The sequence below is a fragment of the Heterodontus francisci genome, chromosome 32, assembly GCF_036365525.1.
Source record: "Heterodontus francisci isolate sHetFra1 chromosome 32, sHetFra1.hap1, whole genome shotgun sequence".
Taxonomy (NCBI): Eukaryota; Metazoa; Chordata; class Chondrichthyes; order Heterodontiformes; family Heterodontidae; genus Heterodontus; species Heterodontus francisci.
The window spans coordinates 34,010,060-34,073,233 of record NC_090402.1 but is presented as its reverse complement, the minus strand read 5'-3'; the positions used below and the strand labels follow the sequence as shown (position 1 = coordinate 34,073,233).

Here is a 63,174-nt window from a genome sequence, read left to right as displayed (position 1 = left end):
AATCTATTAACAATACTCCACTTATAAATTGCTTTCTTTGCTGAAGCAAGAAATAATGTTATGAAATCTCTCAGCATTGACTTTTTTTATTACTACTCAAGTGAACAAGATACTTATTTATAATAACACTACAGTGCATCTCTTAATCCAATATTGTTGCGACACTACTGATGATAAATTGTGCTAATATCGATAATTGTTGTTAAGCTCACCCTTTCTCCTGTTTGACCAGGAATTCCATCAAGTCCTTGATGCCCTGGAGGGCCCTGTAAATAATGTTTAAAAAAATTGTATAAACACTTTGTATATTTGCTTTCACATTTTCTGCCTATAACACATATATGACAATGAATGAGATCATTGTCTGATAATGATAAGTTTAGCTGCATAAATTGAAATAGCAGAATTGCATTAAGCCAATTATTTTTATTGGGAAAACTGAGTGGAGTGTGCAAGGCCAAGGTCCACAGTGCAGCCTACTATCAAGGTTGTAAAGGAAAGAGAAACCTGCAAATTGTTGTAGAAAGAACAAAGTGGGGGAGATAATGAGCTTTTTGTGAAAGAATGACACATCAAGGGGATATTGTAAGTCTTAATTTCAATGCACTGAGGGTGCACAGGATAGGAAGAGTATTACATAATCACGTTTGTAACTTTGAAGAAACAAGAGAAGAATATCTATAAAACCGTTGCTTAATATTATGTTGAATCTCATTATCAAAATTTTTTACATTGAGCACTGAATACAATTCTGCAGTCTTCCCTGAAACTCTGTTATCATCTCCGACTAAAGCTATAAATTCAATCCAAAACTTCTGATTAGATGTTAGTTCAGAACATGATGCCCTTATAATGCAGAAAATATATTCATGTACTCTGTTACTTGAAATTTGCAGTTTTACAAAGTCTTAAAAAAATTGTATTGCTTGCAGTGAGAATCGAAGTTGCACCTAGAAGGTAATATTTTTCCTTTCATAACAAAATGAGAAAATGCTTATCTTTTCCATAACTCATAACACCTGAAATAGTAGGAATATAAGACATTAAAATGTGTGATTTCTAAGAATGTGATTGCATGAACTGGCCATTAATTACAGAAACCAAGAAACATTCTTCTGTTTCTCAACAGAAGAATTTAATGTCAACATTAGGAATACATGATCATGAATTAGTTCAGGATCCTCTTAAGACTGCCCCAACAATACCTGTTGCAACTCCAGCTTTTGAAGATCCTCTATTATGTCAATTCTAGTCCCCAAATCAGACACTAAGCACTCAGTTACCAAATGGAAGACCTTTAAGTCATCACTCAAAAGTAAAACAATAGCTTGCATTTATTTAGCACCCTTAACATTGCAAAATGAACCAAGACACTTCACAGGACAAAAAATGACAACAGGCCACATGAAGAGATGTTAGGACAGGTGACCAAAAAAAATAAGTTGGCCACCAAGGTAGGTTTTAAGGAGTGACTTAAAGGAAGAAAGAGAGGTGGAGAGCTTTTGGCTTAGGCAGTTGACGGCATGGCCACAAGTGGCGGAGAAATGAGAATCAGGGATTTTAAAAGCTCAACGTTTTGAATTAGTCTGCCACCCAGTCATCTGAACAATGTGAAATGTTAAATGCCTGTGGTGTGGTCAAAAGTCTCACAACAACACAAGATTAAGTAACAAACTCAAAGCAAGTCCTTCACTTTTGAGTGGTGATTTTCCTTACAGGTGGTCCCGGACGTCCATCTGTCCCTCGATCACCCCTTACTCCTGTGAAGCCCTGCAAACATGATAAAAAAATTCCAATGTGATTCAACAACTAAAACAACATTTCTTGTAATTAAAACAAGGTGCATGTTTAAATCTTCAGTAACTTTGCTGCATTATCATTCTGTAAACCTTTAATGTCATCAGCAGAACTTGACAGCTATAATTGGGATACAAGTGCAACTGTTGCTTACACTACTTACTAAACAAACTAGTGATCCCTTAAAAATAGCTATACATGCATTTTCCTTATCAAATGAATTGTCATTGCTATTGTCTGCTGAGAACATGTATAATTATGCAATGTCGTACTGAGAGTGCAAAACAGGAAAATATAGTTGAGTTGGAGTTCACGGACACCTTTACAAGGGAGCTGGATTGATAAATGTCAAGTAGAGGGTGTAAAAGTTACACAGATTTTAATGGAACTGTTATTTTTTTCAAGGAGAGATAGAGAGGGAAGGTAATGGGAACAATTTTTAACTGTCAGCCGTTGGTTTCTCGCCTGAAAAATGGGTGACCATAAATTGAAAATGTATGCATGGGATGGGCACCTCACCAGTCCATTAAAACTCAAGGCCCATCTGGTGCAATTTTCAGCAGTGCCTGCAAATGGGTGAGCTGTTCCCCCAATTCTGCTGTGGGATGTAGCTTATATCTGAAAGTCGGGATCCTACACCAGTGATTAGACTCCAATTAGAATTTTCAGTGACAAGTACACAGAATGTCCGTCACCCACGTTTGCACCCGGCACTGAGGGGCCTAACCAATGGCTCTTAAACGGGCTGCTGGTGGACACACAGAAAATGGCTCAGGAAGCTTTTAGGAAGCAGTGCTCATCCTAAGCCCCCCCCAAAAATCTTCATTGCTGCTGGTTCATTTGAGGCCTTTCCCGACAATTCCTCCATGAAAACCTCAAAATGGCTTGAGCCTAAACATGGGCACGAATGGGAGGGTGGAGTGGCTGTTTTGGGTGTGACTTGGCATTTGCCTCCAAAGCTCCTTTAACATGGCAAGGATCTCCATGATAGAGTAATCACACATGGAAACGTCTCTTTTGTCACTTCAGAGCTTATGTTCTAGATGCTCTTGTAGGAGTGATTTTCAGTATCTAAAGGCTGCAATTGATTTTATGGATACAGAATCTCTTCTATCAATATGCACGTTACAATTCATCTCTATAATATAGTGCAGCATTGGCTGCTTAATTTGCATTTTTAAAAAATGAGTTCATTCCAAACACTTGTGACTTCCTTATTGCACAGATGGGGCTTAAAATAATTGTCCGTGCATGAATACACGGTGCTGTTGCATAAATGGATGCACATTTGCAGCTGCAACCCCTCAGCAAGATCTTAAGAATGAAGGGCACAGAAATTTTCAGACAGTTAGTAAATGATAGAGAAATAACCTAATGATAGGGCTTTGAGGAACATTGACAGAAGCCTGGCAGAAAATAGCCCAGCCATCCACTGACTATCAAAATAGTCTGCAATACTAATTACAGAAGAACAATGATATAATTAGGAGCGAGAAAGGAGGACATGAAAAAGAAATCCATAATCCTGGAAATTTCAGAGTGGGAAAGGATTAATACAGAAAAAAATCATACAATAGTTATTTCAATATAAATACTTACGCGAGATCCCTTCTTCCCGGTATCACCTGGAATGCCAGATGCACCCTGTGAGAGAAAACAAATATAAAAAGGATTTATTTTCCTTCATTTTCTAATGTGATTAGGTAGATGCAACTTCCACCATACAATATCTTTTCACCCACAATAACTGATAGTTAAATATGGGCTTAGCCTCTGTGAATCACCTATTTAATTTACAGCACTTTTGGACTGATTGCCACATCCAATACCTACATTTTATTACTCAGTTAATCTGCAGCCAATGGAAAAAAAAAATCAATTTGAATCTTAATGGATTTTGGCTGGGAACTGGTATTCAGATATTTCCAATTTCAGGCCAAACCGATCAGGTCAGATTCATGAAGTAAGATGGGAATGCAAGAGCATCTCTCAGGTTTTTGAGTAAAGGTGGAAGATCAAAAGGTGAAAGGTCAAAGATTTGGACTCTGTCCTATAAAAAGCTGAAGAACGTAACCAGAGCTCTGGGATAAAAATTTCTAGATATAATCAGTCAGTTGGGATTTACTCGCAAGTGCTGAAACCTAATAATTGGGCACCATTACATCAAGACCTTACTCATACATCTAAGATAAATAAATATTCATCTGTCCCAATGTTGGTTCTACCATACATCCAAGTAACTAGTTAGTGGACATTAATATTGGACACGCCGCAAAGAATCAAAGATCTCCAGTTTGGAAAATCTCAATAGATTAAACAAAAAGTATTCTGCCAGGTGAGGCCTGTAACCCACAGAACAAATGCTTTGTGTACCAGATGATATTTATCATACTTGCTGGAAAACATCTTGTTTTGATTAATTCCCCAACGTTTTCTCCAATTTGACTCCTTGAATCTGTTATTGGATACCAGGAGACCCACTGTACTTGTATCAGGTTTTGAACTCAAATTATCCAGGCACTTTTTGTGTTCTGGGCCTATGCCGCTGGGAGTTAAATTGAGAAGTCCCAAACTAAAAGGTTACAATGAACACAAAAATCTCTTCTCTTTCATGACAAACATTATAGTGAGTAAAGTTTAAATACAAAGAATGTAAAGTTTTTGTAATCTGTATTAAAAGTGCAGAATGGGAACCTGTGTACCAGGCTTTCCTTCAGGACCCCGTATTCCTTGCTGGCCCTTTAATCCCTGTAGAGATTAAAACATATTTGGAATCAAACTGTTTACGAAACAGAAGGATGAAATAAGTGAGACACACTAATGATAAAAGCCTTAAAATAATTAAAAAGCCATCAATAGTATTCCTGAATCATCAAAATGTCAATATTGTTTGACTAAAATAGAGCAAATTTGATTAAAACAAAAAAATCAACAGTACAGTCCTGTATGTTATCTTAATAGCATTCCTTAAATAGAAAGCAAAGATTTTACAATCCCTTGCACCTCATTTACAAATAATTAAAGTTGCAGTTACAGGCCTCAGACCTGTGTCTGTGGAATAGGATATGCAATCAGCAAACTGGAGTTAGGTCACTGACTAAAAGAGGAATCTGCATTTAGTTGGCACCTTTTACCTCCTCAGGATCCTGCAAAACACCTCATAGGCAATTAATTACATTTGGGACTGAATTTTATGTTGTGGCGGTAGCCCCACCCATCAGCTGAAAAGTCTGGAAGAGTCCGCCTCTGCTGGGCCTGGAAGCCACACTTCAATTCTACGTAGCCCCGGCCCTTAATTGGCCTCAATGGGGACTTCTGCCCCTCTGAGGCAAGAAGTCCTGCCTCCAAGAGCTGCCAGTCAGAGGACCGGCAGCTCCTCAGTCCCAGCAGTGCCACTGGGAGTGATGGGCATTGCTGGGACTGTACCCAGCAAGAAGAGGATGATAAACGTTGCCCTTCAGGAAGGTAAGTGAGGTTTGGGCCCCGTCTGAGACAATCCACTGAGCCCTGACTAGGGGGTGGGGGTGGAATCTAGGGCAGCGGGGTAGTTTCAGTGGAGGCAGCCCATGCTGCTGGGTGGGAGGGGTGGGGGGGTCCTCCATGGGGCATCGGGTGCCCGATAAGGAAGGACCCGGACCCACCCTCCTCCCCCACATCCCGCAGTCCACAAGGAGGCCGCCAGGCATTCCTGGACAGCCTCCAAGTGCTGAAGTGCCCATCCACCACTTGTAAAATACCAGCTGCGGTAGGTGGAGACCCTTAAATGGCGATTAATTGGACACTTAAGGGCTTCAATTGACCTGGTGCAGGCAGGCCATTTGCCACCTCCCCCGCTGCTGGTAAAATAGCAGCGGGATAGGTAGGCGATGGACATGCGATGCCCCCCACTGCCTCCCACTCTATTTTACACTCCTCCCCCTACCACCTCCCAGCCCATTCCTGGGGGCTGGGTTGGGGGGGGGGGGGGCGTAAAATTCCAGTCTTGACATTGAATCAGTGCTGTTTTATAGGCAATCTGTGAATTTAGACTTTCATACTAAGGTTAGCCAAAAAGGAGCGGTATGCATTAACATGTCATGGATAAAAGTAGTTCTGTTCCTGGTGCCTAATTTTTTTAAAATAGGAGATAGCGGGCTGGATTTTGTTCTCCCCCAGGCGTCAGGTTCCATGGCGGGGGGGCCTGAAGATGGGTGAAGATGAGGCCTGCCACAGACCTCGCTGCTGGGAGGGCCCGGCCCAATCCTATCCTCCTGGTGGCGGTGAGGCTCGGTGGCAGTCCCACCACTGCTGGGCGACGGGACCTCAATTAAAATATTCAAATAAATTAAATGAATACATTTAAATAGACTTACCTGCGATCTTGAGGGCCCACCACGATCTTCAGCGTGGTGACCGGCACTCTTGTGCCTTCAAATCCCTGTCTGGGGAAATGTGGTGCCACACTGGTGGGGAGGGGGAGGAGGTGATGAGATTTTCAGTGCAGGGGTGAGGGTGGGTGGAAATGGGTCAAATAAACCCAATGGGTGTAGGGGATAGTGGGAAGGGTTGACCTTTAAACTTTGGGGGTGGGGGGGCAGGTCAGATGTAAAAGGGAAGTGTTTTTGTGGGGGGCAAATAGTTACTGTTATTGTTTTTGGGGGGGGGGGGGTGGGAAAGGAGCATTATAAATTTATATATTTAATTTTGGGGTTTACTTCTTTAAAAATTTAAATGTCCTGGCAGGGATGGCTGTCCTTTAAAAATGGCGCCAGCACCTGTGCACAGGCAGCTGACGCCATTGCTGGCGACCGAAAGCCTGTCTTCTCCATGTGATTGGGGGGTGCAGGCTGCCCCGGCCATTTAAATGAGCCGCTACGAGACCGGCGGTGAGTTCTTAAAATCCAGCCCAGTAGGTGTAAACATGAGAGGGTTGCAAATCATCTGGGGAGGCAATGCAAAACAGACAGCAATGAATTGGCCAATTCTAATTTCTATTGACTTCATTGGAAAAGAAAATCGAGTAGGATGTGAGATAGGTGGCAGACTCACTGTGGACCATTTTCTTTAGAAAATAAAAGTAAAAAACTTCCCAAGAGGTCGAAACGAGTTATACTGCAGTTGACGGGAGCTCAAAAGGGTACGAGACAGTCTCCTGGAGAGGGTCTCATGCCCTTGGCTTTAGTGAACTCACTAGATCAAGGAGGATCTGTTTCCAGAATTATTCTGCTGCTGTCACATCGGGTGATCACCCAGGACTTCTATACATCAATGTAAAAGAGGTAACAAAGCATAGCCTCTGAATTACAGATTGTGTGGTCTAATTAGATTAGGATCAAGACAATAGTTTTTTGCTTTAGTTTATAGCAGAAACCATCACTAATAATTGAGATTTTACTGTATTCCATTCAAATTTATCTGCTATCCACAAATAACACACAATACCATGGGGATAGTTTGGATAGCTCTTTGAAAAGAACCAGCACAGATATGATGGCCCTAATGGCTACCTACTGCACTGTTAACATTCTATGATTCTATGACCATTTTGACTTTATGCTATATTAAGCCATGACATTTAGTGCATGTGTCTGTCATACACACTTTCTCACATACACACGCACATATACATTTCAATCATGTAACTCTCAGTAAAGTCACTTACTGATAGTCCAGGTAATCCTACTAATCCTCGCTGACCTACACGTCCCTGTTTAAAAAAAAACACACAAACATTTGAAATAATTGATCAAAAAAGGACTTTACAGGGGGTTGAACATAATAAAATTGATTCACTTCAGCAATGTATTTTCAATTGCCGTATTCATTTTGGAAAACACTTTTTATTATTAAAATACTAGGGAATTGAAGAAACTAAATAAGATAACTGTTTACAACAGCATGTTGTAAATGTAATAAAGATTATTTTTTAAGAATCAGAGTGATAAAATTTGACAATAGGAAAGATGTAAGATTCATGTAAATCCTACATTTTATTTGGCAGCTTCTTTCCCATCAAAACAATTCATTGCTTTATAAATACTGGGATCAAAATTTTTTTCCAAGTTTACTTGCTTGAAATTTTCATTGTAGTTTGATAACACCAACTGCTTACCTTTAAGTGCAGCAATTCTTATTCTTTGAGATGGGCAAATTAAGCAATCCTATGGGGAAATCTCCAGGATGCATAACTCTTAGAGAATTCTGACTTCTCATCTTTCAAAGCTTGCTAACAAATACCCTTCACCCACAAAACTCGGCAAGTATTTTAACTCAAGCCTCAGGTAACCATGGTCTGTCTAAACTGCAGGACCCTTAACTGCCAGGCCTGGAATGCCCTTTCATGGTCTGCTTGTATTTCCTAAACAAGTCCTATTCTTCACACAAACATGTGCCACAAATAGGTAACTCCATCAGGTTAATTTAAAAACAGGAGCTAATTTCTTAAACCTTGATTCAGAGATCCCTGTAAAACAGCATTGCATGTATATAATTCCAGTTTCAGTTATTGGGTTAAGAGTTGAGGGTTTAGTGGCCCTTCTTGTGGTTTGTCTATCTTGACAATGAATCTCATTGATACCTCTAGATTTGATTCTGAGGCAAATTGACAACCTGTCAATGAAGAAGGGAGCTGGATTTTGCTCTGAGAAAATGGTGAGGCTAACAGTGCTCACCAGTATTTATGTGAACATTGGACAGCAACTTCAAGCAACTGCAGATGCAGAGTTAAACATGGAACTTGGGACATGTCCTTTGTATACTTCATTAAAATAGCACCTTGTCTTCCGACACACCATTCAAATGTATTGAATGGCATGAAGCTCCTGTACTTACCTCACAGATATGTATTAAACTCACCAAAAGCAGTTAGACCTTGACCAATCCAGTCGAAGAATCCATTTAAGGGCATGTTCAGTCTTAATTACTGTCAAACCATCTCTCTGACACGAAGAATCAGCTTTTACAAGTGTGGAGTCTCATTCCTTCAGCTTTATCATTGGAGATTTAAAAAAATAATGATTTTTCTTTTTCCCTTTACCTTGTCTTTTATTTCTCTCCTTTAATCCAAGCTTTCTTTCCCACTCTTTGGGGACAACCTTTACCGACCTGACCTGCAGCGAGTGGGTCAGTCAGAAAATCATGGGGAATCCACAGATTTGGAGTTTGGAAGCCAGAGGGAAGGGGGAATCAGAGGCCTAGAGAGTGGAGGGGATGGTGGGAGGCCAAGTGGCGGGGGAGGATCTGGGAGTCTCATCGTGGAATTGGACAGGAAGGTCATAGCGGGGATGGTGCCCGATTACAGACAATCCTCAGGAGGGCACCTGAATCCAGGAGCTATGTGTAAACCCTTTCACTTCCTGAATCCACCAAGCCCTCATCTCAATGCAGATGCCAGGTTACCTGATATTCAGGAAGCCAGATCGATCAGAGTTCAAGTTGAAAAGTAAAATGACAATAAGGTTTGCAGCCTCATTATCATATCTAACGTTCCAGCCCACCTCCCTGGATCGGGTTGGTCGCCCGCCCAACATCTGACCTCAGTTAAAGCTGTAAATGGGAGGGTTGGAGACAGGTTCGGGCCGTAAAAAAAAAATTCAGACTTCAATGCCCCCAATAACCAAACCCAGCTGTTTTTATAGGTTAAAATTGAGCTCTTTATTTCACTTTCTGTACCGATTTGGAACTGAATTAAATATTATAACTGATGCTTCCTGTTTCAGACCCTGTACGGCTCACTCACAATTCTTCAATCTGATTGGTTGAGGAGTTATAGAGTTTTGCCCCGACTCTCAGTTTCCAGATGCCTATAGAGGACACCACACTTGACGTAACTTGACGTACAAATCCCCATAGCAAGTCTACAGACAAGTGCAAGGCTAATGAACGGCTGGCACTGTCTATTTGCCGCTCACAGCGGAATTCGGCCATCTGTTCCCCCAGTGTTGTTCCATGCACGTTAAAAGAATTTTGCTCATTGCATCACACTTAGGGCTGGATTTTGTTTTCCCGCCGCCAGGAGTGGCAGCGGGCGTAAAAGTATGGCAGCCGGCATGTGCGTGCTGCCACGCCGATATGATCTTGAGCCCGGCGTCTCATTTGAATATGCAGGGTAGCCGCCCCCAACTCCCCCCAATCATGTGGTGGGGGCGGCCTCAGCGATGCCATGAATGGCATCAACTGTCTCTGCACACTCTGCTGGTGCCATTTTTAAAGGGCGGTCAGCCCTGCTCAGAGACTGCAGAGTAACCCCCATTTAAATAGTTCAAGTCAGGTCCTGCTGTAGAGCACCACGGAGCCTCACTGCCACCAGGAAGATCAGGCCTGACAATCCGGGCATCGGGTTCTGTTGTGGGCCGCTGCCACTCCGATCATCTGGCTCCCCCCACCCACCCCCGGAGCCCGATGTCAGGAGCTGAATAAAATTCAACATTTAGTTTGGCTGCAGCACTGAATTTTCATGAAAAGCATGAAGAGCATTTATGGCTGGGAGCTGAAATTGTTAAAACTGTCTGATCTGGCTCATATGCCTTTGGAAGTCGAAGATTAAAATATTATTCTGAATTGAAATAAGTTTTTTCTCCCCAAAGTGCAAAGTTTCATTTACCAGAGAAGTATAACAAAGACCTCAGCTTTTAGCTTTGGTAAATACATTCCCGTCATCTCCAAAATCTGCACTTAAGTGTAGAAAAATATTTGGAAAAATATTAATTTGGAATTTCTGTTGGAAGTTTACTTATGGAAATTCAAACAGGATGACAGTGGACTCAGCACTGATTGAGAATATTCACCTAATCACAAGAGTAGCATCAATAGGCCAAATATTGATAACAGTAAAGGACAGACCATGTGGAATACATGTGGGAAAGTTAAATTGTAGGAGTTGATGGTGAAAAAAGCTGTCTAACAAACCAGTTTATAGAAAACAACAAAGAAATTTGCATACACTGTTTGGCATGTACTTTTGATACATTTCAAGTATGGGGCTTTCTCCCCTCACATAATTGCATTCCTTTGCAAAGCTTTTTCTTCAAATAAATACAAACCCTCTGTCCTCTGGATCCTCGAATTCCTTTGGGGCCATCAGGTCCTCTGTTGCCCTGGGATAGATACAAATAAAGTTTTTTTTTAAAGCAGCATTTGGATAGTTTATAAATCTCTTTTTACAAATTATGACAATTTTTTAAAGCATAATATACAGTGCAAATCTTATTTTGTAATTCAACCTCTTATAATTTTAACTTGTCTAATGCTGAATTAGTAAGCGTTCTCTTGGTTGGTTGAGAGGGGAGAAAAGGGTAAGGGGGTAGAACGAAGTATGGCTTTGAATTTGTTCCTATGTGATGGGAAATTGGAACCAAGTCACTTCTTTTTGGTGGGCTCGGTTATCTGATACCTGAGCCAGGCATGCCTGCAGTACTCTAGGGTGCTGATGACTCATGAAGCAGGCCGATTCTTTGATGGAACCTAGAGGGGTAAACCTACGATTGCCAAGATCATAACTGCTAGGGTAACTGAGCTCGACAAGCTTCTGTGCTGTTAAGCTACAATATTTTAGCCCATTAAATTCCAGAAGTATCTTTACTTACACTGGGGGTCCCCTAAGCATTAGTGTTTACTAATCTGAACTCAAGTTCTCCAACACAAAAAGCAAAATACTGCAGATATTGAAAATCTGAAATAATAGCAGAAAATGCTGGAAATGCTCAGCAAGTTGAGCTGCGTCTATGGAGAGAGGAAAGCAGTGTTAATGTTTTAGGTCAATGTCCTTCTGTCAAAAAGATCTGGTCAGAAAGATCTTCGACCTGAAATATTTACCTTATCTTCTTCTCTCTACGGATGCTGCCTGACTTGTTGAGCATTTCCTGCATTTTCTAACCTTGGGTAAGAGAGTTTGCACTATATATCAGACAAATTAAAACCAACATGGATTTCTTGAACTAAGTCCATCAGTGGCTTTTTAAATCAATGTAATTCACTTGTTAAACGATTCCAATTCTGTACAGCCTCACAGTAAAACAAGCACCTATTTGTCAAAATAATACCATCTAAATTGTAAAGTGAATGTGGTAAGATCACACTGTCAAAGTGGGATAAAATCACCGTTCAAGATTCAGGATAAGATGCAACTCCTACCAAAAAGTGACATTATATTCAGTTATTTAAACTGCAATGAATATGATCTTTGACTAAATATAATACATCAGATGGCCATGGACAAGATTATTATACTGCTTAGTCATTCTTGGTTTTGTATGCATGCAAATGGTTTCATGCAATTGAACCAAGCGCCTCACGGTTCTTCCATCTGTAGACAAATTATTCTATCCAGATGTGGAAGCGAATTTCTATAGGGGTTGGCCTGCTTGTCTACCATAACTCCAGGGAAACCCTGGAAAATGGTGTAAATGACATTGATGCTATTTATCTGGGATTTCAGTGACTCTTCCACTAAAGTTACAGTGGTGAGTGGGAGAATCTCCACGGAAATTCATTTCAATTACATTATATAACAAACAACAGAGCTGAACTCTGAAACAATTTCCAATACCAATGTAGTCAATAAAAACACAGACAAATAGGTTTTCTCATTGATTATGATTAATACATTTCCATTCTTACTCAGAATTCATATCTGGACCTCTTCAAACTGACCTTGGATCCCACAGGTCCTGGCTGTCCTTGAACACCCATCACTCCATCTTCACCCTGAAACAATGTTTACAAATGGTGAATATTGAATAAATGACAAATCACATACCGAGCTTTCTCATAAAATGAGGAACTAGCTAGATTGGGCTGAATTTAGTGAGCCCCCGCTGGTGGGAATGGGAATCATTTCCCTTTGCCACGTGGGCAGTCGCCCCACCGCAATCACGCAGCGGGTGGTCATCTTGCATACTAGAGGGAGGGGGCGAGATGCCAATTGCAGCTCCACATTTAAAGGTTGGCCAGTCCTGCTTGCATTGCTGCCTTAGAGCCATTTGCAGCTTACACTGTAGTGCTGAAAATGGGGCTCAACTGACTCTGGACTGCCTCCCTCATACCCTACCAGGGTGGAAACCACAGGATGGCTGAGCCAAGACACAGGGTGACCCCATGGTCTCGTGATGCCTCCCTGCACATTCTCCTGCAGGTTACAAGGGAAAGGCAGGAGGTTCTCTTCCCCAGTGATGGCAGAATGAGGTCTTCCCACCTGACCAAGCAAGCCTTGATGGAGATTGCTGAGGAGGTCAGCAGCCGTGGGGTCACCCCCCACCTCACCGGAACTGGGTGCTGTGCTGCAAGAGGGTCAATGACCTCTTGCATTCTGCCGAGGTGAGTTCTTCATAACTCACTCTTTATTACTTAGTGCAAGTGGCTACGCAGGAACAAACAGGGTATGGTAACGGTGGCACTACCATGACGATGGCAGAGGGGGTAAGGCATCACCTCATTCTGACAGATGCATGGCTGCATCTCAGCCACAGATCACCTCCCTTCACAGCTCAGCCCCATTAACTCCCCTGACAGCCTGTGGCAGCATGAGATATATCATCCCCCAGTAGGGAACGAGGGGCTGACACTAGCAGAACTGTCATGCTGCTCTCTCTCCAAAGTATGACTATCTCCCCCTTTCCACTTGCAGGACAAGAAAGCCCGCAACAGGAGGGAGACATCAGAGCAGGTGGAGGTATTCCGGATCTGTGATCTCTCAGCATAGCTGAGGAAGAGGCTTTGGAACTGGCAGGGACACAAGGCGGCTGCTCCATATCTAATGGAGAAACTGGAGTCTCTGCGCAAGAGTGAAAGGATTGGCTTCCATCGATATACAGTTCACTTCTGGAGACCCACATCACGAATGGTTGGCATGACAAGATCCGCACATCCTAACCCACACGTTTGTGTTCTCTCATGCAGGTCAGCATCCACAGGAGATGCAACCAGAAGGAGACAGCTGTCCACCTCTGAGGAGGAGGAGCACTCAGAGGATGCACAGTCCCATGATTCTCCTGCACCTTCCGCCAGTGCAGATACTTTCACCTTAGTGGGTAATTGCTTGGGTGTAGAATCAGGATCACAAGCTGGTGAGTGCACTGGCTGAGGCTGACCCAGCTGACAGTCGGAGCACCGTGGATTACCAAGCCCATGCTAAGGTCCTAGGCTCATGATGAGTCTCTGGTGTTGACAGCACAGGGCATGCTGGAGTTGCAGGAAGAAGTAAGGCAACATCTGGCAGAGATGCCAGAGGCAATAAACAGCCATGAGTGGGCCATGAAGGAGTCCATCCATGCCATGAGTGCTGCCATGTCTCAGGCATGTGAGCACATGGCTTCCTCCATTGAGAAGTTGACAACCCTCATGGAGAGCCAGATCTCTCAGAGGCATGCAAACCTACACACCATTGCCTTGGCCATGAGTTTGATGCAGCAGCGGCAAGGTGAGAGAAGTACCAAGCGTCTGGAGTCTTTTCACGCTCCTCAGCCTCCTCTGGTCAGCAGGAAGGTTCAAGTGACCCTTGGAAGTGAGGAGCAGAGGCTGGCCTCCACAGCTGGGGGCCCCCTTCACTGCACTCGAACTATGGACAGCGGCTCCTCAGCCCCTCGGTAAGGGAGCCCAGCTCCAGCAGCCACGACACCAGAGGGGAGTCCTGCAGCACTGCAGGAAACCCTCAGGCAGCCAGAGGACACCCACCAAAGACATCACAGATCAAGGGGCAACCTGATCAGCAGTCTGCCTCCAGCCCAGCTGCTGTCGCTGGGATCACACCACGTAGGAGCACCACTTAGCTACACTTGGGGATTCATGGCTTTCTGACATCTGAAATGTAATAATTAACATAAAGTTCTTTTGTTAAAGTTATTAACGAACATTGTGTAAAAGTCGTTATTTGTGTTACGACCACAGCGGGAGCAACACACTGTTAATTCAGTCCCGTCATTCCACCAGTCACAGCATAGTATTAAGCTTTCACCAAATCCAGAAAAAATAGCCAAGTTAAACAAACATTCTAGTTACCCCAGAATGAAACAGACCAAACCAAGGATCTTTAGACAACAACAAATTAACTATTTAAAAAAAAACTACATCTTAAACACTATTAAGATAAACCTATGTCTAAAGACCTTATAACGTCTTAATTTAATCTAACTCCTGCATTCATGCACATACATTCAAAAATAACAGTGGTCTGGTTTTTTTAAAGATAGAGTTTTTTAAAAATTAGCTGTCCCTTAAGAATAACAATAGTTTTTTTAGCATTATACGTTCCCGGCGAATTAGGTCTTCTGATGTGAAGATAATCAAAGTTCACTCAAAGTCTTCATCCAGATTTGATGAAAATACTTTGTTCTTGACAGGCATTCAAACAGTTCGGCTGCAGTAGCTTGAAGCAATTCTTTCAACGATGAGCACAGCAATACAAATAATTTGCTGAAAAAGAAAAGCTTTCCTTCCGTACTCGGGGAATTAATTTAGCTTGTAGCCTTGCAGAATTTTTCTTGAGAGGATCAAACAGCTTCTTTCTCCAGATCGCCTTGCTGGAAAAGTCTCAGAAGCAACTGGTTCAGACTGGTCTCTGCCAGCTCCACACACAGTCAAATGGACACATCATCCAATGTCTCCTCTCTACTGCTGTTGCTCAGGGTAACCAAAGATGCAGCTATGATATACTGTGTCTCCAGATTTCTTGAATCTTCTCTGCCTTAAAGGTGCACTGTTTTTAACAGTCTTAGAGGCCACACACACAGTTTTTGAATACGAGGAGAAAAAATAATACAAGTCCCAGACACTACCTACCCTATCCATTCCCCTATATTTCTTGAAAACTTCAATCAAATCGCCTCTTAACTGTCTAAATTTAAGGGAATGCAACCCTAGTTTATATAATCTAGTCTCGTAATTTAACCCTTGAAGTCCAGATACCATTCTGATAAATATACCCTGCACTCCCTCTGAGGCTAATCCTTCTTACTCGTGTACTATGTCAGAACATTACACTTGAAATAGTCATTAAATAGCACAACAATTAAATACAAAGCAATCATCTATTGACCATAATTGACACTCACGAGCTAAAATTTGTCCAACTGGACTGGCTTCATTTAATCTCCCATCTTCACTCACACACTTTGGGGTTAAATTTCTGCAAGGACTTACTCAGTTGTCCACCAAAATTCAACCTCTCCCTTTTCAAGTCTAACAGCTATCCACATAAATGGAAGTTTGGCTGTGTGAAATCAAATGAGTAAATGCATTCGATTCTTTGACTTATTTGACATTGCAAAATGCAATGTGCCAAGGTAGAAATTAAGTACTGCAGCCAATGCAACTAAACGTGTATTATATTTATCCAATTATTTTTGCAACTGTCCATCTTTACAAAAGTGTTGACGAAGCAGAATTGGAACAATCTTGCAGTTCTGCAAAGGATATTGTGTAACAATTCTGAATTACTGAAGTTTCACTGGAGCAGAAAATTAGATTTTGCTCAATTCATTTCATCATCTACTTATGGTTAAGAAGCACATATTAAACTATAAGATCTAGTTGCAAAATAAAATATAACATACAAAGGGGAGGCGGTGGCATAGTGATAATGTCACAGGACTAGCAATCCAGAGGCCCAGGCTAAAGCCTTGGGGACATGGGTTCAGATACCAGGAATTCAATTAATTAAAAAAAAATCTGGAATTAAAAAGCGAGTCTAATGGCGACCATGAAACCATTGTCAATTGTTGTAAAAATCCATCTGGTTCACTAATGTCCTTTAGGGAAGGAAATCTGCCATCCTTACCTGGTCTGGCCTACATGTGATTTCAGACCCACAGCAATGACTGCCCTCTGAAATAGCCTAGCAAGCCATGAAGTTTCTCAGGGATGGGCAATAAATGCTGACCTTGCCAACGATGCCCACATCCCTTGAACGAATAATAAAAAGAAATTTGAGACAATGATGCTCTTAATGAGCAGACTGCATTAAAAACACATTTCCTATTAAACTAATATTCAATAATGTTAAGCATGAAAAGGTTTTTCTTCACAAGTTAAGATAATTATGGATGAAGTAGGCTATTCAGCCCATCTGAGTTTGTCCGTTCTTCAATGAGAAAATCAGGTGAAGGCCCAATGTTCACAGTACAGGACGCAGGTTGCAATGAATAAAAGAGATGATGTGATTCATCAAGAAACAATGGTTTGGAGATGGTAAGTTAATTTTAAATGTCTGAATTGGAGGAGGGAAGCAGTTCCACAGTTTTGAGGTCTTTGGAAAGAATTAGAGTAGGAGAGTCGTGCAATGACTCCTGATTTCAACACCATGAGGAAGTAAGTGAAGAATGAACAGTGTTCTTTACAATGTTCAAATAAAAAGTGGCAGTTTCACAGATTCTTGTGTCTGTGAAATAGAGAGAGAAAATTAAAGGATTTCAATCTGTGTCTATGCTTATGTTCTCTGAGGTACTCACTTCAGGTCCAGCTAGCCCAAGCTGTCCCTTATGCCCAGGAATTCCAGGAATTCCAGTTGGTCCTCTTGGTCCCAAAAATCCTCTTTTTCCAGGTGGCCCAGGCAGCCCCTAAAAAATAATAAAATTATTGTTCATAAATCAGATTACCTAATTGTTTCTTTTCACGGCTAAATATCCCAAAATTAAATTCTCTATGATGTGAAATACTGTGTGTTTCTGTATTAAATAATATTGCCGTGCCATGTTAAACCTTTTACCTTTCAGGTTTCAACATGCAGATTCTAAAACTCAGTGGTATAACATTTTGGTACCAGTAGGGTGCCACCTTAACAGTCATACTCCCTGCAGTGTGAAACTTTTACTACATTTTATTTTTAAGCATAGTAATGTGGACTGTCTTCGTTCATCAGTTGCTATATATTTTTTAGCACAAAGTATAATCCTTAGAATGATAAATACGGACTATGGGCTGAATTTTATTAGCGCCTGCGTTGAACTCAGCAGCCTTCCAACACGGAAGTCCCGCCAAAGAGCCCCCGCGATATTGTGCGTGGCGGCTCATTTAAATAGAGGGGGTGGAGCAGCCTTCCCCGATGACATAGAGGGAGCGGCCACCGCGTCCCCAGCAACGGGGTCTGGTGCCACTGCGCTGGCGCATTTTTAAAGGGCTTCAAGCCCTTCACTTACATTTCAATGTTTAAAGTGGCTGATTTTGAAATTGATCGCAATAAAATGTGATGCACACTTCAAATCCCCTCTCCCACTCCCTCAATGAAGATTCAGTGTATTATTTGTCCTACCAACCCCCAAAAACATTAAAGTTTCCATCACAACCTTTTCCCCCTTGAACTTTCTTTCCTTTAACCTTCAACCCCTTCTCACAATCTCCTCACCCAATCGTATTTGTTTTTGCTGCTCTCCCCCTCCCCCCCCCCCAACACCTTGAAAATGTTATTCCTCCCCCTTCCCCACCAGGTTCTCACCTCGGAACAACTCCGTATGGAGTTCCGAAGGTGCTCGAGCTGAGTTCGGCGGCTGTAAAATCGGCGTGGGACGTCCACCACCTGCAGGTAAGTTAATTTAAATCTCATTATTGTTCATTTGAGTATTTAGATGAAGGCCCCCCCCCCGGCCAGACGGCGGGGCGGTGGGGGGGGGCAGCACTGAGGTCCCCCCACCGCCGGTAATATGCGGCAGGCCCTTCTTGATGTCAGGGGTCGAGGCTGCCCTCTCCCCGCCAAATTTTACGGGGCCCCCTGCTGCGACCCATGGCGTCGAGGGGCTGGTAAAATTCAGCCCTATATTCCAGATTCTCTCTATGGAGCTAAAACAGTCATCAATTTTCAGTAAGTTCATGTGTCTATATCTGCTCCACCTCATTGCTGTGAATTTCTAGCCCATGCTATTGTTAGTTCAAATATACCCATTCACTTTTTCTCTGGCTTTACTTCTGAAATAAATGGCAGCTTTTCCTAATCTGTGGTGGACCTTTCAAAATGAGGAATGCCAAATGTCCTTCTTTGACTGCTTATTTTAATTCCTTTTCTCTTTTCTACTCACCAAGTATATTCTGCAATCCCATCTTTACCTGCATTCCACCATCTCCCCATTCCACCCAGCCCACCAAAAAAACTGCACCTTTCATCTATTTTAAGTTGTGAATTTTCTGCTCATCATTACGATGAATATTAGTGGTGCTGATGGAACACTTTCCCATTACATCACCCCAGTGTCAACATTAGGGATGTTGTGATAGTGTATTTGTTAATATGTTAAATATAATCATTTAAATATATGTTTCCACTAATATGCATGTCATCACAGCAGTGATGCAATATCACGATTCAGTTCTCCTGCACAATTAGCACCTGTAAGTTGAAGCAATAGTAAGTCTCCATTAAAGCTCTGTGTTCTAAACCTTTATTCCTGTCCTTCAGCTTCATTTGTATTAATCTAAAAAGAGGTAATACAACAGGGAGGCCAGGTACAGCACGTTACATGGAAAGCAAAGCTCCCTCCTTTCTACACCCTCAAGTGCCTTCGTCCCAATCCCAGAAATTTATCCGAAATGGTAAGTTCCCAGTGGAATGAGAATCATTCAAAGGACAAATGGAATAATGGCTTTTGTATATAAGGGCCATCCAAGCCAAGTCAATAACAGCATTTAAAAAGGAAATAGACAAACACTTGAAGAAAACTACTCAATGGGATGGGGCAAGTTCTGAAAATCAGAATTATACAGCACAGAAGGATGCCATTTAGCCCATCATGCCTGCGCCATCTCTTTGAAAGAGCTATGCAATTCAGTGCACTCATCTGCTCTTTTCTCATAGCTCCACTGTCAAGTTGGATCCGCACAGGTACACGAGAGCAAGTGGCTTCATCTTATGATTAAATTTCTATAATGCTCAGAGAATTTCCTACTGCATCAGCATGACCATCTATTTCCCACCGCATGCAGGTGTGGAGTACAATGCTGAATATAATGGAAAATTAGGGGTAGTTTTTCACTGTTGGTCCTTGCACACACAGAACCAGTTTGAAAGTGTCAGTCATGACCCATTTACAATTTAAACCGAGCTGCTATTTTGCTGAAATGTGTGGGATTCACAACCAGTGTAGCATCAGAGACAACAAACGCAGCTGGCACTAACTTTCCAAGTTGATGTATGAAATAAACCTTGGAAAATTAATGTAGCTTTGGTCATTGTGGTAATTTGATTAGTTCTGGTGCATTTACAAAGAGCTGGTTTATTTTTGAAACAATTCTAGCCTCAGTAGTTGTTGCAACTGATGGTCACACACCACAATGTTTCACAACTTAACATGGGAATAGCTTTTCTGCCTTCAAAATGCATATCTTTTGTAACAGATTTCCTTGACATTTCCAATGATGAACATTATCAAGAATGAACCATCTGAATTAAAACATATTCTAAAATTACATTAATTGTTACTTTTGATGCACTGCAGGAACTTTAAAAATAATACCTTGAAGAAAATCATAGATAATGGGATGGATTTTTCTGGAGAAATAATGGAGAGGCTAACAGCATTCATGAGGCGATTAGACAGTTCCTGCCAGTGACACCACATGCACAATTAAATGTGAAAATAGGAAAGTTGCTGTTTGAGTTTCATGACTCCTCCAACGGTTGCCCTCTACTGGTATCTCACTGAGACACTCCAGATTCAAATACAAATTAATATACTAACTAAATTTACCAGAAGGGGTTTGTGCCTTCCAGTGTAAGTACCCTTTTAACACCGTGGAATGTCTTAATTAATGCCAAAAAATGTCTCTGATGCTAAAAACTAACTTTTGCAAGTATGGAGTCTCATTCCTTCAGATTTGAATTACTGTTGGAGATTAAAAGAATTTTTTTTTACTTTTTCTTTCCATTCCTTTTATCTTCCCTCTTGTCATCCAATCTTTCTTTCCTTCTCCATTTCACCTTCTATACAATTGGCATTGAATTCAATATTTGAACTGACACCTCTTGGTTCAAACTCTGCGTTGCTCATTAACGATTCTTCAATCTTGTTCGTTAAGGAGCTACATAGTTGTTTACTCTGTTCACACAGGTAACAGTTGCCCTGCTCTCTAATTTACAGAACGTTCCCCTGCAAACCCCCCATAGCTAGTTTGTGGGCAAGTGCAAGTGTTTGCTGCTCAGAGCAAAGTCCCGCCCAAATGGTTTCAATTGAAAATGCTATCAGATGTTTGTGCGCAAATAACATGAAGTGAAAAAGTCTAATTTCTCAAGGAAAGTATTAACCTATTGATACATACAGGATCTCCTTTTTCTCCAGGCTCCCCTTGTACACCATCTGACGCTCTTGCCCCCTGTCAAAGTGTCAAAGCCGGGGGGTTAGGAATCTTAAATAACATGAACAAATCTTGATTGAAACATCAGATGCTAGTCAAATTTTTTTTTAATTCAGTGGAAACAATCATTTTCAGCATTGAGGCAAGCGACATTTCCTTTTTGTGAAATGTAAAAACATTATACCTGATTAAATTAGATGTGCATTCTCCAGAATGACTTTAATCAATATTCCGAGATTTCATGGCTTCACCAACGACAAATTGAAAAATACAACTTCAATATTTTAAGAAGCTTTGGTGCAATTATACTCTCAGATTACTGCTGGGCTTCATCAATCTTAATCCTCAAAACAATCTGAGGTATTTGTTTCTCAATTATTTGGGTTTCCACATGCTACAAGCCATGGCTGAGCTGAGAGGACCAGTGGGCAACTTACTTCTAGCCCTGTCTATAACACCTTGGTCCAGCCCCTAAGTAGGTACACAGCCAGGCGTAGGGCATAACTCCCTAATTTTTCCCCACGCTGGTCAAGAATCACCAGGCCTCTCCTCAGCATCTATCCTGAGTGATATGGCCAAGATCAGGAACTGTAGGCATAGCCTACCTGTCTGTGATGCAAAGCACAGGATCTTCTAACAGAACCAGAACAATTTGTCATTCGGTGGTGCTTACAAAGACAATGATTTTGTTAGGTGGGTGTTGTGTAATGACACTGTGAGCACACTGGAATATCTGGAGCTGGTATCATTCAGTTTAACAGATACAAGCACATGTTTCCCCTGAAACGTGTTCTGGGGACATATCGGTTAAGCAATATTTCCACTAAAATGAAATGAAACAAATATATTTAAATAAAGCTATTCAAAATCCAATTGTTTCTGGCAAACCAAACGCTTATGCACGATTTCTTCCATATGATGGCTTGGCTAAATGAGAACAGAGAGAATTTCACATTCAGTTGATTTGATAAGATAAATCTTGTGCTTACATTCAAATTGGGTAAATATTATAAATACTGAAATGTTAGTAAAAATCACAGCAAAAGAAACTTTAGTATGTTCATCTATATTTGGGAAAATACAACTAAAAGTGAAGGGCAGGACACATTTGTGACATAACTGCTTCAATCACTGCTTTACAGCATAGAAATAATATGCCCTCTACATGATGTTGTTCTATTGATGTTTAAATGACTTTCTGCTTGCTTGTTACTTCTAAACCGAAAAAAAAAACACGTGAGCTTGGGGCAAACCCCCGTCTGGGTTTTTAGAACTTGCACCACTAATATGGTCACCTAAAAATTTCAAGGGTCTTTGAACGAGGCCAACTGGCTTCCTACAGGAAGCGTTAGAAAACAGAAAGGCCAAGAGACTTTGGACCACTTTTGTATAATTCTCGTCAGCCTGCCAGGCACTACATATGGACCGGAAGGTGCATGTGGCACTATTCTTTAGTTGAGGCCGAGATGAGATCAGCCATGATCGTATTGAATGGCGGGGCAGGCTCGATGGGCTGAATTGCCTACTCCTGTTCCTAGTTCTTATGTTCTCCCAGATTCAACATATCAGCTAAAGCTTTTCTTTCATATTTTGATCCTCAACAATATCCATCCCCTTCTCCCTCATCTAAACACATTGGCTCCTTGCTGGAGTACAAATGCCACAGGTGCTGGGTAATCTGTAGCATTTTGTCGTCAGTGCTCATATCTGAGCCCTGGCGGCATCAGCAGGCTATTTGACTAAAAGAGATGTCACAATCAAGCCTGAGCCCGTTAGTTTCCTTTCCTTGGAATTACTTACCACTATTCGAGTTCTAATAAAGCACTGTTAAAGTAGCCTTGCGTTACAAAAAGAATATACCATGTAGTATAAATCATTCCCAAAGATGACTGAGCTCCGCAGTTACAGGAAAGTAAAGCTGTGTCCTGGACTGAGGATAGTGATCAATTATTAAACATATGACCATGTTGCTCATGGTGTGATAGATCAATTTAGTTTAGAGATCACTCTAAAACTTTAACTTATATAAAAAAATTACTATGTGCCCATCATTTGAAGGCATCCAGCATTCACATTACATTACACAAACTTCATTAAATGCTGAATTGTATAGTAATTAAAAATCAGTCTTACTGGATTCCCTGGTGGGCCTCGGATACCTGGCATTCCAATCACTCCCTGAAACAGATATGGTAATTTGATTAGGCACAGCTATAAGAAGCTATAGTAATAATTCAAGTGAACAATGCACCAGTATCTGTTCATTCATAAGCAAATATTTTAAAATGGGCCAGTGCTCTCTTATAGGTTTGGTTATGCAAGAGAAAGATTGGTTAACAAGCAACTTTTACCCAGCTGCAAATCACTCCATTTACTTTGAAAGCATTATATTTCCAATCAAACCAAGTTGCTCTGGAGCCGCTCTCCTTCTAACAATCTATTGTAAACTTGCACTCATGTATCCTGTAATCCATTACATTTATTGCCCATCAAAGGTCAATAATCACACAATAAAATGCCATTCATGTAAAGTGGGAATAAGATCTTCTCCATCTTACTTTGGCAGCCTATACCAAAATTACTGCTGGATTTTTAACTGTTGGATGTTTATCTGGTTGCTTCCTAATAAGGTCCATTTTAAAATTTTACGAATTGTCATACCGGATATGAAAAACAAAGCAATACGTCTGGTCCAAATTAATTTGTTTCTTTATACAAGAAAATATAAGAAAGGACACATGGCTTGATTTAGCCCTGAGAATTGAATTGGGACAAATGACAGATGTGAGAACAGGAGAATAATTGGGAAATAGTGAGCACCACATAGTTAGGTTCAATGTGATAATAGCAAGGATGATAAACAGTCAAGAGGAGGGTTCTGGATTGGAAAAAGGCAAAGTACTGTAAGATAAAAGGGCATTATTCCAAATTCACTCAGCAGAAAAGTTCGCAAATGTGACAACAGATCAGTAATGAGGAATCTTCAAATACAAGATGAATACAAACAAATATATTCCTATAAGACATGAAAGGACTGCATCAAAGGATACAATTCAGTGAATAAACAGAGATGAAAACTAACAAATTTAAAGGGAGGCACGTGATTGTAAGGAAAGGGTTAACAACTGACGACGAGTTCAAAGCAGTGTCCATTAAGTGGAAATTGGATGGGTGCGATACTTGCTACTTACATCGATAGCTGTTAACGGCAGTGACAATTTACACTCAAATAGAACAGTTATTCACAGCAAACTGATCGACGTCAGACAGTAATCTCAGCAAAACAGGAAGAAGTCCTTATATGGCTAGGCCAATGGAAGACAACTTGGGAATATGCTATAATAAAAACTGAAAGTGCTGCTAATACTCAGCAGGTTTGGCAGCATCTGTGGAGAGAGAAACAGAGTTAACGTTTCAGGTCTGATGAAAGGTCACAGACCTGGAACATTAACTCTTTCTCTCTCCCCAGATGCTGCCAGACCTGCTGAGTATTTCCAGCACTTGCTGTTTTTATTTCAGATTTCCAGCATCTGCACTATTTTGCTTTTATTTTGGGAATATGCTAACCAACCAACAGTCGATCTTGCATCCAAATAACCAATCACAAGTAGAAGAGATTGTGCATGAGTTTTTCAAAAACTCTATTCTGTATATAAACTCTTGAAAAGACCCACACGGGGAGGGGGGCTGCAGAAAGAACACTGAAGATACACATCAACAGGCAGAAGATATATATTGACGGGAAGAGCCCTGGGGAACCAAGCAGAAAGATCTTGGTCAAAGATCATCTCAGATTGATCACTGAGGGGTAAGGTATGATTTAGTTGAAATGGTTTTGTTTAAAATTATCACTAAAAGTGTTGGATTTAGTGATTGTGTCAATCGTAATTCTCAGTCTCCAAATTAAGATAGAAGTAAAATCACCTACATGATAAAAGTGACAATAATAATACAAAAGAAAGCCATGAGAAATATAGAATGTATACAATTTATAGAAAGGACATGAAAGCTAGAGAGTGTACAGTGTAGACCCACTGGGATGAGGAACTATAGTTATGTGGACAGACTTGAGATGTGGGTACTATTTCCACTAAAGCAGAGAGTTTTTGCAGATTGAATAGGGAAAGTCTATTTTCTCTGGTTGTGGAGTCACATGAAGGTGAAGGGAGAGGTTACACTGATTGCTAGAGTATGAAATGCTTTGCCACAGGGAGTAATTCAAGCTAAGACCATCACATCTTTTAAGGAAAGAATTGATAAACATCTGAAACAAAGGAAGATACCTGGCTGTGGGGAGGAATCCTGGCAGTAGGATTAGTTTTGGATACTTTAGCAAAGAGCAGGCACAGACATAATGGAATGAAAAACCTTCATAGGTCTAAGATTCAACTTCTTACTTTGTTTGTTTAAACAAAATCACCGTATCTCCAACACAGAAGTCCTCAAGGCGGCCAACATCCCCAGCTTCTACACACCACTGAGTCAGCGGCGCTTGAGATGGCTTGGCCATGTGAGCCGCATGGAAGATGGCAGGATCCCCAAAGACACATTGTACAGCGAGCTCGCCACTGGTATCAGACCCACCGGCCGTCCACGTCTCCGCTTTAAAGACGTCTGCAAACGCGACATGAAATCCTGTGACATTGATCACAAGTCGTGGGAGTCAGTTGCCAGCGTTCGCCAGAGCTGGCGGGCAGCCATAAAGACAGGGCTAAAATGAGGCGAGTCGAAGAGACTTAGTAGTTGGCAGGAAAAAAGACAGAGGCGCAAGGGGAGAGCCAACTGTGCAACAGCCCCGACAAACAAATTTCTCTGCAGCACCTGTGGAAGAGCCTGTCACTCTAGAATTGGCCTTTATAGCCACTCCAGGCACTGCTTCACAAACCACTGACCACCTCCAGGCGCGTATCCATTGTCTCTCGAGATAAGGAGGCCCAAAAGAAGAATCAAGCTAAATATTGCATTTACTTCAAGCGCTTAAATTGTTAGACAGACACATTCGAGGTGAAATTTGCAGTTTTACCCTTGGACCTTCAGAACCAGGCTCTCCTCTTGGCCCAGGGGATCCAACTTCACCCTGAAAAACACATTCACTAATTATTACTCTTGTAAATTTATGTCAATTTCTTTTGCATTTTAACCATGCACAAAAACATAGGCTTATAATAAAATTTCAATGATTATGGTTAAATTTAAATTTGAGATCATGCATCTGAAGTTTCAATTTTGATCAACTTTGAGTCAATATTATAAATTCAGAATAAATCAACCATAAGCCCATGCACAGGAGAACATGTTAAAAGAGAAATTAGGCATGACACTGGCTACAATATAAAAACCCAAAATATAGTCGATTTTCATTCATCAACAGATGCAAGCATCATGCAGGTCACCTGCCAAGAATGAGGCATATTAATTTCACCACATGGATATTAAATTTCAAATTGTTGCTGGGAAGAAGAGAACACCTATTACAAGGGCTGCCAGACTGGCTGGAAAGACATTTTTGCATATTGACAGACAGTACTTGCAAGGACAAAGGGGCTATTCCCTGTTCCAATTTAACCCACAATGGACCTTTGATCACCAGGTATTGTGTTTAAAGGAGACATTCCACGGTTTGCTCGGAAAAGACAATCCACAACGGCTAGGACTGATTAGGCCAGCTGGTCACATGACTAACTAGCTGTTGCAGGTTTTTTTGAACTCGCCACAGAGAATTTGAACTCAGAAAGCTGTTTGTTCCTGGACTGAGAACATCTCTCTCCTGTCCGCTCCCATCTCTTTCTCATGAACTCCAAGACCCGTTGAAGACACATGGACCCCAAAAGAGAAAAGACTCCTACAGTGAACAAGGTTTAAGAAGAATACTTGGTCCCAACTTACAAGCAAGATTCACCTATAAACAAGGACTCTACAGTGAGCTCGAAGACCCGCAACAAAAAAACTTCAGATATTGCCTCAAACCTTTCCACTTTATTTTTCTTCTGCTCTTTTTTGTCTCTATTTGCATGTGTGTATCACATATGCATGCTAGCGTGGGGTGCGGCGTGTATCCATTAGAGTTTTGAGTTTAAGTTTAATAAATTTCACTTTTCTTCTTTAAACCCAATAAAGCCTGTTTGTGCTCATTTCTTTGCCTTATAATTGAAAAGTGGTGAACAAGGATTCACCAAGGGGGAGCTCAAAACTGTTTAAAATTAAACTCTGTTACAGTAAGACCAGATGAAGGCTGAGAGGAACTCCTGGACACCTTTCTCACCTGGTCATAATACAAGTCAAAGATAAACCAAAAGATGTAAAGCCAGTGCCATTGGCAAACAGAACATTGATCTTGCGTTGGAAGCAACATCATTTTCATTTTGCTGTATAGCTACTAATTGGTATGGGTTGTATACACTCAATGGGGTAGAAATTAATCTTGGACAGTAGCGCAAAACATCAAGTATTGCATGGAACGCCTGTTATATGCCCTGCCCAATATGAATTAACATTGATGTCAATGGAATGGAATACCTGATGGGTGGGGGACAGGGTCATATAACACATGGCCGATGCACATCAGCTATTTTGTTCAATGCCCAACACAAATTTCTACTTTAATGTACCCCATTCGCATTACGACAGAGTGCTCAGAAGGCCAACATTTTATATTAAGTGCAACTTACATTGAATGTCTTGTAAAAACTAATGACTGGGGAAAAAGTTTCTTTCAAGGATAAAATTCGCTGTGGACATACAATTTAGAACTTTTTAAAGAACCAAGTTCTGACAATGAGGTAGGGTGTATTTAGTGGAGACAGAATAAAAGCTTTATATATTGACAGTTTTCTACTTACAGCTTCTCCCCTTGTACCAGGAAGTCCTTCTAATCCAGGTCGGCCCTTGGGAGTTAAAAAAAATTACGTGTGATCTTATTGACTGCTATTGAGCAGAGGAAAGAGATGATTAATTTGGGTGGAATTGAAACCAAGTTCTGAAGGATCAAGAAGTGAAAATGCAATGTATTAACCTGCTCGAGCTAGTCAACTTCACACACTGACCTAGCAATTGGAAACACCTCCTCACCCCGGGTCCATAATTAGCTAAGTAAAATCATTCAAACTTATCTTTCTGGTGGTTGCCTTCAGTTGTCCCTTTACGGGCCATAGTGTAGTTGCCGAGCACCTGATAACACTGATTGCAGCACTCACAGATACTGCAGTCATGAGCATTCCAATTCTGCAAAGAGGACCTCAGACAGGTGTCAGGGCCTCTGCTTGCAGGTGAAAATAGCTCAACTTTTGTTTTTAGGAGTGGGCCCCAGACACCGATGGAAGAGCCTTTAACAATTTGGTAGATGGCACACTTCAGGCATGGAGTGCCTATTTCACACTGGCAACACAGATGCTGTGTACTTCAATTTCTAGACCACTGTGCCTATTATTAAAAATGGCACATAGTAAGAAGTTAATTTAAGACTACAATTTTAAGGTTCACAAATCACTTGAGCTTTGTATTCTTGGTTCGACATGATCATAGTCGTCAATGAGGCCAACTCTCTGGTATCTATTATTTATATTTATGCTCTTACTTCACAGCAGTGTAGGTACCAGGACATGTTTTGCTGCAGTATAATGTAAATTATACTGTATTCATTTTAGTTGGCATACAATTCTTGGCATTATTAGCAAACCAAATTTGCCATCTAATTTGGAATGGAAATCTTTAAATACTCCATCTCCTTGATGGCAGATCATTGACAATATTCTAGTTCTAATTGTTAGCTTCATCTGTACTTATACAAACAGTCTTCATCCAAAACATTAAATATGTGTTAGCAGTTTCCAGAAATAGTTTCAGGATGCTGCTTTGTGTCTCTGGCGCTACATCTGTTTTTTTTAAAAAAAGCATTTACAAGCACTTCTCACAGATTCTTCATTAGTTTCTTACCCTTTCTTTGGCTTATTGCTTTTTTCCCTTTAGATGCTTTCCCATATTTTTCTGTCTGTGATTGTCACCACTCTGTCTCCATCTATTCCTCAATGCTCTCCATTTCACAGCAGGTTATGGACACACCGAGGTCCCAATATTCCATTGGCCTCATGTGGTTAACCGTATTAACATATTAAACCATCAACCACCCACCTCAGTGCAACAAACTTTTGCAATATGAGAGATTTTCAACTTTAAAGAGCAAAGAGTAAAAGAAGTGTGGACATGCTGTAAAAGGAACCAGAGAATAAAACCAAGAAGGCGTAACTCATATAAAAGGTAGTAAAAATACATAAACTATTTTTAAACTATTTGTTTGTGATATACATTAATGATTTGGAGGAAAGTATAGGTGGACTGATTAGCAAGTTTGCAGACGACACTAAGATTGGTGGAGCAGCAGATAGTGAAGGGGACTGTCAGAGAATACAGCAGAATATAGATAGATTGGAGAGTTGGGCAGAGAAATGGCAGATGGAGTTCAATCAGGGTAAATGCGAGGTGATGCATTTTGGAAGATCCAATTCGAGAGTGAACTATACAGTAAATGGAAAAGTCCTGGGGAAAATTGATGTCCAGAGAGATTTGGGTGTTCAGGTCCACTGTTCCCTGAAGGTGGCAACACAGGTAAATAGAGTGGTCAAGAAGGTATACGGCATGCTTTCCTTCATCGGACGGGGTATTGAGTACAAGAGTTGGCAGGTCATGGTACAGTTGTATAGGACTTTGGTTCGGCCACATTTGGAATACTGCGTGCAGTTCTGGTCGCCACATTACCAAAAGGATGTGGATGCTTTGGAGAGGGTGCAGAGGAGGTTCACCAGGATGTTGCCTGGTATGGAGGGTGCTAGCTATGAAGAGAGGTTGAGTAGATTAGGATTATTTTCATTAGAAAGACGGAGGTTGAGGGGGGACCTGATTGAGGTGTACAAAATCATGAGAGGTATAGACAGGGTGGATAGCAAGAGGCTTTTTCCCAGAGTGGGGGATTCAATTACTAGAGGACACGAGTTCAAAGTGAAAGGGGAAAAGTTTAGGGGGGATATGCATGGAAAGTTCTTTACGCAGAGGGTGGTGGGTGCCTGGAACGCGTTGCCAGCGGAGGTGGTAGATGCGGGCACGATGGCGTCTTTTAAGATGTATCTAGACAGATACATGAATGGGCAGGAAGAAAAGAGATACAGACCCTTAGAAAATAGGCGACATGTTTAGATAGAGGATCTGGATCGGCGCAGGCTTGGAGGGCCGAAGGGCCTGTTCCTGTGCTCTAATTTTCTTTGTTCTTTGTTCTAAATTGACCATCCAAACTGTTCAATTAAGCTTAAAAAAATACTAGCTCCACCAAATCCATACCTGATGGCCCCTCGATCCTTCCAGTCCCCTTCTTCCATTTATACCTTGTGGCCCCTGAAACAAAATTATACTTCACATGTTTGGTTTTGCTTTAGCAATAAGAAATAACATTCTGTACTAACATTCCAGTGAAGAGAGATTGCTTAAAACATTTGTGCTTAAATATTCAGATATAACTTTAGAAAAGATTGACAATTACTGTACCTGAGGGCCTCTAGGGCCAGGTAACCCCAGCAACCCAATCTCCCCCTGTTGAAAACAGAAGAAAACAATATGAACCTGTCTCCTCACAATTCTATCTCGGTTCTATAGCAACATTGTGGACAACATACTGATTGTGGAAAAAAGATAAAAGAAGAAGAAACACAAGCTCATTATAAGTAAAGTAAAGGTAAAATAATATCTGCAGGCATAGCTCTGAAAAAAGCTGTATGGGGAGGAATGAGAAAGAAAAGGAACAGAGTGGATAGGATGGAGGGGAGGGGCTGAATGTAATGGTGAAGAGAAGGATTTTGAGGAGGTTTTTGACAGCAGGGTGGAGGAAACTAGGCAGGGAGTTCCAGAAAACAAGGGTTCAGTGACTAAATGAGGGGCCATGACTAGTGAAATGGAGGGAATGGAGGACATGTAAGGACATTGTTAACTGGGCAGAGAATCTGTGCAAGAATGCATTGGTTGGGGCGCTCACTACTTGTGCAGCTGTTCTATAAAACATGGTGTTATAAATAACACATGGAGATTTTCATCAAACTGTGCACATTGTTGAACATTTGGCAGCTTACATATTCTGTCTAAAAATACTTTTTCAGACTTCAATTTGTATTATCTTTCTTAAAATGTGCACAGGTGGCCAACAGATGGCAGAATTGCACCAAACTGGTGTTGGGATTACTTTAGAATTTATACCAATATTGTTAAAGATCGGTTCCTGTGGAGGTCATGTCTTCTATATTTTCTTTTATTCAACTAATTTGCAAGATATAAACTGTAGCATCTGCCTCAGCTTGGAGAGCTTCAGATTTTACATTGCAATGCGAAGACCAAAATTTCTGATGAAACTATTGAGAATGTCTGTCTGTAAGAAATTAACAGGTAAAGGCAGCTTTAAGAAAAACACAACTGGACATAGAATTTAAGCATGGTAGGAGGTCATTTATGAGCCATTGGCCCAGTTTCAGAGCTATCTAGTTCTGTTCTCCTGCTCTTTCCCCATATCCTTTAATATATTTCCCCTTCAAGTGTGTATGCTTCTCATATTCACCCTGAGTTTATGTGCCCTTGTTCATCGACCCATAGAAATAATATTTTACCCTCTCAAACCCTTCTTCCATCATTTCCAACATTTCTATTTTAGTCTTCCCTTAACCTCCTCTGTTCTAGTGAAAATAGCCAGAGTTTTACTGTGCCTTTGGACATAACAATATCCCCTTAACCCTGGTCTTATACTAATAAACTAACATTGCAGTTTTTCCATAGCTTCAATGTCCTTACCAGAATAGTCTAAGAACCTTTTGGTCACTCCAAACTTTAGTCCTATCCAGTCCAGCACTCTGGTTTTTGACTCAATTTTATTATCTATTCTAATGATCTTATAATATAAAATAATTACTATTTTATAGCTGTTTATTATTTACAGCTAATTTGGGAAGAAAATAAACATATTTGGACCATAGACAACCAACAGACCCACTGATCCAGATTATGTAGGATGTATTTTAGCCTATGTTTCACAGTGCGCAGAGCAATCTGTATGGTACTTGGGAGTTCTGCTTTCACACTTTTCAAGATGCTTACAAGAGCTATTCACATGAAAGTGGAAGATTATTTGCAGCAAATGTAATAAAACACAGAGTAGTTCTTAATTTCTGGAGGAAGAAGTCAGTCAATTTTTAAGATTCTCAAAAATGCTTTGAAGTTTTTTTTTGAGAAATGATTATCACACATCTTTTTGTTTGGAGCATTAGGTTTGGTATTCGAAGTCCACTAGAGAAATATTTTTAGCCCACAGCAGTAATATTTTTTGTATGCATAGCAAAAACATACTTAAGGGGACACTGTCTACATGAACAATGTTAGCAACCCTTTTTCTCATTCAATTATAAAGGAACAAGTTGATCACTTAAATCATCTCCTGAAAATAATGTGAATATTGAAATGCCAAATGAGTCTATTGCAGATTATATTTGAGTTAAAGAAACTTTCTTTTCACTGTGTTAATGGTGCAAACTTAGAAGTCAACCTGAGAGACACGTTTGTTGGAGGTCTAAATAGCAGCAAAATCCAGGCCAAGCTTTTGAGTAAAGGCGATAAGCTGATGTAGAAGGAGGCCTGCGATGAAGTCACAGCCATGGAAATGCCAGGAAGAGATAGCTGCAGATTGCAAGGAAGTTCTTTTCCTGAGTCGGCAGGGGAGTGCCTCTGGATTTCAGCGGCAACCAGGCAGCCAAGTTCATAGACTCAGTCAGACTTTTAGATACTATCATTGCCATGGTAGCCACCAACCACCCAAATGTTCCCATTTCCAGTCGAAGTGCTATGCCTGTGGGAAAGTCAGTCAAAGCAAGACAGCATGCAGGAGTAGAGCAAACAGTAATGGCAACAGTAGCGGCAAAGCTCCAGGTTGCAGAAATGTACCAGGTCGAAGTTGTGGCAGACCTAAAGCTATATCAGGCTCCTGGAAGTCCTCAAATGTACACATGATCTATATGGAATCAGAGGTTAATGTTATTGAGCAGGAAGATCAAGAGCTGTACTCAGTCAGAGAGCAAGAAAAACAGAACATAGAAGTTAAGAGAAGAAAGGCTGAAGATATAATTCCAGCACCCACAGTAAAAATGAAAATCAGAGATTTACAACTTACTTTCTTAGTCGATACAGCTGCAGCAGTGTCTGTTATCTCGGAAGGAGAGTACAAGAAGTTCCCAAGTCACATACCCTTATGAAAAACTGTTGTGAAACTGACTAATCATTCCAATAACAGTATTCCAGTATTTGATGGTGAGTATTAAGGTGGTATACAATAATGTATCCTATTATTTGCCATTGGTAGTAGTAGGATGGAACAAAGTCTCCCTGATAGGAAGAAATTGGCTTCAGAACATACATTTAAACTGAGTTATTTACAGTAGGGATCAGTAAGAATACACCTGACATTGAGAAATTGAAGACTGGTTCACGTTTAGCAAATGAGTTATCTGTGAATTACTTCACATACATAAATGACATGCCAGTGACTGCCAGAGAATTTTTTGAGGAAACTCGCCAACATGTGGTGCTCAGCAAATTACTCAATTATGTCATGAATGCTGGTCTAAAGAGTGTGATGATGAGAAATTGCAGGAGTATTTCACGTGTAGAAATGAACTGTGTGTAAATCAAGGCTGTCTCCGATGCTGTTTAAGAGTTATTATCCCATCAGGGTCTAGGGACAGATTGTTAGAGGAACTTCATCAAGAGCACAAAGGGATTGTCTGTATGAAAGCGATAGCAAGAAGCTATTTTTGGTATTCAAAGGTAGATAGAGATATTGAAGAGGTGGTGAAAAGTTGTGGTGTGGCTCAGAATGAGAAACGATCCAACCAAAGTTCCTTTTATTCCATGGTCACACACGACTGTGGTAACTACAGAGGGGTATCCCTGCTGTCTGCCACAGGGAAGGTCATCGCAAGATTCCTTCTCAACCATGTCCTCCCCGTGTCTAAAGAGAATCTACCAGAATCAGAATGTGGATTCCGGCCATCAAGAGGCGCAGTGGTCATGATCTTCACAGCAAGACAACGGCAAGAAAAATGTAGGGAGCGGTAGCAAACTTTATACATGGTCTTCTTTGACCTCACAAAGGTCTTTGACTCTATCAACCGGGAGGGAGTATGGAACATCCTCCTCAAATTTGGCTGCCTGGAGAAATTTGTCACCATCCTCCTCCTGCTGCATGACAACATGCAAGCCTTAATCCTTGCCAACGGATCTGCCACTGACCCAATCCAAGTGCAAACTGGGGTCAAGCAAGACTGTGTCATCACACCAACGTTCTTTTCCATCTTCCTTGCTGCAACATTCCACCTCATCTCCATGAAGCTCCCTGCCGGAGTAGATCTACTCTACAGGACAATCGGTAAACTAACCTACATCGCCTCCAGTCCAGAACCAAGGCCACTGAACCTCTGTCATCGCGCTGCAGTGTGTTGACGATGCTTGCGTATGCACACACTCAGAGGCCATGCTTCAAACCCTCGCTGATGCATTCATGGAGACATATGAACGAATAGGCGTTAAGCTAAACATCCGGAAGACAAAGGTCCTCTATCAGCCTGCTCCTGCAGCGCAACACTGCCCCCCGACTATCAAGATCCCACGGCGAACCACTGGACAACGTTGATCACTGATAGAGATATACAAAATTATGAGGGGTATAGATAGGGTAGATTGGAAGAAATTTTTACCCTTAGCAGAGGTGTCAATAACCAGGGGGCATAGAATTACGGTAAGGGGCAGGAGGTTTAGAGGGGATTTGAGGAAAAATGTTTTCACCCAGAGGGTGGTTGGAATCTGGAACACACTGCCTGCAGGGGTGGTAGAGGCACCCTCACAATATTTAAGAAGTATTTAGATGAGCACTTGAAACACCATAGCACACAAGGCTATAGGCTAAGCGCTGGAAAATGGGATTAGAATAGATAGATGCTTGATGGACGGCACGGACACAATGGCCAAAGGGGCTGTTTCTGTGCTGTATACTTCTATGACTCAATGACTCTATGACAAGAAAACCGTGGGAATGAGTACATGTCAATTTCTTTGAAGTGGAAGGTAAAGAGTATTTTGTTTTGGTTTATAGCTATAGCAAGTGGATAAATGTTGAGCTTATGCCCAATACCACAAATGTCAAAACTATTGAGGTTTTGAGAAGTTGGTTTGCAATTTATGGGTTGCCAAAAGTATGGGTGTCAAATAATGATCCACAGTTTTCATCAGAAGAGTTTGAAATATTTCTTAGTAGTAATGGAGTCAAACACACTCTAATATCACCATATCAGCCAGCATCGAATGATGCTGCAAAAAAGAAATGTACAAATTGTGAAGCGGTCTTTGCAGAAGTATTTGCTGGGTGACAAGCTAGGCAGTAATTTCCATGTTTCTCTTCAACACAGGCTAGACAATTTTCAGTTCTCCTACTGAATAACCCCACAGTCCAAGGCAGGTTGCTCACCTTACGAGATAGTGTTTAAACACACTCCTAATACAAGGTTTAGTTTGCTTCAGCCAGAAATCAATAGCAAGGTAAGAAAAAAGCAAGACAGAGTAAAGATGAGTCACAATACTCGAGACATGAAAGTTAGGGAGTTCAGTGCTGGCCAGAGGTCATGGTAAAAAAAACGAATTGATAAGAAGTATGTATTTGGAGTTGTTGTAAAAAGACTAGGTGCATTCACATATCCAGTGAAGGTTGGAGACAGACTCAGTGTCATGTAGATCATTTGCTTGAAATTGGAAATCTGACACAAGGAGAGCATGAGAAACTTCCTATAGTTTAAGTTCCTACAGCCCCAATAGAAAGTCAGAAAGAAAGTGAAAGTCACAAAAAAACTAAAAGTTTGCTGGTATCACAGAATCCGCCTGTAGAGCAAACTGAATCAGGATCTTTGATTAAGAATAGTCAATCAATTTCACAGTCCCAACCATTAAGTGGAGTTGGTAGTCAAAGTCAAAGTTCAGGGTTGACACAGTCTGAGATGTTGGGAGAGCTGAGTGAAGCTACTGAAAATGGAAGAAGATACCCAGACAGAAAGAGGAAGATACCAGATAGGTTAATTGAAAGTATGTAGGAAGGAAGAAGAAATAAATTGTTCTATTCATTACTTTTTGTCAATAATGATAGTTTTGTTAAAGACATACTGGTGTTAAGGAAAACAAATGTTAACATGTAAATTACTCTGGAAATATTGGTTAGAAATGTTTTGTTGTGATTACAGTAATAACAAGCATACAACCCAACCTGTTAAAGTTCAGAGTATTGTTATTGTATTCTGGGAAATTATGTACAAGTACCATTTTACATTTACTGTATAAGTTGCTTTTTTAAGTGGGGAGGGAGTATGGTATATGGTAATATATTTTGTATACTGCTTCTCTGCTGCCCTCTCTGTTGGGCGATGTAAATTAAAATTTCCAACATGGCTGCTCCCAGTTAAGACCTCATGTTAGTTTTATTCTGAATACACAACATTAACAAATAGATAAAAAGAGCACAACAATGTCTGTTCATTTAAGAGACTCAGAAGAAAACTTGCAGCGTTCCCTTTCAGGTGCTGCATAAAGGTACTCTGAGCCTGGTAACCATTTTAAATCCTTTTCAGATATTGGGCATCAGCCACCATTTTATCCATTTATGGTTGCATATCCCATTATAAAAGATTATGACAGCTGGACAGAGTTGAAGCTAGCTCTGGATCTACTGCACCACATGTAAACATTTGATATATGTATATATTTATTGTACAGGAATGGTGGAGATTTGATTCCTGGTAGCACTCCACTGATGTTCTGTGGTAGTCTTGATAACCTGGAGGGAAAGGTGGTCATTAAGTCAATGACCACTGGTAATCTAATTTTAGAGGCAAAGCAAAAGAATTTTCTGTTCCCTGAAAGTCTTGGAAATTATCACCTGCACTGTTATCAGGATCACTATCCTCAATTTGTACCCCAATTTTCCTGCCTCTGAATCAAAGACCAAAATAAAGTTCTCAGCAATATGAAAATGGCACAGAACATTGTGAGATATACATGTTTACTAAACACGGATTAAATTATCAAATATACTGGCTTCTATAATTATGAGGAAATGTTTCGAATTAGAAAATTCAAGGTAGAAAACATAACTAAATATGGATGATATTATGTACATGCTTTATTGGAACAAAAAATTGTGCCACACTTTCTTCCCAATCCTTAATTATTTTGAGTACAATATATTAATGATCAATTAATGCTGTTCAAGCAGTATTGTACCATTTGCTACAAGCCCTGTTTGTGACAACACTGCATTTTACTACCATTTTTTCCTCATTTCTTCACAGTCTGTACATACCACACACCATTAGAGAGGACAGGTTGGACTCCTGTTCTAGAAATGGGACACAGAGTATCATTGGATGAGTCATACTTTTATTTCCCCTCTCTGCCTCTGGGGACATAACTTGGCCTGAACCTCTGCAATACCCAATGTTCTAGCTGAGACCAAGAACTCAGAGTAGGGGGAATGATATGAACTTGGGGTGGAGGTACATGGAGGGGGTTGTGTGGTTCTCAATCAAGCATGCTGTAATCACATGGAGCATCACATCAGAGTTGTTCATAAAACTGTAGCTAAGCGCTTTAACATTGTCATTTCCAAGATGTAAAAACGAACATCTCTTGCCTATGCTTTTACTTAAGAGCTTTATTCAGGAATGTCAATTCCTGTGAAGGCAACAGTGAATCTCCTGCATACCTCAGAGCCATTCACACCTGCCACACCCTTTGGTCCTGGAGGTCCTTCTTCACCCTATAGATAAAGAACAAACATGAAGATATTGTATAGTTTAAAGTAAAATGCCATCTTCTGTGTTTTTTAAATATTTAATTTGTAGCTCAGAGTAACAAAATTAACAATTGCTTTGGTAGTAAGTTAGTAAAATCACACAGAACATAAATCGAGTTTCCAATTCCAACATACACATACTTAATACACTATGCTGTTTATTTCCTTGATATGTATAAATGTACAAACCATTAGTCCTGGCAGTCCTGGTGCACCGATTAATCCAAACTCTCCCTGCAAAACAAATTAAAATTAAACAGACTTCATCAGAGCTTTTTGTAATTGTGTTTCCATTTCCTCCAAAACCAATTCCTGGTACAGAAAACCCCATTAAATTGAACCCTAAACATATTATAAATATCTAAAGTGTAAGTTAGCCAAGGATAAACCTAGGCCTATTAAGGACCCAAAGGGAAATCTTCATGTAGAGTTAGAGGACATGGGTATAGTATTAAATAACTATTTGCGTCTGCAAAGGAAGCAGATCCTGTAAAGGTTACACCAAAAGAGGAGAGGGAAGTTATGGACAGGATATTAATAGATAGAGAAAACATACAAAAAAAAAATTAGCGTCACTGAAAGTTGGTAAGTCACCTTGTCTGGATGGAATGCATCCTAAGTTGCTAAGAGAAGCAAAGGTAGAAATAGTAAAAGGCATTGGTCACAGTCTTTCAATCCTCATTACAAACTGGAGTTGTGCTGGAAGACTGAAGGGTTGCTAATATTATAGCACTGTGCAAGAAGCAGGGAGGGATAAACCAGAAAACTACAGTGCAGTCAATTTTTTATTCTTTCAGGGGATGTGAGCGTCGCTGGATAGGCCAGCATTTGTTGACCATCCCTAATTGCCTTTGAGAAGATGGTGGTGAGCTGCCTTCTTGAATCGCTGCAGTCCACTCACAGTGCTGTTAGGAAGGGCATTTCAGCATTTTGACCCAGTAACAGTGAAGAAACGGCGATATAGTTCCAAGTCAGGATGATGTGCGACTTGGAGAGGAACATCAGGTGGTGGTGTTCCCATGCATCTGCTGCCTTTGTCCTTCTAGATGGTAGAGGTCACGGGTTTGGAAGGTATCGTTGAAAGAGGGTTGGCAAGTTGCTGCAGTACTTCTTGTATATGGTACACACTGTTGCCACTGTGTGCCAATGGTGGAGGGAGTGAATGTTTAAGATGGTGGGAGGGATGCTGTTCAAGCAGGCTGCTTTGTCCTGGAGGGTGTCAAGCATCATGTGTGCTGTTGGAGCTGCACATATCCAGGTAAGTGAAGAGTATTCCATCACATTCCTGACTTGTGCCTTGTCGACTGGGGATAGGTTTTGATGAGTCAGGAGGTCAGTTACTCGCCCCAGAATTCCCAGCCTCTGATGTGCTCCTGTAACCACAATTTATATGGCTGGTCCAGTTAAATTTCTGGTCAATGGTAACCCTCAGGATGTTGATGGTGGGTGATTCAGCGATGACAGTGCATTTGATTGTCAAGGGGAGATGTTTAGATTCTCTCTTGTTGGAGATGGTCATTGCCTGGCACTTGTGTGGCTTCAATGTTACTTGCCACTTCTCAGCCCAAGCCTGAATGTTGTCCAGGTCTTACTGAAGCAATCCGTGTCCACATGCAGCATCAGTTAACATTCCCACTTCTGACCGTATGATGGAGGGAAAGTCATTGATTAAGCATCTGAAGATGGTTAGGCCTAGGACACTACCCTGAGGAACTCCTGCAGCAATGTCACGGCACTTAGATGTTTGGCCTCCAAAAACCACAACTATCTTCTTTTGTGCGAGGTATGACTCCAACCAATGGAGAGTTTGCCCCCTGATTCCCATTGACTTCAATTTTACTAGGACTCCTTGATGCCACACTCGGTCAAATGCTGCCTTGATGTCAAGAGCACTCTCGCCTCACCTCTTGAATTCAACTCTTTGGTCCATGTTTGGACCAAGGCTGTAATAAGGTTTGGAGCCGAGTGGCCGTGGCGGAACCTAAACTGAGCAGTTTATTGCTGTGTAGAGTAGCTGCTTGATAGCACTGTCAACAACACCTTCCATCACTTTGCTGACTGATGGTACGGTAATTGGCCGGATTGGATTTGTCCTGCTTTTTGTGGACAGGACATACCTGAGCAATTTTCCACATTGTCAGGTAGATGCCAGTGTTGTAGCTGTGCTGGAACAGCTTGGCTAAGGGGGCAGCTAATTCTGGAGCACAAGTCTTCAGTAGTAGTGCCGGAATGTTGTCAGGGCCCATCGCCTTTTTTGTTGTATTCAGCGCCTTCAGCCGTTTCTGGATATCACGTCCAGTGAATCGAATTGGATGATATTGGTTGGAAAGTTGGGACTCCTTCGAACAAAGAAGGTTAAGAGGTGATCTAATAGTGGTTTTCAAGATGATGAGAGGTTTAGATGGAGCAGAGAGAGAAAAACTATTCCCTCTGGCAACAGGCTCGATAACTAGAGGTCATACATTTAAAGTCATTGGCAAAATATTTAGATGGTAGATGAGAAGGAATTTTCTCACTCAGAGTTGTTGAGATCTGGAACACGACCTGAAAAGGTGGTGAAAGCTGATTCAATCAATAATTTTAAAAGGGAATTGGATTGGAACTCGAGGATGAGAAACTTACAGGGTTATTGACAAAAAGCCGATGTGTGTGGCTAAGCACAACAGCTTTTCCAAAGAGCCAGCACAGGTTCAATGGGCTGAATAGCCTCCTTCTCTGCTGTAAGTTTCTATGATTCTATGAAAGCAATTAAATATTTGATCTGTACCATAATGGCTTTTATTCCAGCCTTTACATGACACTCTCAGGAGCATCACATGACATATGTAATGTCCTAAATTTTCTAAGTTCAGCCGGAGGCAAGAAACCTCCACAGCGCACTTTCGAAAATCGCAATCAACATGTTGGCAGCAGCTGATGTCCTCCGTCACCATTTGTACTTGCAAAGTTCAGGACAGGCATTTGTCAGCTTTTAAACTGGTCTTCACCGTATATTAAATAGTTCAGCTCACTTTAACTTACAGTAGAGATGGGAAAGACCATTTAAAGTTTCTAGAATGTGGCTGGAAGCGTGGAAGAGACAGCACTTTTCAGTATTCATCCATCAGTTCCAAGATATTATGAGTTATTTTGTCTGAGTGCTTTCGCTTCATGCATTGCAAGAAAAGAAACTAAAATAAAAAAATAATTAAAAGAGAAAGAGAGCAAGATAGATAAAGAAAAGGGAAAGCCAAGAAGGAAACAAAGAACCTACATTTACATAGCGCCTTTCATGTCAAGATGACCCAAAGCACTTTACAGCCAATGAAGTATTTTTCAAGTATATTCCCTGTTGTACTGTAGGAAACGCGACAGCCTAACAGCAGTGAGATAATAACCAGAACATCAGTTTAGGTGATGTTGGTTGAGGGATAAATATTTGTCAGGACACCAGAGAGAACTCCCTTGCTCTTCTTTGAGTAATGCCATGGGACCATGGTATAATGTCTCCTCCATAAGACGGAACCTCTGACAGTGCAGCACTCCCTCAGTACAACGCTGAAGTGCCAACCTAGACTTTGTACTCAAGTCTCTGGAATGAGGCCTAACCCCATAACCTTCTGATTCCGAGGTGAGAGCACCATCGCTGAGCCAAGGCTGAGACTTAAGCCTCAAATACATATTTTCATCTGCAAAATACACCTCCCACAGAGGAATTAAAATCTTCTAATTAAATCCTATAATCATTTCATCAGAAATACATTAATTTAACAGCTTTAAATGTAAAAAAAAAAGTTACCATAACAACATTCTCATTTTGGAAGATATGAAAGGAACTGCAATAAACCAATTAATCTGGGAGGTTTTTGTAATGTCACTCACTGGGGGGCCTCTGGGTCCCTGTAATCCTGGAATTCCTTTCAAACCTTTGATACCCTGAAATCAACACAATATGGTATTTGATCAATGCTTACAATAGATAAACTCATGTTGCTAAACTAACCAACTATATAGATGTGTCAGAATCCATTCAACCATAGGCAATGTATATCTCAAAGTGCTACAGTTTACTGCAATATTTTATGCATAACAAGTAGCCATTAATGTTAATGTACCATTTAAAAAGAGTGACAGTGATGGCTAGTTACAATTATCCACTATCTCCTAGAGTGCTGGCTCCTTGCATTGGTGTGGGTATGGAAAAGGGAGAGTGCTTTTTTATAGGGATGAAGAGAAACTGGAAATTATAAATATTATACCACAATCAAGAAGCATGGAAAGTATAAAGATGATAATTTGAGATCACTGAATTACATAGAATCTGCAGCACAGAATAGGGCATTTGGCCCAACTAGTCTATTCTGGTGTTTAAATGCCACATGAGCCTCTCCCATTCTAATTACATCTTCCCACATTACTACATATCCCTCATGTATGCATCAAGCCTCCTCTTAAATATGTCAATGCTATTTGCTTCAACCACTTCATGTGGTAGCAAGATCCAAATTCTCACCACCCTCAGTAAAGCAATTCCACCTAAATTCTTTACTTGATCTGTTAGTGGCTCTCTCATATTTATGCCCCCTTGCTCTGGATTCACATACAACTGAAAACAGTTTCCATGTCCACTATCTTCATAACCTCTTCATAATTTTAAAAGATCTCTATCAGACCTCCTCTTAGTTTTCTCCAGAGAGAATAGCCCCTGATTTTTGCATCCACTCAATTCTAGTAGTCATCTTGTGAATCTTTCTCCAGTGCTACCTTTTTTAGTATGGAGAATAGAACTGCACTCAATACTCCAAGTGTGATCTAACCAAGGTTCTACACAAATTTAACATTTCTTCTCTGCTTCTGTATTCTTCTCCACCAGTAAATTGTTCGCACTCTTTATGGCCTTATCAACTTGCATTGCTACCTTTATTGATTTATGTATCTGTATTCCCAGATCTCTTTGCTCCTCTACCTCTTAGGCTTTTTTTCACCTTCCAAGGAATACGTGTTCTCCTTATTCCTCCTACCAAAATGAATCATCGCACACTTTGCCATTTATCACCCACTCTGCAAGCCTTTTGATGTCTTCCTCTACTTTGAGGCAGTACTCCACATTATTAGCTATGCACCACAATTCGGTATACTGAAAATTTCTACACACCTCCAATTTCTGAATCCAAAAGATTTATGTATATAGTAAACAGCAGGACACCACTTCCCATTTTCTGCCAGTTTGAGAAATTCTCCTTAACTTATGCTGTGTTTTACCTTTTGAAACCATCTTTCAATTTATTCTGCTACCTGAATCCACACACCCTGACTTTAGTCACAAATCTTTTATGTGACACTTTATTGAAGATGGAGAATTCCAACTCCCTCCATCTGACAGAAACTGTGTGGAAGAGGAGCTAAAATCTGGGCTCCTGTACCATGGCTATTTCAGCAACGCTTTTTGTTTTCCCCTTGGGCAGTTCTGGTGTCTGCCTGACTCCAGAAGGAGCCTCTTAATTATAAGAATTGGACTTTTATCACTTGGATATATACCTAATGTTATTTTAGCTGCCCTCTGAGTGGGACACCCACTCAGTAAAGCCTGGTGGATGCCCTGTAAGGCAAGTTGAAAGCTAATGTGAGGGCCAAAGGCGCACTCCTACTTGTCTAGGCCTCTACAAAGAAAGTTTGGGCCAATGCTGGCCCTTGTTCCCCTTTACTTCCCAACTGCATAACCCTCCTGAACCCTGACCCTTAGATTTACTTCACTGGCAGGCTCTGGGCTGCCAAATGTTTATAAATAAAGCAATTTAAGAAAAAAAACTCCTCCTCTACAGCTTGTAGCTAATCATATATTTTTTTAAAAATAATTTAATAATAATGGCATTCAATGAAGGGGCTTTCAATAGATCTCAGGTTTGAGAGGAAGCATTTTAATAGGTCAAATTTGACAGCATGTCTAATAGATTAGCTTACCGAAAGCTGACTGTCATTGCTTTAAGCTTGATCAACATTGCCTCAAATAATGAATGAATTGTCTGACACATTGGATTAAGCAGCCTAATCTTCTGACCACTAAAATCTAATCTCAAATCTACACCAAACGACAGGGTGAACGTTTCCACTCTCCTGGCTGTGAGACTCCGAAGAGAGATTGGCCGTTTTCAACTCAGTTCTTAAAAAGGATGCAGGCATACAGCCCAAAACCGCCTGCAACTGGCAACTTTAGTCAGACAAGCCACAAGGATGCCTGGTGTAGGTGTTGCTCCTTTCAATAAACATCATAGGGATAGCACAGACAGACATTTTCCCTGTAGCTGGTCATCCAAGCCTGACTTCCACTTCAAAAGTGGAAAAATGTTCCACTTCCCAGTAATGACATCTCTCACCATGAGAACACCATGAGTCAGTAAAATATCACCAAAAGGGAAGAAACAATAAAAAATGTAAATGAAACCATCTTCGATCATCAACAATACATGCATACCATTCATTGTTCTAAGCAAATATGTCAGTCTGTCTTAATGTTAAAAAAGTACAGTGTAGTCAGCCTTTCCATACATGTCCAGATTTAAGGAAGTTTCATGTTCACCCTGCCAGGGGACCTGTTTGTCTTTCATGGTGGTTACGAGAGTCATTTTGAATTATCAGCAATGACCCAATATTAAAGGGCAGTGAAGCCATCTGTAAACAATTAACGACTAAATGAACAAATCCTTACACAGGAGAAAATGGAACTTTCAAAAGAACGGGGAGGAACTGGGACTAAATTGGACAGCTCTTTCAAAGAGTCGGCACAAGTACGATGGGTATAATAGATTTCTTCTGTGCTGTAATATTCTATGGTTCTATTCTATTAAACCTGAAAAATTGCTACGGCACACACAAAGGCAATAAAAGTAATGTATGGACTTTTCCTTTCATTTTTGCCTTTCCAATTATCTGCTTAAAAGCAAATTATCAAAAGGTTTAATTTAGTTCATAGAGTCATAGAATGGTTATAACACAGAAGGAGGCCAATTGTTCCATGCTGGCTCTTTGCATGAGCAGCTCAGCTTGTCCCACTCCCCTAGCTTTTCCCTGTAGCCCTGCAAATCTTCTCTTCAGATAATTATCCAATTCCCTTTAGAAAGCCACAATTGAATCTGCCCCTGCCACACATTTAGGCAGTGAATTCCAGATCCTAACCACTCACTGAGTCAAAAAGTTCATCCTATTGTCATCTCTAATTCCTTTACCAATCACTTTAAATCAGTGACCTTCTGCCAATCTCCCAATCTACTCAGTCCAGACCACTCATGATTTTGAATACCTTAATCAAATCTCCTCCCAACCTTCTTTTCTCCAAGGAGAACAATCCCAGTTTCCCCAATCTATCCACATAAATGAAGTCCCTCATCCCTGAAACATTCTTATAAATCTTTTCTGTACCCTCTCCAATGCCTTTGCATCCTTCCTAAAGTGTGGTGGCCAGAATTGGACACAATACTCCAGCTGAGGCCGAACCAGTGTTTTATACACGTTCACCATAACGTCCCTGCTTTTGTACTCGATGCCCCTATTTATAAAGCTCAGAATCCCATTGCCTTATTAACGATTTTCTCAACCTGCCCTGCCACCTTCAACGATTTGTGCACATATACGCCCAGGTCTCTCTGCTCCTGCACTCCTTTAGAATTGTATCCTTTATTTGAGATTGCCTTTCCTCATTCTTCCTACCAAGATGCATTACTTCACACTTCTCTGTATTAAATTTCATCTGCAACGTGTCCGCCCATTCCATTAGCCTATCTTTGCCCTCTTGAAGTCTGTCACTATCCTCTTGACAGTTCACAATACTTCCAAGTTTTGCATCATCTGCATATTTTGAAATTGTGCCATGCATACTCAAGTATAGGTCATTAATATAGATCAAGAAAAGCAGTGCTCCCAATACTGACCCTTGGGGAACGCCACTTTAAGCATCCTCCAGTCTGAACAACAACCGTTCACCACTACTCTCCATTTCCTGTCACTCGGCCAACTTCTTACCATGCTGCTACTGCCCCTTTTATTCCCTGGGCTTTAACTTTGCTGATTAGTCTGTTATGTGGCAGTTTACCAAATGCCTTTTGGAAATCCATGGACACAACATTAACCACATTACTCTCATCAATCCTCTCTGTTACCTCAACAGAAAACTCAAGCAAGTTAGTTAAACACGATTTACTTTTAACAAATCAGTGCTGGCTTTCCCTAATTAATCCATATTTGTCCAAGGGAGTGTTAATTTTGCCCCGGATTATCGTTTCTGAAAGCTTTCCCACCACTGAGGTTAAAATGAATGTATTTATGAAAAACTTCAAATATCACTTTTGAATTTCTCTCTGTAATTATACAGGAGACTGGAATGATGTTATTTACAGGACATTTTAGTCAATGTTTATTATGACACCCTTTAGATAATCATTACTGTCATTAATGAAATACTTTGCTTAGGCCCTGATTCATTTATTATTTGTAGTATATGCTCAAAATGTGGATAAAGAGAATGTTTCCTTGGCAGACAGTGTTTGTGCATTAATGAATATGTTCATTTTAAAAAAATAAAGCAAATTTTATTATCCCTTTCGATTTGTGCTCATATTTAGGAATCATTAGTAGGATACATTATGAAAGGTATCAAGCGAAGAACATATCTATAAATCAACTTGAACATTTTTATTAACAAACTCTCCTGTTTTCAAGTGCATTAATAAGCTAGTACAGTATATTAACTGAAAGGGTAATTAAATTCTCGAGAGTCAACATTCCTGACAACTCAGCACTGCAGAAGATTAAATGGTTTTTAAATCGGGAGGAATTGAAAGAACTCAATTTGTTTTGCAACACACAAAAAAAGTGAATTACAGGTACCATATGTGGATACAATTGGACTTCGGGGGCGATGTAGAGTAATGGAGCAGAACAAGACTCATGTTCAGAGCTTTACGTCAGTGATCTCTTACACACAATGACTTATCTCAGCCATAGTGCCCAGCTGAGTTCCCCAACAGTGGGAAGGCGGCAGAAACAAGTGAGCATTTTAGGTTGTTTCCACATCTCGAAGCAACTGTGGACACAGCACATTGGTGCAGATTTGGAATTAGGTGACCATCTCCCATCTTTGCAGCAGAGAGAATGGCAATGGGAAGTAAAGAAAGTATGAGTGCTTGAAAGAAGGAATCTCATCTCAGAAAAGATTAACTTCTGTTCAGGTGCATCTGAGAATCTAGATAGCCCTTCAATAGTTATTGAAGCTGTTTAATTGTTTCTTCTTTTTATGAATTATGAACACTGGGCATGAAACATCAATAACTGGCACAAGGAGAATAGTCAGGATGACAAGAGCTTGCATTAGTTTCCAATAAGTATAATCTCCATTTACAATGCATAAAAATTAATACCATTTCACAACAGCAAAAGCAAGATGATTAGATTACTTACAGAAGCCCCAAAAGGCCCACGAAGCCCAATTTCACCTTGGTCACCCTACCACAACAAAACAAAAATAATAATACATATATACACAAATATAATAATTTCAAAATTAATCAGATGAAATCAATGCATATTTTATTTTGCCTATCATACATATTGCCTTTTTCTTTAAAAATACGAGAATCAAAATGATTTATTATTGATGGATGTTAAAATTCTTGAACAATTCTTTAATTCTTCATTTAAAAAGTGAGTTTGCTAGAAGATCCACAATTACTGTAGTAGAATGTTTTTAATATCATAATAGAAAAAGAAAAAAATTGCAGGGCTAAGAGGAAAAAGCAGCAGAGTTGGACTCATTGGATATCTCTTTCAAAGAGTTGTCACAGGCATGAAGGGCTGAATGGCCTCCTTCTGTCCTGTGATTCCTTGTGATCAGATCAGGGATAACAATTGTGCGAGAGGAATTAGACATGCCTTTATATTTTGAAAAAGTAGGAGGTCACACAGAAATAAATTATAATCTTGTTTTATGTTTCGATATCCTGTATACAAAAGCATGGAACAAATGACCAATGGCTCTCATTCTCTGCAATGTGGGCGAGCTTGGTTCATGACCAAGTTGATATGTTTTTGGAATAAAACAGAAAATGCTAGAAATATTCAGCAGGTCTGGGAGCAACTGTGGAGAGAGAAACAGAATTACTGTTTCAAGTCAATGACCTTTCATCAGAACTCCCGGAAATTGGATTTCCCTACACGCTGTAGGATTTTAACTCCACAATGTGTCTTTTTACTCCTTGACATGTTCCCTGCCCAGAAGCCAGCCAGATTAACAGGCTTGACTTCCAGTTGAGCAGGGAAGACTCTGGAGCTGGTCGCAGGAGCAGGTTGGTCCGATCCCTGACCACAGTGCAGTGTGGGATGGGGGTCCCGATCCCTGACCCTGGGGCTGGATGGGGGCAGAGGTAGGGGGCTTGGGAGGGAGGATGGTCTGATCCCCGGAAGTCTTTGTACGTAAGAAATCTGATGAAGAGAGCTGTCCATGGATAGATTAATTATAAAATGGCTAAAATCACCACCTCCAGTGAGGTGAGGATGTGGTAGGAATATGGGATTAGTGTAGGATTAGTATAAATGGGTTGTTAATGGTCGGCACAGATTCGGTGGGCCGAAGGGCCTGTTTCAGTGCTGTATCTCTAAATCTAAAATCTAAATCTAAATCAGTGTAGGTTAATTACACATTAAATCATCCATTAGAATGGGGCATCTGGATGTTCTTATCCATGTAAGATGTTGAATCTGCTTCTGTGCTTCAATGCCAGCCATGTGTGGGATTTGAGCAGAGCATCTTCAGTACACAGGCTGCATTTTGTATTTATCTGTTCCTTTCTGAAATTTATGAATCAGCCCAGACGGATTTCACAGGATAAGCTTAGATTTAGATTAGATGGTAAAGGGCTCTTTTTCTCTGGCTTCGATTACATAGGAAAAGCAAATAGTGGGAAACACGTCATCACTGTACCTTCAGTTCTGATAGTGTATAGCAAGAGTTGCATGGGATATCTTCACAAATCCTGAACTACGGGATTAATGTCCCCTCACCTCAAACTATAATGAGCTCCTTGAACTTTGCTCTGACTCTAAAATGTAGAACCCCAAATGCATTAACAAGTGAACTGCAACATAATCCCAAAATAAGACTGCAGGGATTGGTTTCCCCAGTCAACGAAAGATCACGGGAGCTCACTGGGAAGCCAAAAGAAATGGAGAGTTTGCTAGTTTGGTATTGGCTTAATGGGCTCAGAACTTGCATTGTTACTCCCCTATGGACATTTACTTATTTGCTTTGTCTGAATTTCACTTTGCTATTTCTAAATGAACCAGATATTCAACTCGAGTGCCATGTCTTTAATATTCATGTACAGCAATCAAAGGGGGATCAAAGAATGGTGATGAGATCTTAAGCCATGAGAAAATGAGGATGTCCCATATTTAGAATATTAAAAAAATGTTACAGATGTCAAATGTATGTTTATGCAAGCAATAAGAAATCAATTTTAAACCTTTCTCTTCATGTCTGCAACGTTTAATCTCAGTCAGATTTTTCTTTTAATACAGTGAGGTGCATTCCTGATGCATAACAGCCTACTATTATAAATGCAACTTTATCTTCCCTAGGACAATATCACAGCTTCTACAAGCACTTGCTGTATCAACTAGAATCTCTCATCCATTTCCAGAGATTAAATTGTGTGCATGAGTGGGTGGTGTTTATTTTAAAGAAAAAAAACTACAAACTTTCACTGGAGAAATTAATAAGAATCCTGGGGCCAGCATGAGAAAATATTTCAGGCTAAGAAAATTGACTTTCCAAATTAGTTTATGTTTTCTAGTCAAGTGCAACTTTTAATATGTACATCATTAACAAGACCAACAGAAATAGCAGGAATCAACCTCTTTCTTCACCTACTCTGAGTAAATCTTTTCCCTCCCCATTTGCTGATTTAGGAACATCGTTCCTATTTCACACAACCTTCCCTGGTGTCCCAGCCTTTCCTTCCTATAAATAACCAATACGCCATTCACTTCTCCATTTCCACTGGTTCCACCTGAAGTGTAAAAGTTAAACTGCACGTTTAGTTTTTGCACGTATATTCTCCTATCACCATTTTTAACACATGGAACATGAGATTGATGTTGTGACAATGTGTCACATGGAGGTTACTTCAAAACATGGCTCAATAAGGTTCATTTTAAAATTGATGTACAGTTTAAGATGTGCTCTTCCGGTAAGTAATTAGAAATTGGTTCCAAATTAGATCCTTTTGATAACAGTAGTCAGAGAGAGATACAGCACTGAAACAGGCCCTTTGGCACACTATGTCGGTGCTGACCCATTTATACTAATCCTACATTAATCCCATTTCCCTCTCACATCCCCACCGTCCCTCAATTTTCCTACCACCTACCTACACTAGGGGCAATTTACAATGGCTAATTTACCTAACAATCCACAAGTCTTTGGCATGTGGGAGGAAACCAGAGCACCACGCGGTCACAGAGAGAACTTGCAAACTCCGCACAGGCAGTACCCAGAACCAAACCCGGGTCGCTGGAGCTGTGATGCTAACCACTGCGCCACTGTGCCGCCCTGTGTGATTGTTCTAACTTCAGGCCTTGGACAACAGCTCTATTGATTAATTGACACTGCATCAGATTCTGACCACTTGGGCTAAAACTATGCTCCGGCACTCACCAGCATGCAGTCAAAGTACAAATACAAAAGTAAAATACTGCAGATGCAGAAAATCTGAAATAAGAACATTGACCTGAAACATTAGCCCTGTTTCTCTCTCTACAGATGCTGCCTGCCTTGTAAAGTATTTCCAGCATTCTGTGTTTTTTTATTCCAGTGAAAGCACCTTGGGAGCAGCATTTTTTTTAAAATTCATTCATGAGATATAGGCGTCACTGGCCAGGCCAACATTTATTGCCCATCCCTAATTGCCCTTGAGAAGGTGGTGGTGAGCTGCCTTCTTGAACCGCTGCACTCCATTTGGGGTAGGTATACCCACAGTGCTGTTAGGAAGGGAGTTCCAGGATTTTGACCCCGTGACAGTGAAGGAACGGCGATATAGTTCCAAGTCAGGATGGTGTGTGACTTGGAGGGGAACTTTCAGGTGGTGGTGTTCCCATGTATTTGCTGCCCTTGTCCTTCTAGTTGGTAGAGGTCGTGGGTTTGGAGGGTGCTGTTTAAGAAGCCTTGGTGCATTGCTGCAGTGCATCTTGTAGATGGTACACACTGCTGCCACTGTGCGTCGGTGGTGGAGGGAGTGAATGTTTGTAGATGGGGTGCCAATCAAACGGGCTGCTTTGTCCTGGATGGTGTCGAGCTTCTTGAGTGTTGTTGGAGCTGCACCCATCCAGGCAAGTGGCGCGTATTCCATCACACTCCTGACTTGTGCCTTGTAGATGGTGGATAGGCTTTGGGGAGTCAGGAGGTGAGTTACTCGCCTCAGGATTCCTAGCCTCTGACCTGCTCTTGTAGCCACGGTATTTATATGGCTACTCCAGTTCAGTTTCTGGTCAATGGTAGCCCCTAGGATGTTGATAGTGGGGGATTCAGCGATGGTAATGCCGTTGAATGTCAAGGGGAGATGGTTAAATTCTCTCTTGTTGGAGATGGTCATTGCCTGGCAGTTGTGTGGCACAAATGTTACTTGCCACTTATCAGCCCAAGCCTAGATATTGTCCAGGTCTTGCTGCATTTCTACACGGACTGCTTCAGTATCCGAGGAGTCACGAATGGTGCTGAACATTGTGCAATCATCAGCGAACATTCCCACTTTTGACCTTATGATTGAAGGAAGGTCATTGATGAAGCAGCTGAAGATGGTTGGGCCTAGGACACTACCCTGAGGAAATCCTGCAGTGATGTCCTGGAGCTCAGAGATTGACCTCCAACAACCACAACCATCTTCCTTTGCGCTAGGTATGACTCCAGCCAGCGGAGAGTTTTCCCCCTGATTCCCATTGACCTCAGTTTTGCTAGGGCTCCTTGTTGCCATACTTGGTCAAATGCTGCCTTGATGTCAAGGGCAGTCACTCTCACCTCACCTCTTGAGTTCAGCTCTTTTGCCTATGTTTGAACCAAGGCTGTAATGAGGTCAGAAGCTGGGTGGCCCTGGCGGAACCCAAACTGAGCGTCAGTGAGCAGGTTATTGCTAAGCAAGTGCCGCTTGATGGCACTGTTGATGACACCTTCCATCACTTTACTGATGATTGAGAGTAGGCTGATGGGGTAATTGGCCGGATTGGACTTGTCCTGTTTTTTGTGTACAGGACATACCTGGGCAATTTTCCACATTGCAGGGTAGATGCCAGTGTTGTAGCTGTACTGGGACAGCTTGGCTAGGGGCATGGCAAGTTCTGGAGCACAGGTCTTTAGTACTATTGCCAGAATATTGTCAGAACCCATAGCTTTTGCAGTATCCAGTGCCTTCAGTCATTTCTTGATATCATGCGGAGTGAATCAAATTGGCTGAAGTCTGGCATCTGTGATGCTGGGGACTTCAGGAGGAGGCCGAGATGGATCATCAACTCGGCACTTCTGGCTGAAGATTGTTGCAAATGCTTCAGCCTTATCTTTTGCACTGATGTGCTGGGCTCCCCCATCATCGAGGATGGGGATATTTGTGGAGCCACCTCCTCCATTTAGTTGTTTAATTGTCCACCACCATTCACGGCTGGATGTGGTAGGACTGCAGAGCTTAGATCTGATCCGTTGGTTATGGGATCGCTTAGCTCTGTCTATCGCATGCTGCTTACGCAGGTTGACACCTCATTTTGAGGTATGCCTGGTGCTGCTCCTGGCATGCCCTCCTGCACTCTTCATTGAACCAGGGTTGGTCTCCTGGCTTGATGGTAATGGTAGAGTGGGGGATATGCCGGGCCATGAGGTTACAGATTGTGGTTGAGTACAATTCTGCTGCTGTTGATGGCCCACAGCGTCTCATGGATGCCCAGTTTTGCATTGCTAGATCTGTTCGAAATCTATCCCATTTAGCACGGTGAGAGTGCCACACAACATGATGGACGGTATCCTCAATGTGAAGGCGGGACTTCGTCTCCACAAGTATTGTGCGGTGGTCACTCCTACCAATACTGTCATGGACAGAAGCATCTGCGGCAGGCAGATTGGTGAGGACGAGGTCAAGTATGTTTTTCCCTCATGTTGGTTCCCCCACCACCTGCCGCAGACCCAGTCTAGCAGCTATGTCCTTTAGGACTCGGCCAGCTGGGTCAGTAGTGGTGCTACCGAGCCAATCTTGATGATGGACATGAAGTCCCCCACCCAGAGTACATTTTGTGCCCTTGTCACCCTCAGTGCTTCCTCCAAGTGGTGTTCAACATGGAGGAGCATTGCAGGTGATATATTATGCAACACAGGAGAGAATAAGAAATCTATTCCTGAAATGTCTTCAACACACTGGGTTGGCTTTTAAGGAGCCCTCGACGTTAGGATCCAGGATGGGGGGTGTGTGGGGGCCTGAAGATGGCCCCGGATGAGGCCCGCCACAGGCCTTGACGCTGGCAGGGCCCGGCCCAATAGTGTCAGTGGCGGCGAGGTTTTGTGGGAGCCTACCCACCGCTTGGCGATTGGACTGCAATTTAAATGTTTAAATAAATTAAAATACCTGAATTAATTACTCTCCCGTCACCTCCTGATGTCCTGCTGCGATCTTCACCCTGGCACTGCCACGCCTTCGCATCCCCATCCAGGGAAACGAGGTGCAACACTGATGGGGAGGGGGGTAGGAGGTAAGTGTCACTGCGGGGGTGGGGGAATGGGGTCAAATTAACGTCATGAGTGCAGGGGATGGTGGGAAGGATTATAGTTTAAAGTTAGTGCAGTTGATGGGGGTGGGGATGGGAAGGTCAGATGGTAAAGGTAAGTGTTTTGGGGGTGGGGGAAATAATTAATTTAATTGTTATTGGTGTGGGAAAGGGGCAAAAGAAATGTATTTATTTAATGTCACTTAATCTTTCTTTAAATATATAAATTTTCCAGTAGGGCGAACAGCCCTTTAAAAATGGAATTAGCTCCTGTGCATAGGCAGCTGTCGCCATTTCTGGGGACGGAAAGCCTGCCCTCGGCACATGATTGGGAGGGGCAGCCCGCCCCGGCTATTTAAATGAGCCGCCACGATTGGAATCGCAGCGGCTCTTGGACGTGTGGCCCACATGGGCGGGCCATCATTTTTTTCGCCTGACAATTAGGCAATGGGCTTATAAAATTCAGTCCACTGAAACCAATCCATGGTGTAAATGATTAATGTTAATTATGATGCCAACTTCTATCAATCCAAGAGTTTTTCTTCAGCTACCTATAATATATTCAAGATATATATTGTTACATTGGATAATAAGGCAATTAGTACTATTATTTAGAATTTTGCTTTTCTAAGGAAGTCCCAAATCATACAATACCTTGGCTCCTTTTGCTCCTTTATCCCCAAGTGGTCCAGGTAGTCCTCGAAAGCCCTGGAATAAAAGCACATTTGCATATCTAGACTGAAAGTTGTTCCAATATAACAAGGAAAAGGATTCAGCAAAATGCTTAGCAATAATTCAAAGGATAAATAGAATATGTGGATAATTCAATGGATAAATAGAATGTGTGGGCAATGACTGAAGTACATAGACCAGGTAGTTGCCAAGTTTGAACTCCAGTTTTCAATGAGTTAATTGATTCCAGATCAATAACTAGAAGTTAGCTTCAGTATTGCAAAATAACAAGTAGCAATCCAGTGTTGTTCATTGACCCATGCAGGAAAGTGGGAATGTGTGGCCATCAGTTGAGGACAGCACTAAGCTCAGATGTAACGCCTCTCACAGTTGAATACTCTTCTAATATTCAACATCCAGGCTTGCCACTCAGACGTGATGCGCCTTGCAGTTAAATAGTCTGCTGGCATTTGCAGTCTGGGCTTGCCACTTGGATAGCCTGTGGACATCCATGGAACTAACATTCATGTATGTTGCCATTTTTGGAAGAGAAGAGAAATGAATTAATGCAGGGAGATAAGGGGGAGCAAACAAACTGTACTTCATGTTGCTTCAGTCTTTCCTCAGACTAAGAGAGTGAGCTGATTCAGCTGATGGGAGAAAGGGAATGACCACTTGTCCCATCAACCAAGTAAAATTTTAAGCATACAAAACTGAACAGAAGTTACTATAAGAACTATAACATTATCCTCCATTTATAGAACACTCCTCACTTCATGAATGGAGGAAGTGTCAGAGTGCTTCACAACGTGGATAATGGGGATATGGTGAACAGTCAAAAATGAAAGGGAGCAGAGAGACTAAGATGAGGAGCTGGAATGAAGTTTTCATTATTTCCACACTTTTTAAACAAACCCCATAAGGAGGCAGAATGGAATCAATTTGAAGCCAATATTATTTTATAAAAATGTTCTATTGTAGTTAAGGGATGGGCAATAAATGCTGGCCTGGCCAGTGACGCCCACATCCCATGAATGAATTAAAAAAAAAAGATCAATACGCACCTGCTCCCCTTTCTCTCCGCGGACTCCCTCGTCTCCCATGTCGCCCTGTGGTCCCTATCAAAAAGTAGAAAACATGAAAACCAAAGCATTGCCCGGTTATATCTCGCTAAGGATCAACTCTGTAACCATTGCCTGGAGATTAGTTCTGATTTGAGTGCCACCAACTGAGCCACAGCTGACACCAGAATTTATAACCAGCTATGTCGAAGGATATTGGGGGTCATTTTGACCTTGAATGGTAGTGTAAAATGGCTGATATTGAATCATTATATCCCTCTGTCAATTTTCATTTCTATTGAAATCGATGATGATCAGAATCTAGAGGGATGTGTAACAGGCGGCTGTTAAATGGTCCGTTTTATAGTATCACACAAAGTCAAAATTGCCATCATTGTGTGCCATGGTAAATAAAATAACCCACTTAGATAGCATTCGCAGTTTGAGTTTTAAGTGTCAGCCTTGGCTCAGTAGTAGGACTCTTGACTGTGTCAAAAGATTGAGGAGCAGCTGTTGGCCAGGACCTGCTATTCAAAAAGTGCCAGTGAACATATACAGTGGGTTCATGCCCCAGCTCAGAGACTTAAGACTGTCTTTCTGTTCTCAGACCTTCCCTTTTGTTCTTCCCCTGCCTTTGCTTCTGTACTTGCTTAAAACCTGTTACAACTCTAACTTTGTCCAGCTGTGGTGAAGGTCCTCGACCTGAAACGATGAGTCATTCAAAAAGGAAATAGTGAGAGTTCAACGCTAACATGTTCTCGTAAAGGTAAAGGGTAGGACCAATAAGTCCAGGGAACCCTGGATATTAAGGGATATAGAGGATTGGATAAGGGAAAAAAAGGAGACTTATGGCAGATTCAGAGCTCTGAAAACATTGGAGGCCCTAAAGGAGTATAGAAAGTGTAGGGGGGTACTTAAAAAAGTAATTAGGAGAGCGAAGAGGGGGCATGAAAAAACACTGACGGGCAAGATAAAGGAAAATCCCAAGGCCTTTTTTAAGTATATTAAGGGCAAGAGGATATCTAGGGACAGAGTAGGGCCCATTAGGGACCAAAGTGGCAATGTGTGTGTGGAGCCGAAGGTTTTAAATGATTACTTTTCATCTGTGTTCACTTTGGAGAAGGACAATATAGGTGTAGAGATCAGGGAGGGGGATTGTGATATACTTGAACAAATTAGCATTGAAAGGGAGGAAGTATTAACGGTTTTCACAGGCTTAAAAGTGGATAAATCCCCAGGCCCAGATGTGATCTATCCCAGGCTGTTATGTGAGGCAGGGGAGGAGATAGCAGCGACTCTGACACAAATTTTCAAATCCTCTCTGGCCACAGGAGAGGTGCCAGAGGACTGGAGGACAGCGAATGTACTGCCATTATTCAAGAAGGGCAGCAGGGATAAACCAGGTAATTACAGGCTGGCGAGTCTAACATCAGTGGTCAGGAAACGATTGGAAAAAATTTTGAGGGACAGGATTAATCTCCACTTGGAGAGGCAGGGATTAATCAAGGATAATCAGCATAGCTATGTCAGGGGGAGATCATGTCTGACAAACTTGACTGGATTTTTCGAGGCGGTGACTAGATGTGTAGATGAGGGTAAAGCAGTTGATGTAATCTACATGGACTTCAGTAAGGTTTTTGATCAGGTCCCGCATGGGAGATTGGTTAAGAAGGTAAGAGCCCATGGGATCCAGGGCAATTTGGCAAATTGGATCCAAAATTGGCTTCGTGGCAGGAGGCAGAGGGTGATGGTCAAGGGTTGTTTTTGCAATTGGAAGCCTGTGACCAGTGGTGTACCGCAGGGATCGGTGCTGGGAACCTTGCTGTTTGTAGTGCATATTAATGATTTAGACGTGAATATAGGAGGTATGATCAGTAAGTTCGCAGATGACACAAAAATTGGTGGTGTCATAAATAATGAGGAAAAAAGCCTTAGATTACAGGATGATATAGATGGGCTGGTAAAACGGGCAGAGCAGTGGCAAATGGAATTTAATCCTGAGAAGTGTGAGGTGATGCATTTTGGGAGGACTACAAGGCAGGGGAATATACAATGGGTGGTAGAACCCTAGGAAGTACTGAGGGTCCGAGGGACCTTGGTGTACTTGTTCATAGATCACTGAATGCCGCAGCAAGGGTAGATAAGGTGGTTAGGAAGGCATATGTGATACTTACCTTTATCAGCTGAGGCATAGAATATAAGAGCAGGGAGGTTATGATGGAGCTGTATAAAATGCTAGTTAGGCCACAGCTGGAATACTGTGTACAGTTCTGGTCGCCACACGATAGGAAGGATGTGATTGCACTGGAGAGAATGCAGAGGAGATTCACCAGGATGTTGCCTGGGCTGGAGCATTTCAGTTATGAAGAGAGACTGGATAGGTTAGGGTTTTTTCCTTGGAGTAGAGAAGGCTGAGGGGGAACCTGATTGAGGTATATAAAATAATGAGGGGCATAGATAGGGTAGATAGGAAGAAACTTTTTCACTTAGCAGAGGTGTCAATAACCAGGGGGCATAGATTTAATGTAAGGGGCAGGAGTTTTAGAGGGGATTTGAGGAAAAACTTTTTCACCCAGAGGGTGGCTGGAATCTGGAACACACTGCCTGAAGGGGTGGTAAAAGCAGGAACCCTCACAACATTTATGAAGTATTTAGATGAGCACTTGAAACGCTATAGCATACAAGGCTACGGGCCAAGTGCTGGAAAATGGGATTAGAATAGATAGGTGCTTGATGGCCAGCATGGACACAATGGGCCAAAGGGCCTGTTTCTGTGCTTCATAACTCTATGACTCTCTCCACGGATGCTGCCGAGCCTGCTGAACGTTTACAGCATTTTCTGTTTTTATTTCAGATTTCCAGCATCCAGAGTATTTTTCATTTGTACTTGAACATATAATCCAGATTGATGCTCCCAGGTTGCATTGTGGCAGGTACTGTCTTTTGGATGAGGCATTAAACCAAGGCACCATCTGCACTCTCAGCTAGACATGCAAGATCACATAGTACTATTTCAAAGAACAGCATGAGAGTTCTCCAGGTGTTCTAGCCAACATTTGACCCCTTAGACAACATCATGAAAACAAACTATCTGGCCATTATCTCATTGCTGTTTTTGAGACCAAGCTATGTGCAAATTGGTCGCTATGTTTCCTACATTACAATAGTGATTGTACTTTTTAAAAAAGTACTTAATTGGCTGTAAAATACTTGGGAATATCCTGAGGTTGTGAAAGGCACTATATAAATGCAAGTTCTTCCTTTTTTTCTTTAGTTTTTTTAGCTTGACACTGAGGTTTATTTACTGCTGGAAGAAGTGAAATGATTTGACTTGAGCACAAAAAAATCAAGGTTGGCATTCCAGTGCAATAACAAGGGAATTCTGCACTGTCTGAGCTGCTGTCTTTCAGATAAGACGTTAAACCAATACCCTGTCTGCCTTTTCAGGTGGATGCAAAAGATCCCATGGCACTATTTCAAAGAAGAGCAGGGGAGTTATCCCTGGTGTCCTGCCCAATATTTATCTCTCAGTAAACATCACATTACATTGCTGTTTGTAGGAGCTTGCTGTGCACAAATTGGTTGCTGCGTTCCCACATTGCAACGATGACTACAGTTCAAAAGTAATTCATTGGTTGTATAGTGCTCTTGGATGTCCTGAGGTCATGAAAGAATCTATATAAATGTAAGTCTTTCTTTTTGTCAATGGCAACATGTAATATAGCTAAATTTATTGTGCCAATCTCTGCGTTCCTTTTTTGAAAAAGGATGTGAAGAACATCTCAGACAATTAGATACTCACACTGCAGTGTCCTCATAACCTCCAGACTTTGAAGATTAACAGATTGGTTTAGCAAAATGAAACATAACCTGCTAGGTCATTAGGAGTCATTAACATCTCAGTAAAAAGGCACACATTTTACTTTAACTACACTGGGCTCCCTTAAAACACTCATTAAATCTCCACAGCAGGTATTTGATTCATTGCATGTTCATTGTGGGATGAATTAAGAGGTCTCAAATGCACAATAACACAGCTCAGCCAAACAGTATGCCCCTAACTAATGCCCGATCTTGGACACACTATTGAGCCATAGATTTTCAGAAATTACATTTCTTCACAGTTCAACATTGATTCATTTATGTAGTGGATAAAGTTATAGCACCAATTCTGAAATTTGGAATTCAAATAGTAGACTGGCAGATTCCAGCCAATCAAGTATTCCCCTCAGAATATGCAAGAACAGTCATTTTGACCAATGCACCTTTGCTGAGTTCTTAACAGCGCAGCCAATATTAAATAATAAAGCAACAGCTACGATAACCAACAGAGAATATACTCCCCAGCATTACAGAATAAGTGCACAGGATTTCAGAAGTCATTTTTCCCCTAACCATTTGACTCGAAGGCATTCATACGATAACTGTACATTAGTGTGAAATGGTTTCACTCAAGTAGAATGCATAAAAGCAAATCCTGACATTTCACAGTAATATGCACCAACACTGCTATGTAAATGCACTATCAACTGCTCCTGGTGGACTATCAATTCGGTGAAAGACGCCCTTTCGTCTACCCGAAACTTTCTGGTCTTCCAGCGCAAAGAGTTGTCCACGACCGAGTGTTGCAGACTGGCACATTCCAAGGTCCAGGACTACGTGCTGAGGGACGCACTAAAGCTTGGGGCAGCCGCAGCAAAGGCTCAATGGGGAAAGACCACAGTGTAAGGTCCCCCCACCAAGCTGAACTGAGGGGCTGGATCCATGGGAAACCCCTCGAACTGTATCAGGAAAATTTTCATTTGATGTAAATGTAAAAATGTAATTGGCATGACAAAGGTGAAATGGAAGGGTTGTAAAGCAACTCATGATTGTATTGAAGGAAACTGATCTCCCTTGCAATGTTTGTATTTTTTGGTGCTGTTTGAAACTGTTTGGCAATGTAATTTTTACAGATTTTTATGAATAAAGTATATTTTGCAAATAAAAAAAAATGAAACCTGTGTCATAGCCAGTCAAGTCAAGTCTGCTCTGGAGTTGGTGATTGACCCTGATCAGACCTGTACTGTACCCGGCAGGGAGATCTCTGATAGTCTCGTGCTACTCAGGGATACGATCGCCTACGTACGGGACAAGAGGGTGGACACCTGCCTCATCAGCCTGGACCAGGAGAAGGCTTTTGACAGGATATCGCACACCTACATGATGGACGTGCTTTCCAAAATGGGGTTTGGGGAGGGAATCTGCAATTGGATCAAACTGCTCTACACAAACATCAGTAGCGCAGTCTCAATCAATGGGTGGGAATCGGAAAATTTCCCGATCCAATCTGGAGTCAGACAGGGCTGTCCTCTCTCCCTGGTCTTGTTTGTTTGCTGTATTGAACCCTTTGCTGAGTCTATCAGGAAGGATGCGAGCATAAGAGGGGTGACAATCCCAGGCAGCGGAGGCACTCAGGTGAAATCCTTCCTGTGCATGGACGACGTCGCCGTCTTCTGCTCGGATCTGCTGTCCGTGCGCAGACTGATGAGCATCTGCGACCAGTTCGAGCTGGCCTCGGGAGCCAAAGTTAACCACGGTGAGAGCGAGGCCATGTTCTTTGGGAACTGGGCCGACCGATCCTTTGTCCCCTTCACCGTCAGGTCAGACTACCTGAATGTGCTGGGGATATGGTTCGGAAGGGCCAGGGCATGCACCAAAACCTGGGAGGAGCGAGTAGCCAAGGTACAACAAAAGTTGAGCATGTGGGGGCAGCGATCTCTCTCCATTGTGGGTAAAACCTGGTCATCAGGTGCGAGGCGCTCACGTTGTTGCTGTACGTGGCGCAGGTCTGGCCCATACCCCACTCCTGCGCTGTGGCGGTCACCCGAGCCATTTTCCGCTTCATCTGGGGATCTAAAATGGACTGGGTCCGGAGGGACACAATGTTCAAATCTCTGGACAAGGATGGGAAAAATGTACCCAATGTGGCCCTCATCCTGATGACCACCTTCGTGTGCAGCTGCATCAAGCTGTGTGTAGACCTCCAGTACGCAAACTCCAAGTGTCACTACATACTGAGGTTCAATCTGTCCCCGGTGTTGCGAAGGATGGGCCTGGTCACATTGCCACGGAACGCTCCATGCAGTTGGACCGTGCCGTACCACCTATCCTTCGTGGAGCAGTTTCTGCGGGAAAACACCTTTGACCACTGATCCATCAGGCAGTGGTCTGCACGGAATGTCCTCAAGGCCCTACGGGAAAAGGAGACGGGGGATCCTGTCGGATGGTTCCCCGAGCAGACCGCCAAAGTCATTTGGCGGACTGCCTCTTCACCAGAACTTTCAAACAAGCACCAAGATGTAGCTTGGCTGGTGGTGAGAAGGGCCCTCCCCGTCAGATCCTTCCTGCATGCCCGAATTCTCGCCCCCTCCGCGCAATGCCCCCGCGGTGGCTGTGGTGGGGAAGAGACGGTTGCCCACCTCCTCCTGGAATGTGTCTTTGCAAAGCAGGTGTGGAAAGAGATGCAGTGGTTTTTGTCAAGGTTCATCCCAAGCAGCTCTGTAACACAGGAGTCTGTGCTCTACGGGCTGTTCCCAGGGGCGCACACCGAGACAAACATCAACTGCTGCTGGAGGACTATCAATTCGGTGAAAGACGCCCTTTGGTTGGCCTGAAACTTGCTGGTCTTCCAGCACAAAGAGTTGTCCACGACCGAATGTTGCAGACTGGCACATTCCAAGGTCCAGGTCTACGTGCTGAGGGACGCACTAAAGCTTGGGGCAGCCGCAGCAAAGGCTCAATGGGGAAAGACTACAGTGTAAGGTCCCCCCACCAAGCTGAACTGAGGGGCTGGATCCATGGGAAACCCCTCGAACTGTATAGGGAAAATTTCTGTCCCCTGTATAATGTAAAAATGTATCTGGCACGACAAATGTGAAATGGAAGGGTTGTGAGGTAACTCATGATTGTATTGAAGGAAACTGATCACCTTTGCACTGTTTGTATTTTTTGACTTGATGCTGTTTTAAACTGTTTGGGAATGTATTTTTTTTACAGATTTTTATGAATAAAGTATATTTTGGAAATAAAAAAAAAATGAAACCTGAGTCACGGCCCAATCTGACACTGTTGCAAAGGGAGTCACTTCACTTGGGAGTCAGTTTACCTCTCAATACCTAACTTGCATCCCATGAATTTAGTGTTGGTACGAAGCTGATGCTTCTTTGCATTGAAGTTATATGAACAGATCCTTAAATTCTAAAAGCTGAATTAATTGCTTGCACATTATCAGGCGTTTTATTGCAGATATACAAAGCACATTTCATGAATAGGTTATAAATCCTGGCATCACTCTTCTCACCAATTGATGCTTCTCACCAATAATAAAACTGGTTCAATTAACCAGTGACAGCAACATATAGTTGCAGTAACACATCTACTGCCAAGGTTTCCTTTCATGCAGTCCACTCAAATGAACCACAGATATCTATACCAAAATTATAGGATATTAGATGGAGCCTTTGCAAACAGTTACTTGTTGAGCAATACCTTCAATCAATGTGAAAGCATAAGCTGAAACCGCCTTTTCCATTACCTGTTCTCCAGGAATTCCAGGTGGACCCCGGGGACCAGCTTCGCCAGGGTTTCCATTGGACCCTCTTCGACCTGGTGGGCCTGGGATGCCCCTTGGCCCTTCAAGTCCCTTAAAAAAAAGGAAATAGAGACTATTTAAGTGGCTCACTTTTT

The 63,174-nt window shown here is 41.6% G+C and overlaps 1 protein-coding gene across 1 annotated transcript; it reads right to left on the bottom strand.

The window, feature by feature from the left end:
* Positions 1-3,395: 3,395 nt before the first annotated feature.
* LOC137347471 (collagen alpha-2(I) chain-like) lies at positions 3,396-45,800 on the bottom strand. Its single transcript, XM_068011918.1, has 17 exons — positions 45,648-45,800; positions 42,952-43,094; positions 41,857-41,866; positions 38,141-38,185; positions 37,862-37,915; positions 30,577-30,621; positions 30,373-30,426; positions 27,885-27,929; positions 26,069-26,122; positions 23,179-23,223; positions 21,010-21,063; positions 17,217-17,324; positions 12,427-12,480; positions 10,818-10,871; positions 7,439-7,483; positions 4,500-4,545; positions 3,396-3,441 (listed from the first exon to the last, which is right to left on the bottom strand). The coding sequence occupies exons 1-17, from the start codon at positions 45,798-45,800 to the stop codon at positions 3,419-3,421; spliced, it is 1,032 nt and encodes a 343-aa protein (XP_067868019.1). The 3' UTR covers positions 3,396-3,418.
* Between the last annotated feature and the right edge of the window lie 17,374 nt (positions 45,801-63,174).

Excerpts from the sequence above, each read along its gene's own strand:
- LOC137347471 (XM_068011918.1), bottom strand. The coding sequence starts at position 45,800 with ATGCATGGCACAATTTCAAAATATGCAGATGATGCAAAACTTGGAAGT. Across the intron at positions 23,224-26,068 it reads CTGGTTCTGAAGGTCCAAGG|GGAGTGATTGGAATGCCAGG; the intron begins GTAAAACTGCAA and ends TATCTGTTTCAG. Across the intron at positions 10,872-12,426 it reads CAGGACCTGTGGGATCCAAG|GGCAACAGAGGACCTGATGG; the intron begins GTCAGTTTGAAG and ends TATCTATCCCAG.